General features: G+C 39.1%; 1 protein-coding gene across 1 annotated transcript; it reads left to right on the top strand.

Annotated features, from left to right (window-relative positions):
- The first annotated feature begins 31,889 nt into the window (after positions 1-31,889).
- Positions 31,890-34,563, top strand: LOC122839715 (titin-like). Its single transcript, XM_044131563.1, has 2 exons — positions 31,890-33,363; positions 33,424-34,563. The coding sequence occupies exons 1-2, from the start codon at positions 32,733-32,735 to the stop codon at positions 34,152-34,154; spliced, it is 1,362 nt and encodes a 453-aa protein (XP_043987498.1). The 5' UTR covers positions 31,890-32,732; the 3' UTR covers positions 34,155-34,563.
- The last annotated feature ends 27,805 nt before the right edge of the window (positions 34,564-62,368 follow it).

The following is a 62,368-nucleotide window of genomic DNA, read 5'->3' as shown; positions in this document are numbered from 1 at the left end:
GAAAAACTAAAAAGAACAAAAACCAAACAATATGGAATGAGGATCAGAACGTGCAATAAGGCCATTTTATTCGTGGCTGTGGCGTCGTCAATCACCTCAAGCAGCAATTTTGGTCCTTTTGGAAAACAATGCGACCTGTTAATTAAACACCTACGACGTATGCACGCTCGGGTGGCTGAATTCATGTGGGCCAGACATCCATCATCATCCTCTGGTTTCCTGCTGCTGCCACAGGATCGGGCTTTGCATCAACTCACCTCACTGCTGTCCACAGGAAGCTGCAGGCTGAGCTGCTGCCGATGCTTTTAGACTGCGGTTCACCAGGCTGTGTGCATCTGGCCGGCTGCGCAAAATAACTCAAGACTTCCTGTCACAACAGCCTTCCTTTTGAAATGATCAAAGATATTTATGATTATTGTCAGAGTCCAGTTAAATCAGAACAAGAAGGAGAGAAAATTAAAACTGTTGGATCAATGTAACGGAAACTGATCCAGGTTTGGACTGATGCTCAAGCTCTCCTCAAACAGCTGCCTTTAGAAATAAACCTTAAGTGTAACATCTGCAGCGCTGAACGTCTGTTTACAGCTGCTAATATAATCAAAACGATTCCACGCTGCTCATGCTGGAGTGTGTTTGGCTGCTTTCCTCCAGCTGAACTCTACCATAAAAAACGCCGTCTGCTGGTGTGCTGTAGATCCAGGTTTTAAGAGCAGCCATTTGTAGAGCGAGACTCAAAGACCGATGTGTATCCTGAACAGTAACAGCTCCTCGTTTTTCACACTTTTTATGATCCACACTTATGTTTTACAATGGGTTTATTATTCAGTCCTAAGCAACAACACTGGCCCAGTGCTTTGTGTTCAAAATATACTGAACAAAGTCTTGGTGGGAAGAAAGCACAACCTGATATGTGTTGGTACTGCAAAAAGAAATACACAAAAAGTAAATAAATTAATAAGGTTTGGGTCTTTGTTGCACCACAGAAAAATAATGATCTGCTTTTATCAGGAACTGGAGGGATTTTCATAGCAAAATGTTAAAGACTGAAACAGTGAACTCATTTTGTGAAACATTCAGATCTACATTGTTGTTATTTTATCATTCATTTATTTAGAATTAATGGTCAATGCTCTCATGCACAATCAGTGCGTAATCAAAATAATTATTGGCTGAATTAATCCAGAAGTAGGTCAGACTGTAACAAACCTTGCTGTTTTTACTCATTAAGCCTCTCAAGGTGAGAAAATTCTCATCAGTGCAGACAGAGCGTTTGCATAGCATAAAATGAGTTTAAGCAATAATGTTATTGTGTTGACCTCCAACAATTAAACCATTAAAGTACTTTCTGTATTTAATACATTTTTGTCTGATGCTTAAATTAGTACTGCAACATGTCTGCATGACAAAAAAAAGGGAACTCCTGTTTGCAGGTTTTGTTTTATTTCAGTACTACATAACAAAAATGCTCTAAAACGCAACATGTGACAACCAGATTGATGATATTCAGGCATTTATTTTCAAGGATAACAAAAAAATCTACCTGTGTTGACAAAAGTGTCTCAAATTCTCACTAAATAGTTGCTGCTGACTGTAGATGTTGTCAAGAAACAACAGAAACTGGTATTTAAAGCCGTTTCTGAAAGTCAGTGGGGATCTACACAGGTTCATGTCGATGCAGCAATAATTCCTCTGTGAAGTGGAAACGGCCTTATTAAGAGTTAGTGGTTAACTTTCAGATTTTTCCAATCTTCTCTGCTGTTTTTGGCACCTTGGCTTTTGGGTGTGCATGTGCTTCACCTAATCATCTCTGGAGTCCCAGAAATCACTCGTACTTAGGAGCGGGTTTCTCAGATTTCTATAGGTCCTTTTCTTTCATTCGCATTGCAGGCTCACTGTTCCTGTGCTTACTTTGACAGATTGCCTGTTCTCCATTTCTGTTTTCACAACCAGTGAGTCTTTGTGCGCTGCGTACTGCGCTGTGGAGTGTTTCCCACCTGGAACCTTTTCCGTCTCCCGCTCCATTTTGCTCTCTGGCTTTGACTGTGATGAGGTGTCTGCTTTCTCCCTGTTTTGTTCTCTGACATTTTTTCTTCTGCTCTATGCTAGAAACTTTTTACCTTTTTTGTATTTTTTTAACGTTAATCCTCTCACTCTTAACTGACATTTCCCTCAGTTTTTTCTTTTGTACGTTGCCTTTCTGTTCGTGTTGCTAGTCTGTAAAGTTCGACATTTTAACAGAAGTATTCGTTTTGTTTCCATGTATTCTGCTGAAACTAGACAGTTTAACATAATTTGGACTCAAAAGCAGAAAGAAAACAAGATATTCATAACATTATGAGACTTCATGGAAGTTCTTTCCAGAAAATGTGAAACATGGCTCGTAGCATGATACAATTTCCTTTTCTCTCTTTATTTCCTGCTTTTTTAATTCCTCAAGCTGCATAAGAACATGTCTGCTGAGTGAGTTCCTGCACTCACTGCGCATTTTCCCAATAGATTGAACAGAAAGATAAAAACTATTAGTGACATCTTTGTTTAGAGCATCCTCACTTCACTTTCAGCACATTAAACTCGTGCATTGAAGCATTTTCCCACTTCATATCCTTTGTGGAAACGTTTTTCCTGCTATTTTCTTTGAGCAAAGTGAATCTCTTTCTATCTTTTTTCCTTTCCACTCCCTGAATCTGATATGAAAAGTGTTGAAAACACTGAAACTAACAATATCAGTGATGTATTCCAGCTTCCAGCTGCGTATTCCAAATAGAAGCGCTTCATTTTCTTGCATTTGGAAGATGAATGGAAAGCAGGCCGAGCGCAGACGGAAATGCTTGATGATGTGCCGCTCACCGGATCTGACCGTGTTAAGCTGTTTAATGGCTGGTGTTTATTTATAAAGCGTGGATAATGTCATCTGTACGCGGCTGGCTGTGCTGATCCTCTGTTCCTGGTCCCTCTGCCCGTACCTCAGTCAGGCTATCAGAGGCGGCCATGACTCCCTTGGCGGTGAAAAGTGGAGGCCTTCATCAGTCATGGGTCATTAGCTTGATCTTCCTCGCTGTAATGAGGTCACTGTCACCTCGACTTTTCATAATTCTCTAATTACTCTGTGTCTAGAGGTTGACTCTCATTAGACTGAAGCAAGGAAGGGAAGTTGTGCTCAACAGTGGGATTTACTGCCTTAAAAAGTGCTGATTGACCCATTCTTTACTTTGATATGAAGTAAAAGTTACACTAACCACATTTAACTCCGGGGTTAAGATAAAATTGAAGTTGTAATTTCTGATAGGGGTTGTTGTGTGTAGAAGTAGATGTACAGAGGGTAAAGTTCTCAACGCAGACGTCCAATTCTGACCATTTCCTGTCAAGTGACTGACAGTAAGGGACTCACATAATGAAAAAAAACCTTTGAACAAAGTTTCTATTTCTGTATTTTCACTTTCAGGTACCTTTTTAGTTTTCAGTGAGGAAACTACACAAGACCCAGAAACTTTTGACCCAGTCTTCCTCTAAATAATCATCCAGTGAAGTTTGCAGATATCTGTTTCTGCTTGACTGTCCAGGTGTAATGGCAGCATGTCAATCAGGTTGAGGTCTGGTCTTTGACTAGGCCATTGCACCATCATTATTTTCTTTTTCACTTATTCTATTGTAGACTTGTCAAAAATGTGTTCAAAAGCCGTTGGATTGATGTGCATGTAATGAGAGTTTCTTTGCACTCTGCACTATTTTGTTGTCTTGTTTCTCTTTTGTTAATCTTTCTCATGTTAATGTGTAGTAATAATAATGATAAGAATGATAAGTATTTTGTAAATACCTATTCATTTTGTCCAAATTCTTTCTAAACCTGAAGGTAAATTTTAAATAAAAAAGTATTGATATCAATATCGGAGTCGGCGATACTGACTGATTGCGATACTAATATCGAATTAATAATAATATAATATTCCCCCCTTCCTAAAATAATGGCCTAAGTGTTTGGAAGTGTTTTTTCGTCTTTTTTTGGCTATTTTTTTAATATTAGTCATTATTTTAGTACGGTGACAATATGCATTAAGCTGCATATCTGGCTGAAGAAAAGAAGAAAAAAAGTAACATGTAATCCTTTTTTTCTAATGGATTTAAAATACACAAATTATTATTTTTTTGTTTGAAAAAACTCCACATGGTCTAAAAATGAAGTCATGTTGACTTTGCTTTTAGCACTTTCTTCCTGTTTGTTGCTTTAACACTCTTACTGCAGTTATGTCACTGCGACAGCCACTAGAAACGTCTCTGTGAAACGTCTAACTTGGATCCTCTGACATGAATAGCAAGCTGCTGTTGCATTTGAAGTGAAAATGTATGTTGCATATTTCAAACATGAAATCCAACCTCTCTCTTGGACCCAGTGAAGTGGAAAACATGTCTTCCTTCCAGTCAAAACTTGAGAATTCTTGAAATATCATGTTTTAGAGCGCAGCTTAGCAGAAGTGACAGCACTCCTCCAGCTGAAGGCCCACTTTATATAAAACAAATGATTTAGCTGGGTGTTATGATTCTGCATCACCAAAACATGGGAGGAGGAAAATCCCTCAGTCTGCGGCGGACTTGTTAGGAGGAATGACCGCATCTCCACAACCCAACTGATCCGAAATTACTCACACATGCGCAAAAACGACCAGCACCACACATATTCACGCGCACACATTGAGGACATTTATCATGCTCCATTATGCCATTACAGCACTGGCCTCATCTGGGACGTAGAAACAAATCAGTGCTTGGAATTAAAAGCCGCACACACTTCCTGTTCAGCCTCACCGTGCAGCTGGAAGACTTCCTGGAAAAAACGGATCTCACCTTCCCACCCCGTCTTTTCAGTCTTCTCTTCTTTTCGACTGGAAAACCAGCATGTTAGGACTCAGGCGTCTGATCCATAAAACAATTCTGCTTTAGCTGTTGCTCTATTACAAAACATTTCCAGATATGAAGACAGGCTGGAAAGATGAGAGCGTTTTGGAAAAGGAGAAACCCCCAATCACTCTCCAGCTCCAGCCTTTCATAGAGGAAGTTATTAGACAGTTGGGGCCGTCGTCCTCCCAGCTGTTGGCCTCATCGGTACACAGTCAGTGAAAACATGGCATTTTAATGGGACTGTGGATTGAATTATATGAGACGTCAATCAGAGCTTCAGGTTGAGGAACACCTTTGTCAGCACTGACATCCAACCAACCTTGAGGAAGGTTTCTCATCAGAGGCACTCAGGAATGTTTTCAATGATTTGCTGCCAGGCTACCCAGAAAGGAAACACATGATGTACTCTTTTTTTGAAGTTTCCAAATTCATACGGAAAAATTCCCTTTAAATTTGCTAGAAAAGGTCAATTATGTACGGAGCCCTCAAGGGACGTGGGGGAAAAATTTATTTTGCGTTACCTCACAAAAGTACTGCTCCCCTTCTGATTGATCGTCATTCCCTGGCAATAAATTAGAAAACACACCCTAGTCTGTTTTGTATACAGTCACAAATATCAATTTAAAAGTGCAAATACACATTTAAAGAGCCTCAGTGAAAACGTGTTAACTCTTTGATGCAAAACATTGATTGAAAATCGATTTCTTCACTTCATGTTTGTCTGTCTGTGTAAGAAGGAACTGCACATGTAAACGGCTTTTTATTAACCATCAGACAACCAACACAAACAAGACACAATCAAAATGGTTGGATAACTTTATTACTCCATGATAATAGCTCACAGGGTAATAAACAGATACTTTCTTAAGGAAGGTTTCAGTTAATAAGAAGGGCTGACGGAGATATAAAGCCCATGTTTGGCCTGTTTTCCTTTTGCACATCAGTTTCTGGTGCATTTCTATTCTAAAGAAAAAGATATAAAACTTCAGACATCTCTCAAAAGAAACATTGACATACATGGAAAAACCTTACAAAAACCTCATAGCAGAAAGTACAGAGGCCACTGTAAGAAAGCCTTTCAGAGTTCAACTATGACGCATGAACTGATCAGTATATTACTGCGAGGAAACGCAAAACAAAAAAACTCCACCATGTCCCCAAGGGGCCTCTGTAATTATCCACCTGAGCCCCCCTGTACTAAAGTCTTAAAATAACTGGAATTACAGAAAAAAAGACAAATGTAAGCTTGCTTTTAATCCTGCCTTTTCATCAAATGGTATCTCATTCTGATTGGGTAATTGCAGTTTCACCAATTCGCAGAGCAATTACACAGCAATATGCGTGATTGCTAATCGCCTAGCTTTATTTAATCCAACAAACTGGCAACAATGGAAGAAACTCATTGAACATTCCCATTAGGGGACATTTTTACAGTCTCAAGTTAATTTCCTCTGTTTGTAGCAGCCAGGTGTGAGCAGAACAATAGCTCTGTTGATTGAGCAACCTAAACCCAGAACTGGTGCCCTGGCTGAGGAGGAAGACATAATGAGGTTTTAATCTTGGTGTTGTGGCAAGTTTCCAGAGTTGAAAGCCATTTGCAAGAGTTAAACAAAAGGTTTCTCTCTACTCTTCTTTAAAGTTTGGGAATAAACTGTATGCATCATATCTGACATGTTGAACAGCTTTCAGCGGCTGCAGCTGAAGCTCAGTTTGGCATTATGTTTGATTTGTTGGAGGCTACACTAACAGTTTCTGTATGAAAACATAAACTCCCTGAGCGCTTTATGAGTTACACCCATTCAATTGCTTGTTAACACAAATAATGAGTCAGCCAGATGGTGGAAGCAACATGAAAGTTTTGATCCATTTTGCCTTGTATCAGTGGTCCAGGCTGGTTCTGATAGAGTTATGATGCAAAGGACTTTTTGTCTAGATGAGTGTCAATGCTGATCAAGAAGGTCCTTTTATGGAAACAGAGTTCATATTCTGAAGCTCAGATCTCCATCCTGGAGCTCATTCAGGGGAATAAGGGACCGACTGTATTGTATGTGCATGGTTGTGTCTCTCCATCAGCCCCCGCCTGCCCATTCTCAACCCATCTTCATTTTGAAGGTTAATGAAGCAGCTTTTAAACTGCTACATTAACTCTCCAGCCACCATGGAGATTGGTACGTCGCTCATGAAAATAAAAATGAGGTGCACTGTGGACCTGAGGCATTTTAGACTCAGATTTACTACAGAGGTTACATTTTCTTACTATATTTTAAGGATCTGTGATGAATGTGATGTCAGAAATAATTCAAGACATTAAGATGATAAGATTAATTTTTAGACCCAGGCAGATCTCAGAACAGATAATGTGGGGAAGAAACAAAAGCCCATTCATTGGTAGACACATATTTGTATAAAAATAATTGTTTAAACACACTGTTTTACCAGCCAGTGTTTTAAATCTGTTGTGACAGTAAAACGATGAGGGAGCATGTGACTGGAAATGCAGATAAATCTCCTAGTTGGTGCTTGTAAGATCTAACTGTAATCAATCATTTGCCAAATGTGATAATTTAGTTCAACAATTGAAGGTTTTCTTGATTGCACCAAAAAACGTTGTCATATTTTTCCTCACAGATAACCCGATCTTCTTCTCCCTTGTAGTTAATTTTAAAATGAAATGTCTGGTTTCCTGTGAACAAAAATACAAAAAGTTTGTACTTTTGCTGGCATAATAAATGCTGTAGTGAAAAATAGTATAGAATACTTTTTGATAAAATAATAGATGTGGAAAATGTTTCACAAAACTTTACTTTAAGATGCCAAAGTGATCAGGAAAATGTGTAGAAAAGCAGAGTTGAGTTTTCTGTTTGTAATTGTTTTGTGACACCAGCTTGTCGTCTGTTCATCTCACTACATGTCGGTTTGGTAAACTTAGAAAGCTGCTTTGGTTTGACCTTAAAAGCTCTGCCATCTCATTGTGTTTGTCACAGTGTAGGGCAGAGGCTCGGGTACAAAAGCCCCAGCTGTTATATCCACGTCTCTGCTCTTGTAAAACAACATTTAATTGGGTTATATCCATGAATGTCTAACCTAAACGTCACCTAAAACAGTGGTGTCGTTTTCAGCTGCGATGCCGGGTCGGCCACATCCTGGGGTAATATAACACAGGAGGATTTGGGTTTGTTTAACCCACCATGACATGTTTCATTTTATTAACTTCAGTGCACTTTATTGTTGGTTTTTAATCTGTCACAATAAAGGTTTATGGATTTTATGTGCCACATTTCTGGCAAGGACAGAAAAAAAATAGTGTAATTTAATATGGTTTGTCTCGGCTTTACAGGGGATTTCTGTTAATATGCAGAGTCTTTCTGTGCAGCGCTGCAGTGATGGGGTTTGTTTATTCCTGGTCTAATCAGAAACGTCTACAAGATCTCAAGTCAAGTCAGACTATAATTAAATGTTGGAAGATGACTGAATAAATAGCAACAAAATAAAACACAGAGTTTTCTATCGGTCAACATTTCTGTCCCAGAAACAATGGCTGAAGTTCTTCAACAAAAGGTCCTGAAGTTCTTCCTGGTTCCAGTATTAGAACCTCCTGAGAGACCCAGCATGGTCAAAATTACATCATCTGTATTTCCATTGATCTTAAAATTGGACAAAAATTAATTTGCTCAATAGAAAGATGATAAACAAAAAACAGGCACTTTTCGCTAAAGTTTTTGAGCATAGATGAGGTGATTTTCTGGCTGTTTCAAAATGTGTGTCTTTCCCAAAACATTACTACTGCAGAAAATGACAAAGAAGACGACAGGAAGTGGTAGGAAGATAACGGTGGACGTGTTTTTCAATGATATGAACCATCTGAACTAACTTATTCAAGTGTGATTGTAATTTTGTTTCTTATTTAAGGTTAAGCACAATTGGAAAATATAGTTGTTTTTTTCTCCAACATTAGCAGAATATGGACAAAGTTTTGCACATATTTCTAATGGAAATGCAGTTTTTGTCTCAGTGGCAAAATGAAATTACGTGGTTTTGTTCTTGCCAACTTGTCGTCCTCTGCTTCATGTCACAAGTCCCCTGGTGAACATTTCGCTTCCACGCAAAACTATTGTGTGATTGGTCAGAACATTAAGGTTTTGTTACTTCATTGGGTAAAGCTCTGGGACAGAAATGTTGACCAAAACACCAAAGCAAAAATATTTATCTTTATATTAAACATCACCTACTTATGCATATTTGTTATTCATTCTCTCTCGGTTTAAAAAAAAGAAAGATGTTTTTTATTGGATGTACAAGCAACTCAACCATGCAACAAACAGAAAAAGAATGAAATAAAAATCTGATATGCAGAAGTTATGATGCCCACATGCACAGCTCTTGGAGGAGGAGTGAGCTGCAGTTCTACAGCTTGTATTTTCCTCCTGAACCAAGAAACTCAGCAGGGCAAAATCACAGAGGATTTCAGGCTCTATTGTAACATCTGGTAACTCATGCTGAAACAATGCCCACCCCCCACAACCCACTACCCACCTTCCAGACCATTAGCAGGCTGATGAGTGAACAGTTAGCTGGATCAACACGGAGCGTCTGGTTCTGCTCCGGCTCTTTAATCATTCCTTATCTCTGGCTACATTACCACATCACAGTCCTTTGCTTTCCCTTTCTTTCCCACCCTTTCTAATCCTGCTTCTGTCACATCCATCTCACCCCCACGCTCCACATCTGTGGCCGTGTGTTTTCACGGGCGGTGCTGTGTTTTGCTTTCTGGCACGGCTCGGCGCAGATTTGTGGTGCCACTGCATGTTGTGTCTGGAAACCAAAGAATGCCAAAATGCCAGGAAGTGATGAATGCTGGGTAAATACACGAGAGCTGGTTCCTGAGGGATGCAGTGTGTTCAATCTTCAGCCAAGTTTCTCCTCAAGATTTCGATGTTGACTTTAATAATTGGCTATAAATCAGAAAATTCTTAAATCGACTGATGTTGAACAGAAAATGAAAACACTTTGAATTAAACCAAGGGGAATGAAGATGCATGGAGGTAAATTCAGGACAACGGCCCTAAAAAACACCAAAAGAGCTAAACCTCCAATGGTTTATGTGAAAATGTCTTAATTGGTCAAAAAGGTCTAGTCAAAGTCCAGCCTCTGCTCAGTCTGACATGTCAATGCAAATTGGGGCAAAAATATGAGTGTTTAATATGAGTGTAAAACTGGGAGGGCCTAGTCAAAGTTTTCCAACTGTAATTGCAGGAAAACAAAGATTTACAAAATATTGAGTTGGAAACCTATAAAAAGTGATTTTGCAATTTTAAGATTTTCATTTGTAAGCCGGTTATCAGAACCTTTACAGAGAACTAGAAATGTAATTAAACCTGAAATGAAACCAAAGTTGTCCTTATTTCCAAACTACGTATGTGATTTGAACAAAATATTTTCTTTGATTAGATGTCCTCACCAACTGTAATAAATCATGACAGTTTCAGTATAAAGTCAAAAATTTATGTTGCAACAGATTTAAACTCGAATGCTCGAATCTGACAGGACAATGAAAGAACAGACAGGAATCTGACGGGTAAATTGTCTAAAAGATGACTCCTCAAAGCTTCACTAATGAGACAATTTCATCCATAAATTGTTCTTGGTAATTGTCAGTTTTAAGCAAAAGTACTTTTATAAATTTATTGAGTTTCAGTTTTAAATTGGATGGAATTTAATCTTCAAACAAGAGACTTTTTATTTGGAGACTGGAAGATTTGTTGGTATAAAACCTCATTATTAAGGTTGGATTTAAGAATATTTTTGTAATTCTACACATCAATATGTCTAGCTGTTTCTTTGCTCGTGACTATTTATGGATACAAGCCAAAACAAACCGTGTCGTCGTACAACTGAAGACAGAAAGTCATTGTTATTTTACCAGACATGCAGGAGTTCAGTTCTTAATTCAGCCGTCCAGAATGAAACTCCCAACTTTTAGATGCAGGTCTTCATCTTTTTTTCTCACAATGAAAAGACAATAAAGTCTTTTAAAATAATAAAAATGTTACTTATTCATCTCAAACTGAAAAGTACAGCCTGTCAGTAGAGATTCTCATGAAGACATCTGTGCATTTTCACCTTCAAATCTTTTTTAACGTGCTCCGACCAAACTTTATCTCTTGTGATCAACTTCAGTGGAATGGCTGTCTGTTGGTGAATCTTTTCCCCCAGGAAGGATGCCATGGGTTTAATTGCCATCAGGTGATGAGGAGCAAAGAAAAACAGAATTAACCTTGTCAGCCCAGAGCCATCCAGCTCCGTCTCCTCTATCCAATGTATCAATTAAAGCTGAGCCTCTGTGCTCCCCTGGTGTCCACAGGCTCAACGATGCCAAGACAAAGAGAGGAGGAGAGGTGCAGTACAGAGGGGAACAAGTGGGGTTTACAGAGGAAGAGAGAAACTGAAGCACTGACAAGGTGGATGAAAAGCAAGAGATTGGGAGACGAGACAATGAGCCAAAGAATGACAGACAGATCGACTTGGCAGATAGACCGTAGAAGGGATAAAGGGGGATTCAGCTCTGGAAGGATTATGAAGAAAGGATGATGCCACAGAAGCCAAGAGAGCAAAAATCTCAAAAAGGGGGAAAGAGATACCAGGAGATATTTGTCAATCTGAACGAGGGGAGAGGATCTGACGGAGAAGTTATGAGTATAAAGCAGGAAATAAAATTATAATGTAGCAAAAGAGAAATCTGAGATTGCTGAGGAGTTATAAACTGTAGCTGCCTTCAGACAGAATGGCTCTCAGTGTTCCCAAAGGCTTAAAGGACCAAAGACCAAAGACCAGAGAGCAACGGACCAAAGCAACGCAAACAGGAACAACCAATACATCAGCAGCGTAACCACAGTCTGCAAAATCTTTAGCTCCTCCAACACACCTGAACCTAACGAACAGCTCCTTCCCAGGCCTTTGACAACATGACGGCATGCTGAAGAGACGATTCACTCATTTGATTCAGACGTGATGGAGCAGGCATGCAGCTAAAGGCTGGAGGAAGGCAGACAGACGAGTAAAACTGACAGATTTCAGCGGATGGAAACATCTTCACCTCTTTCTCTGACCCTGTGCAGAATGTTTACTGCTGTCTGCTAAAACTGCAAAATGTAACTTCTATAGAAAATATTCTTTTACTTATTTGTTGTAGAGTATGAGACAGATATTGTGGAAATAATTAAACTCCTTATCCCAGTTCTCCCAGTGCTATTTACAAACACCCAATCAGAGCCAGAGGGTGGGTCTTAGAGCTGTCAATCACCCTCAGCTTCCTCCTGTCAGCGGTATGCTAAAGTACAGCCAGTACAGCCTTTAGTTAGCATGGCCACTGCATGGCAGGTAAACGGCTCCTCCTCGCTGTGATTGGCTGTTTGGATCTGGAGCAGCGCTTTACCTCAGGGATGAACTGGAGGAGATCAAACTTCTCACAGATTATCTGTCTCGTATGAAACTGAAACCATGTTGTGACAGTTTTAACAAATATGTGAAAAACATGTATGTATTTTTAATAAAAGTAACATACTACAGCTTTAACCAGTGTGTTCCTGCACACCACAGGTTTATGGTGAATCCAACCTCCTGCTGAGAACTGTGGATCCTTCAGCCGTTTGGTACTGGGACACCAGAATCTATTTTAAAACTATAGCCAGCATCTTATCCCACATATTACAGAACCTCAGGCTCTACAGGAAGAGACTGAGGTGTTTCTGTCTTTATGTTTTAAAAGTTTTGTAAATGCAGTATAAATCCAATATCAAGTCATAGTATTTACATTTGTCCCATAATCTACCTCCATACTTGTATTCCTGTAAATGTAAACGTCTAATTCACATTCTTGCATCATTCGAGTATTTTTGAATTGTATTTAAAGTTCACTCTGTGTGGTGCAGCTGCTTTGTGTTTCTTCTAATGGGACACAGTAAAACCCCACAGACAGTTTATGTGAAGAGACCAGCTAATCTAATTAACTAATAAATGTCTGACATCAAAGCAGAAGATGCTTTAGAAAGTTGTCAGTTGGTGGGCCGACGCCCCTCTGAGGCTGTCGATGGTCTAATAAGGAGCTGCCTGAAGTTTCCAGCCCAGGCTGAATGAGCCGTCGCCTCCTTACACGCCACGGCTGGCAGCTCCGTTCCCATCTCATCGCCGGCCAGAGCAGCAGCTGGGCTCAGCAGGCATCTAGCCTCCGACTGCAGGCCTCTGCCAACTGCTCAACAGTCTTGATGTTTGTCCTTTCTAGTCTTCAACAAAGAGGATAGATGAGGACGCAAGGCAGTTCTGATCTTGACCAAGAAACGGCTTTACACGAAAGACTAAAGATTTTACCACACAAACAGAAAAACCTCGAAGCCTGGTCTAATATTTTGAGAAGATATTTGCCGATTTGTGTATTGTGTTAATGATTTCTCTGAGAAATTACTAGATTTCTCCAAACAGAAACCCAAACATCTCTCTAACCGGATACTTTCCATTTCAGACAACAATTGTGTTTTTGTTTTTTTAAGGTAAGAGTTGTAACACATCAACAGACTGAGAGCTTTGATTATTTCTGTTCACTTTATGTAAAATGGTCTGTTGTGCTGGTTCCAGTTTTCCCTGAAAATCTACTGTAAGTTTTATTTGCTTTGTTATTCTTGTCAGAAACATCTTGTCTTGAATCCCTGAGTTGCCTCTGTTCTGGTTCGCTTCTTCTGCAGTTCTGCTTTGTCGCAGTTAAAGTTTCCTCTGCATTTCTCCAGGTTATTTCTCAAAATAAACATGTAAAATAATTTGGTTTGCTGCACCACATCGAAAGTGAACTGTAGAAAAAACTGCGTACTTAAGACTCGGCAAGAGAAATTGAATGTAGTCCCTGATGTTCCTCCATTGTGACTCTGCAGCTACAAGTTGACTGAATCGCGTCTTCATGAGAACAAACACAAAGACAGTCAGTTGTGTGGGTTTCACCTGTTTCCACAGTGCTGTCTTTATGTGATCCAGTAGAACCGTGACGCCAGGGCTGTGCACCCTGACAGAGTGATAATGGAAACCCTACACACACAATCACACACTCAAAGGACCTCGGAGCTTTTAGCCCCTCTCGGTTTCAGCCCTCTCGCCGTCTCCAGTCGCATTCTTATCACCTGCAATTTAGCTTCTGCCCTTCTCTTTCTGACACGTACACAAACCAGCTATTCACATGTGCAGTTTGCTGCAGGTCGCATTTCAACGTTTTCTTCTGTCAGATACAGATATAATTTTGGCAACAGCACAGCAAGCTTACGGCAAGCGTGTTACAATATTGGCAAAAAATATTTTTGTATTTTTGCATTTGAAATAAGAATTTTCTACACCACATTCATTATGGTTACAGTAATAACAATGATGGTGGTTATTATTATTCATTTAATCTGGTTATTGCACAACGGGGCAGCATTGAACAGTAAACACGTCAAACTGACAGTAATAATACTAATGCTGTAAAAAAAAGGGCTTAATATTGTACATTTTTTAATTGTTTACATATTTTTGATTTTTTTTTTTCTTTGCCTCGCCGTAGACTTTTCTGAAGATATAAAGAGAGTTACCACATTTTGAATAATACAATTGTACTTAGAAGAGTTGATTCATGGGAGCAGATACGTCACATCTGTGCACAAATAAAGCCTGATTCTGTTTTAATTTGAAATACTTCGGTTACACTATCTGTAAAAGAACAAGTAGCAACATTTGGTCAACCTATTGGTTGCATCTTTATATTGAAATACCAAAATCAGCTTCTGGCAATGTTCACAATTTGGGTATTTTCTTTCTTTCTTTTATTTTGTGGTGTTTTGATAAGAGTAAACATACATGAATCAGTCTTTCAGTCCATCAAGTAAATGTGTGACAAATTTAAATCTTCATCTGCAGTTTGTAAGAGGTTGATGCAAAATCCTCCTCAAATGTTTCCACATTTATGCTTCTTACAAATTTTACATGCATTTTGTGTAACATTCAACTCAAAACATAGATAAAAGTGGAACATAAATTATGTATTTTTTTAAAAACATCTTTAAAGAAAAATAGACCAAATAGTTTTATTGTGTCCACTAGTCTCATTACTGTGTAAACTCCTCTGTTGTTGCAGCTAAAAGCCACTTTACATAACATTGTAATGAGTCACAATTTAAGATTAACATTAGATTAATGCTAGATAATGTTAGATAATGCATTTATAGTTTAATTCTAATGGAACTCCTGAAACTGGTTCATAACTTCATAAAATATTTGTTTTTGTCTCTGATAGTGTGGAAAACTTACTGGAGTTTGTTGCTCAGATAAACAAAAAGGAGCAAAGGTCAAAACATCGAGTCAACTCAACCACCCTGGGTGCATTAATTAGCTTTATGAGGTTGGTAGCGCCTGAATTAAGCCAGTTAGTGGGAAGACATGTGTGAAAGTGGATGGCTGTTTATTCCACCCAGCCATATGTGCATGCAGCAACTTCAGCAGGCAACACAAACAGCAGGGGATTGAGTAGGTGCACCGTTTCAGATGTGAGCTGCTGTAATTAAATAAAGAAACTGGTAAGGCTGTTATCTTATCATGACGTCGTTCCCAATTATCCCCTCTTCCCTTTCCTGCCTCCCCTCCCTGCTTGTCTCATTTTCTATTATGACTTAATTTGTTTCCAGTTTTGACCTTCGTCGTTCTCTAATTGTGGGAAAATATTTGAGCAGTAATAACTCTGTCTTCCTTGATGTTTTGTGTCAAAGCGCCGAGGCTACAATTTAGATAGCAACAGCACACGGGCCCCGCCCCTTCCTGCTCCGTTCTCCCTCACCCTGAAGCACTTAACCAACTTTCACAGACTGATAAAAAAATAATAACAATAATTGCTGCCCCAAGGGTGGGGGACTCCAAATACATTAGTAGCACAAAGAGGAGAGCTGGGATCACGTTGCACTGAGTTTTGACACTACAGTCTGCAACCTGGTGAGAGTCAAAAATTATATCTGGTCAGCCATCAGGGACACGGACGCAGAGGAAGAAGCATGTTAGTGTGGATTCACTCACCTGAGAGTGAGATAGCATTGCTGCAGGGCCAAGAAAAAGAATGCACTCAGTTTGTTTCTTTGTTACTTTTTTTTTTTTTTGAGGCCAGTCTTCTTGTGTTTCTGTCTGTGTGGCAGAGAACCTCATCGCTGCCGTGCTCCACTGCAGAACAATAAGACAGGGTGGAGGACGCAGGTAGGAGTGAAAGGGGAAGTCGGTGGAGCGTGACGGCTGGAAAGCACTTTCAGTGGAAGCAGATAGGTGAAGGAGAACGTCTTTTACCAAGCTGCTGATCAGATGATATCACAAGAGTTACAATGTGTGCTGGGCCAAATCCACAGAAACTCCCTCAAAGTGTTCACTTCTCACTCAATCTATAAATCTGAAATGAAACATATTTAATGTTACAGATGACACAGAAAGTCCTGGATAGTCTAGCATGCAGCATTCTTCTTCCTAAACACATAAACAATTTAAACAATCCTCACAGTATCACCAACAACAGACTTTTGCTTTTAAAGGGGAAGTGTTATGTTAAACCTTTTTTGAGCTTTACATCATGTTATAATCTTATTCCCTCACCTAAAACACACCTGGAGTGTTTCCTTGATTATTTTTTGAGAAATCCTTTAATCTCCATGGCAACCTCTCAGCTGTACAAAACACCTGGCTGGAGCTAACTTCGCCTTCGAGACAAAGCTCCTCCTCAGATCTGATGTTTCCAAGCTTCTGTGCTTCCACTTCACAGAGCAGATCTCCACTCAGCTCCTTCAGACTAGCCAGCAGCAATTAGCAAACGCCTGGTGGATCTGCTGAGCTCATTACAGCAGCTACTTCTCCGTGAAACGCTGGTAAAAAAAAAAAACTTTGTTAACGGGTTAATAGATGGGCCATGTTGTGATGACTTCCTGAAGGCAGAGTTTCAGACAAACCAGAGATTCTTAAAGAGACAGGGGCCCAATTTCAAGGCAACATCAAATTTCCTTTAAGACATATTTGATACGTAGAACATTATATGAATATCAGCTAAAGGTAACATAGTTGACTGTGCTACAAAATGGCACTATGTGCCTGGAAAATACATAAAGGTGCTCCTATGATCTTGTTACTTGTATATTAAAACATGGCTGTGAACAGAACAACTTCTTACTGGAACATTTTGTTAATTTACTGAAGATGTAAATTAACAAAAATAAAATCAATGATAGAAAATTAAATAATATTGAAAAGACAGAATGAATGAATTTATAGTTGAAGTGAAGATTGTTATTGTAATTTTTGCAATTTTGAGTTTTAATTTTCTTTGTGTGATTTAAGGTATTTCCTTTCTCTTTGTAATATTTGTAAAATGTTAAAAATATCATAATTGTAAGATGGTTGATTTGAATTTTATGTTTTGATTTTGTTTCTACCTTAAGGTATTTTATTATCTATCTTTTTTTTGTAATGTTTGTGTTGTGGACTCCAGGAAGAATAGTCTCTGCTAGTGTAGAGGCTAAAGATGATCCATAAATAAACAAATAATGGCAGCATCTCATAATAACATAATGGTATGGCATTTCCCATTTTCACATGTTCATCCATTGTTTGGCTTGCTGGCGATTGGTATAAATTCATCCATTTAAAAGTACATGCTATCACTTTTCCATTAGTGTTGCACTTTAATTGAAAGGTCAAGAGTAAATCTGTGAGTGCTACCTGAGCTGAATTTAATTAAGCTTTTAGAGTTCGAGAAGCTCTCAAAGCATTTTGTAAAATCTGCTGAAGAGGCAAAAACTAAAAGGGTGCAATCAGGGAGCTGCAACAATGGAGCTCTCTCTGTTATTTCATCTGTTTTTCAGCAGAACAAACAAGTGGACAAGCTAAAATGGATCGCAACCCAGACGGAGGTTCGGGTCGATGCAGGACAACCTTTCCATATCTGAAAAGGAAGAAACTAGCAATTCAGTGAAATTACATATACATTTGGTTTCACCTCTACAGCTTTTAACAAAATCACTTTCCTCTCAAGTCTCCAAGACTTCCTGCAATTCTGTAAATGCACTTTCCAACGACGGCACTGCTGGAGCTGAAATTGGCATTTGGACTTTGTAATGACTGCAAAGATCAACTTTTTTACTTTTATCTTTTCAGGACTTGCCCTGTGATTTGCCAGTCCCTCCCAGACAGGTGATGCAGAAAAAAAAATACATCTTTTAAACATTAAACTGTCAGTTGACACAAAAAATTCAAACATCTTCACTGAGTTTCACTTTGCACAATACAATGAATCTAATTAAAGATTTTGAACACTTCAGATAGGACTGATTTGGTCTTGAACCACCGACTTGTAATTTTTTAATTCATTTTAGGGAGGATGTTGTAACAACTCCACGGTACAGAGTAAGGGTGAAGGGTCACCACTTTGCAACCTTTAGAAACAGAAACTCTGACCAGAGCTCACTAGCAGAACCGGTCTCAGTGGGTCCAGCTGTACATGAAGATTAATTTTCAAACAGAATTGTTCACTGATGTCTGCTGTGCAACCCTGGACGGTCCAGATGAACCCAGTAGTGGATCGGTGGTGGACGGCCACCACGTCCCAACACGGCTGTGACGTCAGCAAGCAGGTGGTGGAGTCATGCTGTGGGCTGAAATCAAGGGGAGAGAATCATTGGTCGGCCCCTTCAGAGTCCCTGAAGGCGTGAAAAAACCTCAGCAAAGTATCTGGACTTTCTGACTGATCACTTTCTGTCATGGTTCAGTCATGACGATGAACCATCTGATGCTGCTAGGAATCCCACTGTGTCATTGGCTGCTATGGGCATAAAAGGGGAGAAACTCATGGTGAGGTCACCATCCTCCTCTGACCTCTGACCTCAACCCTATTGAGAACCTTTGGAGTTTCCTCAAGCAGAAGATCTGAATGCGGTTCAGATCAACCTGCAGCTCTGGAAGGTTTTCTGACATCCTGCAGAGAAATTCAACAGAAACTTTCCACAAACTCGCAAGTTCAATGGATCAAGAATTGTTCTGTGATACCAAAGAAGGTTCTGTGTTAACATGGAACCGGTTCTGTTGAGATGTTTCCGATTGAAATAGGTTTTGATGTTAGTTCCTGTGAACACTTAATGCTGCACATTCACAGAATGACCATACTCTAATAGTTCATGACTTGCAAATTATGCTGACCATCATTTGCATTGACCATTTAAGAAAATATCACTTGCATAATAATTTGGAACATGGTGTACAGCAACGTTGTAATGCTACTGCGCATTAATATGAGTCAAAATCTCAGAGGAATGTGTCTCACACCTTGTTAAACCGTTTGCATGTGCAGTAGAGGCGGTTATAAAAAAGAAAAAAATACTGGTAAGATAATTATGCAACTAACTCTGTTTGTCCTAATGTAAATGTAAATCCATTCCAAAGTGATCATTGTATCTTTTAAAACATTGTAAGCTGACTTATCAGCACTATAAACATCATGACCTTTGACTCTTGGCCATGTTCCCCCCCCCATTTAAAGAGTTTGAGTCTGGACTACATTGTTAGTCAGCTCATGTTATTTTTTCTGTCTGAACCAGCACACTCAATGCAGTGTTGACTCAAGCTTGTGCTTAATTACTTGATTAGATTAATTGCCTCTCCACCGATGCTGACACAACCAGCTTCTCCCAGCCGGGTGGAGACAGGAAGGAGGAGGTGGGAGGGGAGAGCCAGAGCACAGCGCTTCTCAAAACGTTTATTGGTTTAATTTTAGAAGGGTTGATGGGGGGGAAGTCCGATGGGTCCAGGGGGAGTGGAACAGGTTAACATCACACTAACGAGAAAGGTTAAGACAGTGGCCGCTGTCCCTGCACTCAGCAGCCCAGAATCCACTCATTAGTCTTCACTAAGAATTCCTTCTCAACTTCTTTATTCACCCTAATGTTCCTCTGTTTCTCCAGGGATTCCTCTGCAAACAGGTTTCCTCTACTACAGACACTAAACTGGGAAGAAAACATTTGCAAGCATTCTTAAAGTGCCCCCCGAGGACACGACAAATTTGTTCTCACATAGAAATCGGCTGAAACTCCCTCATCTATCACTTCCAACCAAACCTACAGATGGTGAAGTTCTAACGTTTCTCTTAAAAGCTGCTTATTTTAGTTTGAGCTTTTATATGCAAAATAAAGACGTTTTTAGCTTGTATCCAGAGTGCGGATAAACTGAGACGTTCTGCCACCATCTGGGAATAAAAATGACACAGTGTCCCGAGACTCTCCATCAGGAAATTAATGGAGAGGAACATTTCTAAATGAACATTTCAAACAAAATGGCTTCCTTTAAACTTTCCTGAATGCAAAAACCTGAAAACCTTCAGAGATGTTTGGTTTCAGACAGTAATACTTTTTTGAAAACATGCATGTGTAACCCTTCTATGTTTGTCTGCGGTAAAGTACGTGGACTTTATGAGAAACATCCAAGTTCAATTAATTTATTCTCACAAAAGAGGAAATCAAGTTGGTGGTTAAACGTCAGACCAGCAGCTTCTGCCCCTAAACATTAAATAAAATACAATGAATAATCCTACAGAGCAATATCTACCAATGAGCAGTTAGCAGCAGTTAATACTTGTAAATTTAAACATACCTAAATTGATACATTAATAACAGTTAAAAACACACTAAAAATATAGCAAAATTAATCAGCAGACACTGTATAAGATTAAATTTGTCTAAAATATATGTAACAATAATATTTATAAAGAAAACACAAAGCTGATCTCAATACACACCACAGCTACAGGCAGCAACAGCAAGAAAAGGGGAGGAGCTGTCAGTTACTGGTTGCTATGGTAACCAACGTGACAAAAGTCTGGAGAAACAACTTCTTAACTAAACTAAATAAATTCAAAAGACAGATAAATTCTGACAAACTAAACATCTATGATGTTAAAATAAAACCCTCTCAGACCTACAGTGGCGGATTTTGACGTGGGCAGTTTCCCAGGGCGACATCAGAAAGGGGGATCCAATTTAATCATGAGTAAACCGATTACATTTTTTAACCAATTGACAGCACTATTATTTATTCAATAAAAATAATGTCACAGTGTGATCATGAGAGCGCATCAGCTTTCTTTGTTGTCATTTCTTCCCTTTTGTTTCTCTCCTGAGGATATTGATTCAATGCAAATAATATGAAAAGTATCCTTCAAAAAGACAGCATTCTGACGCCTCAGCAAATTTGTCATATGCTCTGTGGTTTCACTGTTTCCATGGTTGTGAAGGCATGTGCACATCAGCTGCACTGACAGCCAGAATAATTCAACATAAAGTTTAGGAAAAAAAGCTATTTATAGGTTTTAAAGAGTAGGTGTGTGATTGATATAATTCGACAGAGTGAAGACAGGCTGACAAACTGTCTGCTCTGCACAAAACCAACAAGACTAAGATCTTGTGAAAGTGTACTCTCATGTGTATCTGTGTGAAATGTAGGGTATGGTAATGTGGCTTGATGGTTACCACTGAATGAACAGCGAATAATCCATAAATTTAATGTGTTCCACTTATCTGAGATTTGGTTCCAGGAGGGAAACCAGAACTCTTCTCTCCCTATGAAGACTCTCCATTTTCTCTTTGGGTCAATTCCCAAGAGAAGAAGAAAGTGCACACAAATTCAGTTCTTCAGTTTTATTTAGGGTTCCACTGAGTTCAGAGTTTACTTAATGCAGGGGTCTCAAACTCCAGGCCTCGAGGGCCGAAGTCCTGCAGTTTTTAGATGTGCCGCAGGTACAAAACACTGGAATGAAATGGCTTAATTACCTCCACCTTGTGTAGATCAGTTCTCCAGAGCCTTAATTATTCTATTCAGGTGATGCAGTAGAGGCACATCTAAAAGTTGCAGGACTGCAGCCCTCGAGGACTGGAGTTTGAGACCCCTGCATTAAGTAAACTCTGAACTCAGTCGAACCCTAAATAATACTTTCGCTCCTGGAAAGCTCGATAATTTTCTCTCACACCAGAATACTTTAGGTCACCATACGATCCATGGTTGGTCAACATGATGCTGTGATGAGCAGCTACAGGCTGCAGCTTCCCTTATATGGGTGAAATGTAAACTGAAGTATTTCTGAACACATTTTCTTAATTCTTGACATTTCAAACCTTGAAATAAAAAAAAATCTAATTACTGTGTCAGCTGTGGTGGCTCTTCGCCGAATCAATTTTTCTGACTTCTTTTGATGTGAAGATGCAGCAGACGTGTTTGTGCTTATATCTTTTTAGTCATGCTCCAAATATCAGACTGGAAACAGGAAATTCAACCTGTATCACACAATCCGTTTCTTTAAACAGAAATTATTTGTAAATATTGACTTATTATTGTTGGTAGTGAATGTGAGAATAATTTACACTCAGGCATGAAGCAAATTGGGATCTGGATGTCAGTTGTGACCTACAGTATTTATCTTCCTAATGTGCCATCCATCTGTCGGAGCCATCTGCGCCCTGTTACTGACTAAAGAGTGGGTTAAACTACAAGGTGTCCCAAATGGCCGTTGATTGAGTCGAAGAGTTGAATGACTCCTGATTAAATGGGATTTTAGGTGGACAAAGGGGGGAGGCCCGGGACACCCCCGGCTCAGCGTCTGGACATTCAGTCACGCCTTGCTGGGTTAGGCAATTACGTTTTGGTCATTACTTTTGTCCCGGCCGTTTGTCCCCCTCCCGGTATCTTCCTGCTTGTTCCTGGTTATCTACCTGTCAGCCTGTCTCAGGAGAGCTCAATTCATGAAGGGTCTCTTTGAACTCACCGTGTCCTCAACACACACCTCTCCCTCGCTCTGACTCTCCCTCGCCTTGTTTCTCCATGTCATCCTGTTGTCTGCTTTCCTGGCTTTCTTTCTACTTTTTCAACTCGATAGCGGCTGAGGTAGGCTACGTCCCAAACACCGGACTTAGCCTACTTCAAATTACCGTGATGACTGTTGAGGACAGAGTTATGTGAACACAAATCAATAAATAAACCTATACATCAGTATTAATTCATTTGTCATAAATAGTGTCTTAGCATGAATTATATAGAAAAGTATCTGCTGTTAATTTATCAAACAGCACACAGCTAACTACTCATTCCAAACAGCAAAAGGCTAATGGTGTAAGGCTAATTGTACAAGGCTAACAGTACAAGGCTAAGAGCCCACGGCTAAGAGCATACAGCTAACAGCTCAAGACTAGCAGTATAACAGTATAAAGTTAACGGCATAAGACTAACAGCAAAAGGCTAACGGTACAAGGTTAATGTCGTAAGGCTAACGGTACAAGGCTAAGAGCCCACGGCTAATAGCACACTGCTAATAGCACACTGCTAAGAGCATACGGCTAACGGCTCAAGACTAACAGTATAACAGTACAAAGTTAACGGCATAAGGCTAACAGCAAAAGGCTAACAGCACAAAGCTAACGGTTCAGGGCTGACAGCTAACTTAGTTTCGATGCTAATTCACAATCTCACTAACAGTTAAAACAAATCTTTTTTACAGCTACAGACACCAGCAGCCAAACAACACAGTCAGAAGAGATAATTTACGTCATATAATTATTAAAACTACTCTCATCGTCAGTGACTGCTGCACCGCTCTAAACTGTAAACAAATCAGGCGAATAATGTTGAGAAGGAAGAGGAAACTGCACAAAACGGCTTCAAAATAGAAGACCCACTTCAAAATAAAAGCATGAAAATGAAAACATTTAAAGGTTTGAAGAATTATTAACAATGACATGAAAAAAAAACTTACTACCTAGCAAATAAGATCTCATTCAGTGATGTACTGAATGGCAGTAAATCTTCCACACGTTCTGCTTTTATGCTTTTGGTCAATAGTTATTTCAGATCATCAAACTTTAATATCAGTGTCAATACAAAAAAAGTCATAAATTTATTCATGTTAACCACACGTTTTGGAAAACAGAGAAAAATTTCACAACCCATTAACTGGCAGACTTGTAGAAACAAAGATCACTTTAATACAGCCTTTATGACAACATGAAGTTGGATAGAAGATCCCAAAAAGCTGTGTATAATATCCTAATCTGAAAAAATTAAAGAAAATTGGAAAAAAAAGTTATTGACATCAATATCTCAAAAAATTAAAGCCTATTAAGTGTTTGCAAAAGCATTAATTAGGTCTGGACACAATGTATTTGAATTTTTTTTTCTGTACTTTTGGAAAAATTACTCTTATGAACAGATAAATTGAGAAATTTAGATTTCAAGTGTTGTTACAATTAATTTTCTTGCTAAGTTCAAAAAGGAGGATAATAAGCACAAACAAGCATATTGTCAAGAAAATGAACAGTTTAATGCAAAATTAAACAGAACATTATTGTAAAATTTTTTTTTCAAAAGAAAGTGTCCACCCTCGTAATATCAGGTAGTGTGTTTTCTTTTAGTCCAGATTTCTTTGTTCAGTTCCTTTCTTTAGTTCAGTATTTGAAATTTAAGTCAGTCAGTCAAGTCTTTGTCAAATTCAATGGCCATGTGTGTCTTTGGATCAAGGGCGTAGGTTTGGTCTAAGTTTTGGTGGGACCTTGCAACTTACTGACCTCATAAAATAACAAATAAATCAATAAAATAAAATATATTGCACTAACAAAAAAAATAAACATGAATAAAATTCTCTGTATTATTGCAATGTTTGTTGCATGCTCATGTGTGTCTGTCTTTATCAACTGGCAAAAAGTGTCATTTAAATGCACCAAACACATGCCTCCGTCTGTCAGCCGAGGTAGCGAAATAACTTCTAATGTCTGTCGTCCTTTTCTTTTTTGGTGGCGACATGGTCTCGGAGACTCATAATAAATGTCAAACTCGGAAGGAGACGCGTTCACTTTCAGCACCATGGACCAAGCTTCCGTTCCGCGTGTGTCCAGCTGGCCGCCGCCTGTTGCAGCGGCATGGGTCGTCATAGTTCATAACAGCGAATTTTAAAATGAATGCTACTGTAGAGCCCTGAAAATGTTAATAACGTGAGAATGTTCATAGATTTTTGTCATGATAATACCCCTTTAAGGACACAATGCATGATGGGAGTTGAAAGTTCATGACCTGAGAATATATACGGAAGAGAGAGAAAAAACTACACAGCGGTATACTCGAACCGTGGATTTTGTTTTAATAAAGTTGCACAAAAGCAAAGATCTTTGAGTTTTTCTTAAAGTTCTGTTTAAGGGTGCAACATAAATTTTGGTGTTTCCGCCCGGTTCAGCAAATGTTTTCTGCAGTGAGAAGTGATTTTTGTTTTTGAATGAAGAGGGACTACGTCTCGGCGGAGCAACACGAACATGCTAGTGGCTATGCTAAGTAGCTAAACCGTTAGCCAGACATCCTCTTAAAACGAAAAACAACCGATGAAGAAACGGCCATGAATCGTTCCAAGCGGTGAATCAACCAAAGACGAAGCATAATGGATAGTGAGTGGGAATCTCTATTTGCCGATATTGAGAAGAAGCTGATTACTCTGTCACTGGATGAGCTAAATGCCCTAGTGAAGCGTTAGGCCTGCAGCTGAGTGAAGAGGTGAAGTCGTCATGTCGGTTAATAAGAAGAAAAATGCTTATTCACTTGGAAAGCGAAGATGTCACTTCTTTAGAGGACAATGGATTATCAGTGTTGTTGACCACTAATGATTTGATAGAAGACTTGAATAAGAAAACTGATATGAGTGTTTTGTCAGATGCTGCGTCAGAGCGCACCGTTGCTGAGCCACAAGTGGTCGGTGAGCAACCTCTGCTGGTACAATTCGGCACTACACCTTTAGTTTTACCGCCGCAAATATCAAGCAGCACACCGAGTTCTGGAAGAGAGTCATTGCAAGTCAAAGACCAAGTAAATTTGCATCCAATTTACAGAAAGGATTTTCGAATTATTGGACAAATCGGTGATGTGGGACAAAAGAATATACTCTACTCCACCTCTACTTCACTACCACTGCGTAGTATATTGAAAATATTAAACTAATCAATGTAGATTTTCGTTTATTTATTTTGTTTTTGTTAAAAAATACATATGTTTTTTAATTAATTAATATGGCAAAAATTGGTCGGGACTATTTTATATCCCTTGAATATTGGTCGTGACATGTCACGACCGTCCATACCCAAACCTACGCCCATGATTTGGATCCAACATCTTATCTTAATCCAGTCCAAAGCAGGCAGTGGATCCAGCAGTCCCAGGTTTTGGGTTGAAACCTGGAGATCAGCAGATCCAATCCAGGCCTGCGGTGATCTGCAGCTGGACAACGTTCCAAGTTTAATGTGGTTCTAAAGAAACCAACCTGCAAATATAAAGAACTTAATTAACTATTAAAGTCCAAAAGTATGCAGCAGTAATAAATAAAAAAAAAAATATTTAAGTAATAGCAAAAATATATAGCTGCCCCCTGCCGTGAGGCAAGAGAACTGCCTGCCTCACCTCGAATCTGTTCTCTGCCGTTTCTGATCGCTCCTCAGCCACGAAACACGTTACACACACAGCTGGCGACAGAAAACACTGTACATTATATACATAAGCTAAATTATGGAAAATCAGTTCAGATATGAAATGTTTTATAACCATTTTATTGGTGACGTACAGACAGGAGGAGCTTGCTCTCATAGAATGACAGTTAGCGAGAGGTTGATCAATCAGGTGAGGCTCAGCTGCTGCTGCCTCACTTCGTTTCCGAGCATTTGAATGGAAAAATTGAAAACTTCTGCAATTTTGAAGAAAAAAATTAATCATAATTGGTTAAGTTAAGTAAAAAATAATTACTCCACAGTACTGGCTCACTTGCGTCCCCTGACCACACGTCACTGGTAACTATGGCAACCAGTGACACTTTAAAAGCCCACTGACTCTTTCTGCAGTCAGGTTGCGCGCGCATCCGTCCTGTTAATAAAAGAAAATCCATCAGACAAGCCCGCTCTGAATATCAAAAGACACTGTGACATCACAATGTGACATCACAATGTGACATCACAACGTGACTCCAAAGGCAGAATTCTGACATCACCAGCCATTATATAAGCTCCTCACATCATCAACTTTTATCACAGACTTTAGAAGCCTTGTTGATACATACAGAATATCTTTAGCAGTTTACAGATTTACAACTTTGTTTGGTGCAAATTTCCTTTGGTGATTTACATCAAACTTACTGTGAAATCTAAACCGAAATTCTAGAGATTTGATTTTTGCTTAGAACCTGAAAGAACCGAAGCTTACGATGGAGATCAACCAACGTAGCATCGAAGAGACTGAACTCGAGATCATTGAAAGGGAATTGCAGATACCCAACCGACCCAAGCGCAAGAGGAAGAAGGTGCCTTTTGCTGTCTGGTTGGAGCAGCAAGAGATGAAAACTTCTGCTGAGAAAATCGAACAGCAGGAGGTTTCATCTGTGATGGAAAATGGATCGATCGCCCAACCTCTGGAGGTAGTCGATCAAAAAGGGGACAGACCAACACATGACAGTGAGCCTATTGAGGAGAACCTGGTACCGACTAAAACCTGCTCAGAGGAACACGCCCCAGCTGACCAAGAGATTTCTGCTGGAAACATTGAGAAGCAGAACAAATCCCTGGTCAGCGGAGAAGAGTCCACCAATGGAGGGCAGGAGAAAATAGAAACAGCAGAGAGGGAACAGCCACCAAGAACCAGGCGAAATAAGAAGAAGAAGATCCCGTTCAGTGTCTGGTTGGAGACACACGCCCCTGTTGACTGTGATGATTGAATTATGCTCATGTCCACTAGGTGGCAATCATGAGTTCATGTGAATGCATAAATGTAAAGAACAGGACAACAGAAGGAGGCTAGTCTTGGGTGACACACCTGTAAGGAACCTGTGTGAGCAGACGCATGATGAGACTTTAATAAAAGTGTCTGAGCAATACAAGAGGCCTGGTCATTATCAAACACGAATATAACATGGTGTCAGGAGTGAACTGAAAGGCCGACCATGGAGCTGAAACCGCCGGAGAGCTTGAAGCTGACGGGAAACGTGGATGACCATTGGCGTGCCTTCAAACAACGCTTTCAACTATATGTCGCCGCAATGGGTTTGGAGACAAAGCCGGACTCAAGAAAGGTAGCGATGTTGCTGACCATAGCGGGAGCGCAGGCTTTGGAGGTTTACAACACATTTGTGTTTGATGACCCAGAAGACAAAGAAAAGTTGGATGTTGTGCTAAGTAAATTTGATGCTCACTGTTCACCTAAGAAGAATGAATGCTATGAGAGATACGTGTTTCGTTCCCGAATGCAGACTCAGCATGAACCCTTCGATAACTTTCTGACAGATCTGAAAGTAAAAGCTCAGTCATGCAATTTTGGCTTGCTGAAGGACTCGATGATCAGAGATCAGATCGTCTTTGGTGTACGTGACGGGAAGCTCAGAGAAAGACTGCTGAGAGAAGTGGAATTGACCCTGGAAACGGCTGTAAAGATGTGTCGGGCGAGCGAACTGTCTCTGCAGCAAGTGAGGACATTTTCTGAACTTTCAACGGGAACTACTTCACAGTTCAGTGACGGAGCAGCGGCAGTCGGAGTTGTGTCCAGCCAGAGAAACCGCAATGCACAGACGAGGAAACTGCCGGAGGAAGCCATTATCAACTGTAAGCGCTGTGGGTCACGGCATAAAGTGAGACAATGTCCTGCTTATGGTAAGCAGTGTTTCAATTGCCGTGGAAAGAATCATTTTGCAGAGCAATGCTTTATTAAGACGAAAGAAGAGAAGAGGAATCGTGTAAACTTAGTGGAGGAAACTGACTTATGTGACACATTCTTTATTGGTGTTGTGAACTGTGAAAATGAGTCAGAAAAAGTGCAGTGTGTGAACAGAGATGATAAATGGATAGTTCCTTTGTTAATAAATGGAGCCACAGTTCAGTTCAGATTGGACACAGGTGCTAAGGCGAATCTCATTAGCATGTCTGATATTAAAGAAATGCAAGTAAAACCTCATATAAAAGACGTAAAGTCCGGTCTAAGAGATTATAATGGACAATTAATTGAGTGCATTGGCACTTGTCAGCTGAATGTGACAGTTAAAGGAACAAAACATCTTGTGTTCTTCTCAGTTGTAAAAGAAGATCGTGAGTCACTTTTAGGTGATAAATCATGTGAAGAACTTGGACTAGTGAAAAGAGTATATCAGATAAACACTGAATTGGATGAATCTAATAACCCTGTGGATGTAATGCTTCAGGATTATGAGGACATTTTTCAAGGATTAGGTGCTGTACCTTGCACATACAAGATTCAGCTGAGAGAGGGTGCTCAACCTGTTGTGCATGCTACACGTCGCATTCCAGCACCACTGCGAGAGGGGTTGAAAAATGAGTTGGATAGAATGACCAGCTTGGGAGTCATTCAGAAAGTGGAAGAGCCCACAGATTGGGTTAATTCTATAGTGATTACAAAAAAAAAGAATGGAGAATTAAGAATATGCATGGATCCAAAAGATCTAAATGAGAACATCAGGAGAGAACATTATCAAATACCCACTCGAGAAGAAATAATCAGTGAGATGGCTGGAGCAAGATATTTTACCAAGTTGGATGCAGCACAAGGGTTCTGGCAAGTGAAGCTGGATGAAAACAGTACCAAGTATTGTACCTTTAACACACCTTTTGGAAGATACTGTTTTTTAAGACTTCCTTTTGGGATAAAATCGGCACCAGAAATATTCCACAGAGCGATGGAGCGGATCATAGAAGGCTTGGATGGAGTGAGAGTTTATATTGATGACATCATTATTTGGGGATCAACAGTTCAAGAACACAATGACAGATTGAGACGCGTCATGGAGCGCATACAGAAAAATGGGTTGAAGCTTAATAAAAATAAATGTGAGTTTGGCGTCAAAGAAATTAAGTTTCTTGGAGACAAACTATCTGCCCAAGGTGTTCAACCAGATGAAGATAAAATAAAAGCTATCCTGAAGATGCCACCGCCTGTCGACAAAACGGGTGTTCTACGCATCATGGGGGTGATTAATTTTATAGGAAAATTCATTCCCAATCTGAGTGCAAAGTTGACAAACATTCGCAAACTCCTGAACAACGATAGTCAATTTCAGTGGACAGACGCGTTCATGAACAAGAGTGGAAGGAATTAAAAAAATATCTGACTACTGAACCAGTGCTCACCTTTTACGATCCAACTAAAAGAATAAAACTGTCTACAGATGCTTCAAAAGATGGGCTTGGAGCAGTTCTTCTTCAAGCTGAAAATGAACAATGGAAGCCAGTGGCTTATGCGTCCAGAGCCATGACCAAAGCTGAATGCAGATATGCTCAGATAGAAAAAGAATGCTTAGGGCTGGCTTATGGACTAGAACGGTTTCATAACTATGTGTATGGTCTGCCATCTTTTGTAGTTGAAACAGATCACCGACCCTTGGTTGCCATCATAAAGAAACATCTGAATGAGATGTCACCAAGGATTCAGAGACTTATGATGAAGATGCAGAGGTATGACTTTACATTGATCTACACTCCAGGGAAACATCTGATTCTTGCTGATGCTCTGTCTAGAGCTCCTACAGACATTAGTGTGAGTTCAACTGAAGAGGAGATTCAATGTCATGTGAATTTGGTGTCCACTGTGTTGCCTGTGTCAGATGGAAAGCTACAGCAAATAGTTGAGGCAACAGCTAAAGACACAGAGCTGCAGTTAGTCATACAGAATATGGATGAAGGATGGTCAATAGGCTCATGTTCACAGTTTTTCAATGTTAAATCTGACTTAAGTATTGTGAATGGACTGTTATTGAAAAACAACAGAATTGTGATTCCACAAGTGTTACGACATTCTACAGCGGATTCATGAGGGTCACCTAGGCATTGAAAAATGTAAAAGAAGAGCTAGGGAATCAGTTTTTTGGCCTGGACTAAATAAGGACATTGAGGTGCTAATAAACAAATGTGAGACGTGTCAGACATTTAGGAACAAACAGAGCAAAGAACCTATGATTATAACTGACATTCCTACATCACCATGGATGAAAGTGGGAATGGATTTGTTTCATTTTAAGGGTAAAGACTATTTAGTGATCATTGATTACTTTTCAAATTATCCTGAGATGGCTCTGTTAGCTCATATGTCATCAAATTGTGTCATAACACATGCTAAATCAGTCTTTGCAAGGCATGGCATTCCACATATTGTGGTAAGTGACAATGGACCATGTTTTAGTAGCAGAGAATGGCAAAAGTTTGCAGAACAGTATGATTTTAAGCATGTCACATCAAGTCCACATTATGCACAGTCAAATGGAAAAGCGGAGAAAGGGGTTCATATTCTTAAGCAACTTTTAAAGAAAGCTGCAGATAGCAACTCTGACCCGTATTTAGCTTTATTAAGCTACAGATCTTCACCATTGCAATGTGGATTTTCACCTGCTGAACTTTTGATGAATCGGAAGATTCGTACAACTTTGCCAAGTTATGACAGTAATGAACAAGGTGCAAAGAAATCGTCAAAGTTGGAGTACAGGTTACGAAAGCAGAAAGCAAAACAAAAGTCATATTATGACAGATCAGCTAAGATTCTACCCCCGTTGGCATATAAGGACCCAGTTAGGATTCAAGATGATGCGGGATGGAATACTAAGGCAACTATTCTGCAGGAAGTAGCTCCACGTTCATTTGAAGTGAAAACTGAAGATGGACAAGTTTTGAGACGAAATCGTCGCAGTTTGTTGAAAATTCCATTAGAGTCTGTTGATGAGTCGAGTGAAGTGTCAGAGGATTCTCAGATTATTCCTTCAACTGCACCACATTGTGACATGGACAGTATTAGTAACGATCCACCTGTGTTAAGAAGATCTACCAGAGTGGTAAAAAAACCGGATAGACTGAATTTATAAAAAAAAAAAAAAAAAAAAAAAAAAAAAGAGGGGGAGGAAAAGTTGAAATGTATAAGTTGAAATGTCTGTAATTTGTAATTCATGTTTTATCTGTCTCATGCAATGTATGTTTGATAGAATTCTTTTGTAATATTCTAACTTTAAAGAAAGGAGGATGTGATGATTGAATTATGCTCATGTCCACTAGGTGGCAATCATGAGTTCATGTGAATGCATAAATGTAAAGAACAGGACAACAGAAGGAGGCTAGTCTTGGGTGACACACCTGTAAGGAACCTGTGTGAGCAGACGCATGATGAGACTTTAATAAAAGTGTCTGAGCAATACAAGAGGCCTGGTCATTATCAAACACGAATATAACATTGACCAACGGATTTCCTCTGAGATTACTGGAACGGAAGAAACTTCATTGGATACAGAACAAGAATTGATCTCTGTACCTCAGGAAACAACAGAGAAGGAACAGTCCCTTAAGTCTGACACTGAAGATGTTGAAAAGCTGGAGACTTCTCTGCCTGAAGAAGGAGATCCGGACAATTCTTTAAATATAGATATTTATACAGAAGAACCTGCGATTTCTGTAACACAACTGGTGACTGAAAAGGACGACATCTCCAAACCAGAGAGGAAACTGGATCAGAAAGGGGAAAAACAATCAAAGCCTAAACCCATCAATAAGACGCCACTGTTGTGGAAATCTTTTCCTGAGCCTGATGCCACCATAGATCTGTCATTTTTCACTGGAAACACTGACATTAATGATGGACCTCTGCTGGAAAACCAAAGTCTTCAGGCAGCTTCACCCAGCAGGGGAAATAAGACGGTTTGGAAAACGCTGCCCAAGTCAGAACCTCGTGTTGATATAACTTTTATTGCTGGGAACATTGAACCGGAAAATGTTCCAATGGCGGCACAAAAAAGTAATGAGGAAGCTTCCTTGACAACAAGTCAACCAAAGTGTACATGTGCTGCTAAATTTAAGGAAACTGAACTGGAACACATCAAATTTAGGAAATATTTAATGAATCAGCTCGACGAAATGTTTGATACGAATAAAAAACTGAGTGCGAAACTAAAACAGCAGAAAGATCTGCTGAGCAAAGTCCTCTCAGAGAGACAGCAAAGCAGGAAAACAACAATTTCTGTTCAAACTCAGACTGATTCAGAGAAAAACCTAAAACAGAAACCAGTCAGTTTTCAATCAGCTTCAACTCAAACAGAGAGAGAGGAACCAGAAACCAGTTCCCAGTTGAAACCAGTCCTTCAAACTGTTTCAACTCAAACAGAGACGGAGGAACCAGAAACCAGTTCCCAGTTGAAACCAGTCCTTCAAACTGTTTCAACTCAGACAGAGACGGATGAGCTGGAAACCAGAAGTCACTGGAAACCAGTCTGTGAAACGGTTTCAACTCAAACTGAGGAAGATGTGTTGGAATCCGGATGCCAGTTGAAACCAGTTTATCAAACGATCTCGACACAAACTGAGCTCCATTTACTGATCCAAGAACAGTCGTCTGAATCACAACAGGATGGACATCAGGATGGGCATCAGGATGGGCATCAGGATGGGCATCAGGATGGGCATCAGGATGGACATCAGGATGGACAGACCAAGGGATTGAAGAGATCAGCAGGTAAGAAGAGGAGAAAGTCATCAAAGAAAGCTGCCTCTGAGTTAGAAACAGTCAACAATGAGAAAGTTTCTGTAAAAAACCAGGAACAAGAAGAAGTTTCAATGCCGGAAATCGTCAAGGATCAGAGAGCTACTATTATTATTGAGGTTCATAAAAATGAAAAATTGATTGATAAACTGCAGCAGGTGACTGAAGATAAAATGGTCCCTGAAAAACAACCAATTGGGGATCATCAGGTTGAGAAAAGACCAAAGATCAAAACAAAATGTAAGAAAAAGAGAAAGACAACATTGAAATCTGAACTGGAAAACAATTCATACCCAGTAGTGACTGATCCAAACTTGGTCCAAAACACGGAGACACCAAAACCTGATGTAGAATCAGCACCAGAGATCCCACAGACAGCTTTAGAGGAAATAGAGATAAAACCAGTCATAGTGTCAGAAGATGGAACAGATCAGGATCCTGTAGTTCTTACAGAAAAACTGAGAACATCGCCTCCACAGACAGAGGTTACTGTAAATGAAGATCAAATCCAGAGACCTCAGCAATCAGAGACTGAACCATCTGAAGAGTCAGATGAACAGAACAAAGTCTCTGAAGAAGAAGAGAGCCCAAAGACAAAGATTTCTCTGTGGAGGCGATTCAAAAAGGCTGTGACTCCATCCTGTCTGCGGCAGTTTAAAGACTGAAGAAAAGGCCAAACAGCGTAGACACTTTATGTCTCCAGATTATCAGGTTTAAAAGAGGGAGGGGCCAGGTGTGGGTTGGGTGATTGGTGGGATTTGTAAAAAGAGCTACAGTTGTTGTTAATTGGACATTTCAATATTAAAAAGCCAGGACTGCACGGTGGGAAACGTCTCCCTGTGTAGCTGTGGGTTCACTCCGGGTGCTCCGGCTTCCCCCACGTTCAACAACATCAGTACTCATGTTCATCCATTGGAAGAGTTTTATTTCTAATTCTAAACAGAAAATAAGAAAACCACATTTAATAATTAATGGGAGATTTGGAAAAAGAAAATGCAAAAAACATGGAACAAAAAGAGACTTTTAGAAGTTTAAACTTATACAAATTGGAAAACAAATTAAAAACTAGTTATCTTTCTGGGCAAGATACAAATATATATAAATATATATATATATATATATATATATATATATATATATATATATATATATATATATATATATATATATATATGAATTTATAGATATATTTATTAATCAATAAATAGACATCTTTATAAATATATATATAAATATTTAGAAATATATATAAATATAAAATATCTATATCTATAGATCTAGATCTGTATAGATATATATACATAGATATGTATATACATATCTATATATATATATAGATATATATATATATAGATAGATAGATAGATAAATATCTATATAGATATGTATCTATCTATATACTGCTCTTTATACATAAATGTCTGTCTACATCCAGAAAATAAAATCTTGTGGTTATTCCACTTCCTGGTTGTCACTAAATACTCATGAAACCTCCGATCTTTAAAACAACTTTTTAGTCAAAACTTTATAAAGACGACGTGGTGGATTGTCAGAGAACTTTAGTCAATTGTAGTTTCCTGTTTCACTGCCAGCAGAGGATAATTATTTGCTCTGATAATGAGGGTTTAGCTACGTTTTTGTCTTTTTCACACATTAAATTTAAGGATTCTGGGAAGTGTTTGACAAAGAGCGGCAGTGGCAGACATGGGAAAGAGAAGCACAGGATGGTATGTTTTGACTTCAAAGACATTCTGGGTTTTAGAAGATCAAAACAAAGCAATGAAAGACCCAAGATCTCATTTTCTAACATGGCTCCTTCAGAATTTTAAACATGCAAAGATCTGCAGACCTCAAATCCCATCAAAGAGAGGACCATACGGCAGACTCATTGATCCTAAATAATTAAAATCGTTCAATAGTGTTCTTTCAATAATGTTGTACTTTGTTTTGAAAAACTTACTAAACTGCCTTCTGATAAAAAAAAAAATCCATGACTTTTTACATTGCTTTGTTATTTACTAATGAAAAAATTAATCAAAGTACAGAAACACTGAAAGAAGGAGCATTCTGACAGCCTCTATTGTAAGTTATGGAGTAAATATCACTCATGTGCTGCTGATTAAAACAACTCAGTGCGAGCCTTTCTGAAAAGGTGGCATTTGTAAATGTTAAAACAAAGCAAAGGCAGAAACACATCAAGAACAACAAACAAGGAGCCAATGCCACAAAAACAACAATCTGGGAGGGTTCATAGGTTTTTTCATTTCCAAACTATTAAACATCCATCATTCATTTTATGAAAATATTTAGGACAGTCGCCAGTTTTCCCAGGAGTGGCTAAAACCAAGATGATTGCATGAAATTTCCAGAGAAATGACAAAAACCCCAAAGACTCTGCAGGCCTCAGTTAACATGACAGGAAAATCATAAAATGGATGAATAAATATGGTCTGTGTGAAAGGGTTGAAGGATAAAAGCTCTTCTCTTTAATTCTTTGAAGCTTGTTTGACGTCCAAAAGATGTTTCTGAATAAACCTCAACATTTCTGGAACAGTTTTCTTTGGTCAGGAGATGCTAAAGTACAGCGGACCTCCAGTACTTGCGGCACTAGAAACCACAACCATCCATGAAAAGCAAAGATTTGAGCATATTACAGAACTGCTCTTAAAAATGCTTAGAACTGCCCGTCTTACTGGTTCAAATACCAAATATGGCCTGATATGAGTTGATACTCCCAGTGGAAACCATCTCAGCAAACAGCAGAAGCTAATCTTTCTTATCTCTGCTTTTGAGGGTACAGCCAATCAGTGGCCATGAACATAAATGGTCCCTCTGGATTGGGTGCTTTGCAGAGCCAATGTGTCGTGAAGCACTGTGCATCGGCTTTTAAGTTTCCCAACCTGCATTTTCCTTTAAACTTTTATACTCTATGGAAAAATCCACAAATTGGCAGGTTTGAAAATCCATAGACAAACATACGTGTGTTTTGGTGAATGCACACGTGAATGTTTTGGTGGTCTGTGTCCTTTAGATGTTTTTAGATGTGCCTCTGCTCCAACACACCTGAATCTAACGGCTCAATTACCTCAGCACGCAATCAAGCTCTACATATTCCTGCTAATGATCTAATTATTTGATTCATGGCTGCTGAAGCAGAAACAATATCCCTGTGTCTGAAAATCAACATTTAAAATCATAAATGTAGCTGAGAACCGTGATCCAGTGATTCCTCACAGCACAGGTGAGTGAAACCAGAGGAAAGGCAGCAGATCTCCAGTTTGGCAGCTGAAAACCAGTAAAGAAAATCAGATAATGAGACAAACACGGCAGCGCTCGGTTTCCCAGTCTCAACAAAGGACATTTTGGAGCAACGTGTTTGGCAGTGGCCTCCAACGCCATCAGGAAAATTCAGAATGAGGGAATTTAATAATGCAGAACTGCAGTCCAACGCTGCACAGTGATCCATGGGGAAAGCAGAGCTGGCAGCAGGGAGCAGATTCTGGATGCTTGTGATGAAAACATTCGGAACAATTATTGGTAAAAGACAATATATAGAGTCTTTAGAGGTGTAACATACCATTAAGATGATAATTGATCACATTTTGTTGCCATAAAGTCTCTTTCTTTACTTATACAGGTATCTCTGATCTCAGGATGAATTATTTTTATTCTTTTCTGATTCATGGATTGAGATTTTCTGGAGAGCTTTTTACCCACAAGCCGATCTAAACTGTTTTTGGTGGGTGGAAGTTTTTTTATTCTTTTAAGCTTCCCAGTGGGTTAAAGCTACATTATTCTCTGAACTTCAGCAGCTCCTTTATGTACGTTTTCACCATTTCAATGGAAGCTCATGCCTTGAAGTAATTTAGACATATGTGCAATTATTTACCTCTGCGCGTAATCTTTAGCATCCTCAAAGCCTGGCTATGAAATAAAAAGGTGGAATAATGATGGGCGAGATTCTGCTTCTTGATGGCTTGTTGCAGATAGATGGGATGGGATTTATTCTGCAGTAATGAGAAATGAAAACAGAAAGAAACCAACCTGAATACAAATGACTGCAAAAAGCTGAGATAAGAGGGAAACCTAGAGAGGATTTGTTGCTCTAAGTCAGAGTAAGGGGGCCTTGATTTCAAAGAAATATCTGAAACTTGATTCTGGCCAGGGAAAACCTGGGGAACATCACAAAGTTTTAGTTTAAATCTGCCTTTCACAAGCATGGATGGATGGATCAGAAGTAAATCTGTGAATACAGAGGGAAAAACTAAAAAAAACAAGGTAAACTAATAACAAATGGATATAAAATAAGCACCTCCTGGTATTTGTGAGGTTTAGACCAACCAAACACAAATGGCTGAAATCCACAAACACAGGAGATCCCCTCTAAAAAACACTTATAACTGTGTATTTTAAAAGTTCAAATGTACCTTACAATGCATTAACACACACTGTAGAAACCAACCTAGCAGAAGCTAATGTCCAATCAGCCGATGAAAATAATCGATCCCCTGGAACGGCTGCTTTGCTGTTGTGTGTCACGTATTTCACGCCTGGATATTTCAGCTTGCTGGGCTGCATTTTCTTTTGACCGTCTTAGATATGCAGCATGAAAAGATCCACAAATGTTCAAATCTTCTGTGAAAAATCTGGAGTTATGTTACACAGAAAATCCACAAATTGGTGAATTTGTGAGCAATAAAAACCGCATATTGGCAAACACTGCTACATAAATGAGGCTTTAAACAGTGAGAATAAAATCATAAAAGATGATCTGTCTCAATAAATAAGAAACCTCAAAAATAAAAACAAAAATAATCTTCCTTTCTTTCCTGTCTAGAAAATTTCCGGCTTTCTGCGTTTTGACTGAAAACTCCTGAGGTAAAACAGGTAGGATTTTAGCATATTTTCATTTTCACACAGAGCTCCATCAACAGGTTTGAATCTAATATCCCAGGTTTAAAATTACATTTTAAATTTTACAGGGAGCGGACGGGCCAGCGCAGGAGAAACAGGATCTCTGCTGGTGGGTCCAGTCACATCTTTGGCTCCAACACCGATGGAAACATTTCCAGGGACTTATTTAGAAACCAGATTAAATGGTGCAGAAAGTTTCCAGCAATGATGTGGTAAATGCCTTGACATGTTTTTATTTTTTAAATTTGTTAATTTTACAGATGAACACGTCTGTAAGTCCTGGCAGTTTCCTAGTAGCAACTGAATAAAACTTTACTGCGGCTGGAAGGGGAAAGATTTAAATACTGTTTAAAAAAGTATTTCAGTTTTTCTGTTTCAGTAACTCTTTATGAACTACTCACAAGTCAATTCTTTTCTTTATCTTTTAACACAAAAAACTGAAAATAATAAAAAATGACAGAATTGCTGTTTCTGACAGCAAATAGTATTTAACTAATAATTATATTACTTTGATCAATTTAAAAAAGTCAGTTTGAGAATTTATCAAGTTTTGTTAAGCAGTCATTCCAGATAAAACTGCATGCAGTAATTCTACTGGTTCTGCTCAAAATATCTGTTTTTGTTTGTGTGGAAAGTTTTTATTTAAACAAGAAAAAAATGGATCTTAAAATGATCTTTCGTAGACATAATCACTCAACTAGCTTAAAATAATGCAAGAGCAACATTTGCACCAAGAAACTCTGAGCAATTTTGTCATTCAATTTAAAAGAGAAATATTACAAACAAACTTCAGAATTGAGGTTTCTTTAAAAATAAACTTTGAATCCCATCAATTAACTTCTCAAAGTGTATAAAATATTTCTGTTACACACTCTGTATTTGTCACTTACATTTTTCTTAAACATGTACCGTATATATATTTTTATTTTTATGTATTTTCATTTATATATATTTTTATTTCAATCTCACTGCGTCAAATTTATCAACAGTAGACCTAAACATGAAGTCAGAGCATATTTATTAGATTATAATATTGTTTGCGTTGCGTTTTGTTCGTCTTCCTTTAGATGACTTGAATTTCAAACACATATAGAATATATTTTATATACATGCTCATCCACTTCTATTCCTGTCCTAAAACCAATACATTCAGATTCTTTATCATCATGGATTCTGTGATTGTTTTTTAAGGCTGAGGTTTCGATTTATTAAGTGTTCATAGGAGATGCATCATAATGTGAATATGTAACACTGAAAGCCAGTGAATCCACATCTGTGCCAAAGGTAAAAAGTTCAGACAAATCATGTTCAATATGGTACAATTTGTGTTCCCATAAAGCTGTGATGTCTGGAAAGATTTATGAAAATATTCAAAATATAAATTTTTTATGAATTCAGACAGAAATGTTGTATTTGTGCTCCAGCTCCGTCCCATTGACAGTTTTTCCTGAAATACAGTGAAACATGTTGAAGCCGACTCCGAGCTGCTTGAAGAGTCATAATGAACAGTAATACAGTCGTGAAATGGCAAAAAGATTGACATGAGCCAAAAAGGTAAAAGAAAACAAAGATGTGAGAAACAGAAAATGAGCAGCGAGTCGGAGAGAAAATATTTGAGAACAGACAGAAGAGCAGACGTGGGTAAGCGAAGGAGGCGACTGGGGAACAAACCAGGTTGGCTTCATTTCTGAGACAATGAAAAATTCATAGCACCTTCACCTGCTGCCAGCCTGAATCAAAGGCCGATATGCATTGCTGACGGGCCTTGCAGGAATGAAATCAATTTATCTCCGATTTCACGAGAGGGGTTAAAAATACCTGCATCACTTATTTATGTCTGCGTCGTCCCTGACACCCAAAGAGACGGGTGACAGCTCCTCTGCTGGGAGCTATACTGTTTCTCCGCCCCTTTAAGGATGCAAATTCACTCAGACGCTTGCTAAAGGGGTTCAAACATCACACGCACACACACACACACACACACACACACACACCCGGCATCTTGCCTCTCATGCTGTTAACAAAGAGGCTTTATGCTCCCAGAGACGATAAAGTTTGAATCAGCGTTGGGTTTGTGTACTGTAACAGTTATATTTTATCAGACGAGGCTGTGGCTTCACGTCTGATGTTGTGTTCTAACATGAACATCCAGGAGTTACAATTTACTTCAGAGATTTAGCACATTTGATGTAGATTAATGTCAAATATTTTGGTATTTATAGAAAACCGTCAAACATTCCCATTTTGTATTGTTACGACTACCAACTTGAATTTATTGTAACTAAACTGACCGACATAGAGCAGTGCAGAACACATGTTACCAACAAATTATTCATGCATGTAATTTATTGGAAGGAAAAGTAATCAATCATTCTGTTGGTGTGAGCATCATGCTGTCGGGTTGATTGCTCAGTGCTGATGGAAAGTTTACATTACAGCAAAGTCCAGTGTCAGAATGGCCCAGTCAAAGTCCAGAGCTTTAACTGTTTTACAAAAAATGAAATAGGAAAAATTTCCTATATGTGCAAAGTTGTTGGCGATATTATTGTCCAAAGGGACTGAACACTTTGAAGTCAGCGGTGACTCAATGGGTGTGGTTAGTTTTGGAAGTCACTGTGTGTTTCCTCACTATAGTCTGTATTAAAATGTTGAAGATAACCTGTCAGTGAAAACCAGACATGTTCAGAGGTTGGTTTCAAACACCAGATCTCCTGCTGCTGCGCTTGTCAATCTGCTGGACTCCACTTAAATTGACCTTTTAAAGTTATTGACTCTGTCTTCTCATACAACCATCTGCTGCTCACCTTTGGTCAAGCAGAGGAGTGGATCTTATCAGCTGATGAGGTCTCCTGTGCCCGTACGTCTGAGTAATTGAAAAGTAATGGGCATGGCTCTCTACCGCATGCTGGAAGATATCCACCACATGTTAGGTCATTAGTAAAAGTGAGTCTCTCCACCGAGGGCATCAGATAACGAAGGAGATCCTTCATCTGTCAGGATGGGATGGAGTACCTGGAGCGAAGGAGCTGCGCATGCTAACCACGCTGCAGAGTATTACCTCTGATCACACTAAATTTGGAAAATAGTTCCTGAAACACCTATACATGAATGTGATTATTGGTCCAAATGGAAAAACGAAGGTTTCAGGCACTAAAACCTGTTCAGTGGGTTTACATTATCCCACCACTGTTGCACCTCTGAGTCAAATAAACGCCTTAAAAGAAAGACAGCAGAATGCTAACATAAAATTAATTCACTTTATGACTTCCTGTTGCATCATAGTTTCAGAAATGGTGTGCAGTTTTTTTTTTTGTTGACATTATTCTATATTTAAGAGCGCCACCATTCTTCTTTATGCTCCACAAATCTGGAACAACCTTCCAGAAAACTGCAGAACCGCTGAAACACTGAGCTCCTTTCAATCAAAACTAAAACGCAGCTGATTAAAGCTGCTTTTGAACAATAAGAAATGGAACATTAACCAACATTTTGATGATTTTAACAATTATAATGTCTGTTACTGTTTTCCTCAGTGGTTGACCGTGTGATACGTTTATGACGTTTATGATGCAGAGCACTTTGAACTTTGTTGCTGCTTAAATGTGCCATGCTAATAAACTGTAACGTGAATTTAATAGAAAGTTGGGAGGAAATTTTGGAGCAGTGGCAGATGGTTTTGCGACAAGAGGAAAGAAGTTCAGTTAACTGGAGTGAATGATGAAATGTTAACTAAAAGTATTTCTGGAATTTGTTCTGTTGGATTCAAAACTCAGACAATTTGTCTCCCGCCTAAAAAAAACCCCAGATGTATATTTCTCAGAGTTGGGATTGTATTGGACTTCTGGATTCTCTGCTTTGAATGCTGTAATGGACTTTCACTTTGTCTTCTTGCTGATTAAACTTCAAATATAAAAGAAGAATTTTTAGAATCAAATACCTTCATTTTGAGTAATGCTTTCATAGCTGAAGTGTCATGAAAAGAAGGGAATGAAATATTTTTTCTAAAGTGATGAAATATTTTGTGATGAGGATCAGTGTGTGATATTTAATCTACCTGCTCTCATCGCAGCTGATCGGTTTGGTATTTAAGTTGTTGGGATTGAGGAATTCAGATAGAAAAGTGTGTTTGAAACAACAATTAATTTGTAATAAACTTCACACTTCAGCTGGGGCTTCTTTTTTTTTTTTCTCCACTGCAAATGAAGGAAATGGATTGTAGATTTACAAAAACTAAAATTCGAAGGAAAAATAAATCCCAAAATCTTCAAATTATTTTAAATTAATGTACATTAAATTACAAACAAAATCTTAGCAAGTATTGTGGTCTAGTTTCTACTGAAGACTTCATAATATCTTTGAAATCAAACTAAATTAACTTATGAGTAAATTCTTAGCAAGTTATGGGAGCTTGTTTTATGCCAATAGTTTGTGAGTGAATGAATATAATAAAAATCTCTAGTTTCACTATCAGATTATTTTATTAATAAGATATTTTTCCTATAAGTGAATAAATCTGTTGAAGGAAGTAAAACTTTATAAATTTTTTATTAGTTATTGATGTAAAACAAGCTCCTATTTCTTGCTGAAAAGTTGCATCTAATTTAGTTTCATATTTTTTCAAGTGCATTAAGACATTTGCTATAAAACTAGATGAAAATACTTGGTAATATTTGTATTTTTCGCAGTGAAAACATCGTTCTGCTCTCTGTGGCAGCTGAGGCTCAAACTTCATAAACCACAGATGAGTTTCGATTCCAGGATCTGTTACTGGAAGCTCCTCCCAGAAAACAAACCACCATAAATCGGTTTTCAGTCACCATAGTAAAAATGAAAACAATCAAAACACACAGACTGTTGGCAGTACCCACATCTATTAATACAACTATGTTATAATTAGACAGTCTGGTTGCACATGCATGCATTTTTTAAAAATGATGTGGCAAAGCCAAACAGCCATAGCATTATGGAACATTCTATAATCAGTTTGTCTAAATAAAGCTTTGGAGGTTTTGGACATTCGGTGTGGTATTGTCTTCCTGTGACAATGCCAAATATTTAATGTAATGCATATTTAGTTCTATTTATTTATAGATTTCCATTTTGTGACTTTTACTTCTTCACTGGAGGGTTTATCCGTGTGTTATCGTCCAAAGTACAGCTGCTGTGAGGTTTGTAGGAAAAGGAGCGTAAACACAGTTGGTGTAAATGTTCAGCGGTTCCACAGAAGAACCTCCTGGCTTCATGCAAACCTCAGATGCATCACCAACATCAAGCTCTGTAAAGTGTTGGTAATACTTTTTGGGTTCGCTGAGCTTCTCTCGCTGGTCTGGATGATTGTTAGAAGGTCCGCCGTGATGCGATGTGGCGGTGGGAATTTACTCATCATTTACATTTACATCACTGTCAGTTTTTTTTAAAGTGGCAGTATTATGAAAAAGTTACTTTTTTGAGCATTTCATCATGTTACAACGTTAATCCTTCATCTAAAACATACCTGAGTGTTGCTTTGAGTCTTTAGTGCATATTTGAGAAATCATTTAATCTCCATGGCAACCATTCAGCTGTGGAAAACCCCTGGGTGGACCTAGCTCCACCCTCAAGATGTAGCTCTTCGCCCACTCGGCTCCTTCAGACTAGCCAGCAGCAATTAGCAAACACCTGGTGGAGCTGTGGATCAGCGGCGCTCATTAAATGAGCTGCTGGTAAAAATGTTGTTAAAGGGATTAATAGAGGAGCCATGTTGTGACAACTCCCTGAAGAGCAGAATGTTTTATAACACCTTCAATTACAAGGTCAAACTTATCATATTTGATAGATGCAGCATTTTTATAACTAAAGCTGACGGTTTTCTGGATGGTTCTTTGAAATGCGTAGTTCTGCCCCATTGAGATGCAATGATGTTACTGGCCGCTGTTACCTACTTAGTCACATTTATGATTTTTTTTTTTAAAAAAAAGGTTTTGTTGGCTCTAGAGCCTTTATTTGAAAGTAGTTTGACAGGAAAGAGGGTCGCCAGGCCAGGAATCGAACCTGCGACCACCGCCCATGTATTGAGGAGCAAGGCGGTGCCCCGCCACATATATGAAGTTTAAAATGATTTAGCATAAAGTACCCAATGAGTTTCATGATGAACGATGAAACAAGTGTTGAAAAAGCACAAAAATCTCCACCTCAAATATAGCATGAAAAACTGAACAGGCTCTTAAAACAGGGGAGTTCAGAAAACTGTTTCTGCTGGCGTCTACATTCGCTGCCTCTTGGTGTGCCTGCTGTACGCCGACTCTAAGCTCACTCTCTCTAAAGACAATCATTTTCACACTTCAGCCTCTCGGAGGAAATGCTTGAAGCCATTCCCACCTGAACGCTGCACCTGCTCGGCTTAACTACAAGGGAAATTGCCGGTTCTATGTGGAGCATTCACGGCATGCAGTGCTGCTCAGCAGACTATCAGAGGCGGCATTTTCCCACCTCGGATGGTTTGCTAATGCGCATGCTGCAGGGGCTGTGCTGGCCACAGTCTGGATGGGGCACCGGCTCCACGTCCTCACAGCCTGTGACCAAGTGCAATTTCTAGGCTTAGCATGGAGACCCATGACTCCCATCCAAGAGAGCTTTTGGCAGTCGGACATAAGAGGTTCTGAGAGTCACAGCAGAAAGGCTTAGCACTCCATTATTTATTGGAACCAGATTTAAATAAGATGTTTTAATCATTGAGAGGCTGCTCAAACATCTTGATGTCACGGCTTCTGGAGTGTGTCTGAGAGCAGGATATTCTATCTGTCTGTGAGAAGGAGGAAGGGCAGACCAACTGAAAGTCATCGAGTGTCTTATTTTCCTTGGCCTCTGTTGAAAAGATGTTTTTCAGCCGGAGCTGTTATCCATAACGCCACAATCCTGTGGATCTATAAGTTTAACTGATGAGTCTGAGAACAAGCTCATCAGTTGGAATAATTTACAGTGAAAAACGAGCAGATTTCTGTCCTCAGGTTTCAAAGACCTCTGCTTTGAAACATAAACCTGTTGTCCTGGGATTCTGGAGGGCCAAGACGAATATTAAATTATTCAATTCAAGCTGTTTTGTATTACTCAAATAATTTTTTATGGGGTGCAGGCTGCTGGGATAAAGGCACACCGGGGAACATGTACAGCACTAAAGCAAATGGACGTAAACAGAACCAGACAAGGTTATCTAACCAGTTACCTCCCTGAAGCAGCTCGCACATTATGTAGTTTTAATATGCTAACCTTTGAGTTATAGCAGCATTGCGTCTTATGAGACAGCTTATTCAATAAAACTGTACCAGGTCCTGACTTTAAACGCTGCCAGAGTTATTGGGACATGAATCTGGAAGGCGTCTGCTTAAAAGTCACAATAATTTCAATTAAAAATACAAATGTCTGTGAGAAATAAATGTATTCAACCGTGCTGATTTCAAGTAATATGTGTCTATTTAGATTTAGAGGATGCAGTCTGGTCCACATGAACATGAACATGGCCACATCTGCAAGGATTTAAGATTCGGATTGCAAAAATCAACACATCTATATATATTGTACCGTCCCCAAAAATCTGTTTCTGGTTCAACTTTTTAATCAAGTTATTTACAGGGTCTCTAATTAATTAATTGCATTCTAATTGAGAACAATGTATGCAGGCAAAATAAGCAACATTTTCAATTCAAAACCCCGTTTTGTTGCTAAATTACTGAATAATGAAACAGGTGAGCTCAGCAGCAAAATGTTTATTGTTTTTAATAGTTTATTCAAGATGGTGAGCCTTCAGATTGGCCCAAAGTGTTTCACAAACCTCTCATTATTCATGAAACTTCTGTGGCTGCTGACATTAGCATTGGGGACGTCTGTGTTTGCTGCTGCAGCATGTTTAGCATTGAGATGCTATCTGAGGTCTGACTGTCTTCACTGACAGGCTAACTCCTTTAAGCACAACTTGCACACATTAATATTCTTCTCCAGCGTCCCACTGGATTGTTTTCTGAAGCCAAAATGAACCATGTTGGGCCAAGAGAAGCAGCTTGGACGTTCGTTGCTGTTATTTGCAGAAATCGTTTTTGTGTCAGATTTTCTCGGTGCACCAGTAACATAAAGGCTCCACTTGGAACTTGTGAATGAAAAAAGAAATGAAATAAATCAAACACGGGACTTATTGTGGAAAAATGTTGACCCGTCAGAATTGATGTAATTAATTAATCACAATTAGCATGTTAAAGTCCTGTCACTAGATCAAATTTGCAAAATAGCAAAGTTTGGAAATGATCTGCCCCTGTAGAACTGTCTGAACAAAATGAACATGCTGTGATTGATTCACAGACATGAACATGGAAAGACCCATGTGTCCTTTAAGCACATGCTTGTTTCATCTTTTAGCTGGAAACTTTTCATTTGTTGTGTCTCTTTATTAGATGATGCCACCAAATAATAAAGTGTCCATTCTGGGAATCCCACCCTCTTTCCAATCATTACACTCATTAATGCTGGTCTGCATGCAGGACATGAGTCCACATTGGACAGGTCCTTAACATTTTTATCTGGGCTGCATCTCCTGTCTGCAGATTCAACATGACATTTTAGAGTTGATTATTTTCACATGAAGAACAAATCTTAGAACGACGCTACGATCTGTGCACTTAGTGACGAGTCAAATGTCAAATTTACTTGACATTTAAAAACAACAATTGGCCCAAGTGTTTCACAATTTCACCAACAACCATTTAATAGCAAACAGAAAAATACTGACAGAAAACAGAAGACTACAAACTCCTAACAACTGGTGTCTCATGCTGAGACAAAGGTCAAGGAGAAGATATGAGTCACATGGAAGAAAGGAAAACTGTTGTCTGTCTCATCTTTGCTTTCAATTGAACACCTTTTGAGGCTTTTAGCAATATCACTGTGTTTCACCTTCCTGCATTCAAGAAGAACTAAGACGTCTAATTAGTTCCAAAAGTTGCATTTTCTATTTTATTAAACATCGAACATGCAAACATGATACGTGTGAGGAGGTTAAAGCTCAAGAGTGAAAACATGAATCTCAGCAAGGAATCAAGCATCTTTTGATCTAAATAGAAGAAATAAAGGACAAAAACAGTCTGTGCTTCAGCTCATCTGTCACAAAGTCAGATGATGCAGCCATAAAGTAGAACCACTCGTATCTATTGAGCTTCCATTTCAGTACGGAAATCCAAGCTAACTAGCTAACCTATTTGGCCAAAATAAAACTTTCAGTCTTCAAAAACTAGAAATGAGATGTTTGTTAAAGGTCTTTTCAAAGAACATCCAGATTAATTGCGATCATGACCAGAAACCGCTCTGAACATTTGGGTTACCCACTTGGATGATGGTGAGTTTTTTAACGGTAATCATTAAAAGTAATTTTGCGAAGTCGTAGCATAAAGAGCAGCTCTCTGCCGAGGCGGGAGCAGCTTACGCCTTGTCCCGTACTTTAAAGGGTGGCGGTCGCTGCCACAAGCAGCCTTATTCTGCACATCAGTCCCAGATGAGTTGGACAGAAATCCCGTTTGTTAGATTGGGTGTGTGTGGAATTATAGCAGTCTGCATTCACGCAGAAAGCCAGCAAATATTTCTGCATCACTTCACAGCTCAGGCATCCAGTGTGAAAGTAAAATTAGGCCACAGAGTGAGATCATTACAAAGGAAGAGTGCAATTTAGCTGTAAGCAGCTTGATTATTAATAAAAAAATGGTGCATTTTTTGTTCATGATCTAAAACAGTCCTCTACGTCTGGTATAACACAGAGTTATTACATTTTCTCACATGACAAAAAACAGTCTTTCATTTCTCACCTTTCCTTTACAACTGAAGAATAATTTTTTTGTAAAAAATGCAGGGGGTGAAGGAAAGTTTGGTTGAGGAAATTGCTTAAAATGATGCTGCAAGCTTGTGTTATTATAATAAAAGAAGTCATAAATGTTCATTTTTGTGCTCATTGTACATTTTATTCTGCTCTCATAAACGAGAGCAGAATATTTTTCCTTTTTCATTGCTGTGCTTCCCTTTAATTTGCTTACCCTCTCTCCTTTGGACATTATTATTATTGTTTATTGTGCAAAGCCATTGCATCTTTTACGTCACATTTCTCAAGGAGTCCGTAACAAATTCATTTAAGCGCTTGGTTCTTCTGAGGGAGCGTGCAGCTAAACATGACTGTCACGGCAAAATCCAAGAACTCCTTTTCTCATCTGGGATTACTTTTGTTCTTTTTCTGAAGCGGCTGACCAATAAGATTTAAGATTGTGGTGAAGGCATTAATGCAGTTTTCACATTTAATTAACATGCTTAAAATACTGCAGTGCTCACAGTGGGAAGCAGCAGACCTCATCACATCACTCATGTCTTTATTTAGCCTCTAAAAGAGGCCAAGATAACAGTTTCCATGTACACTGGAATGTTTTTTTACTCTTCTGGTATCTTCCTTTAAAAAAAGTCAGGCATAATATTTTACTCATTGAAAGATGAAATAAACTCAGGAGGTGATAAATAAACAAAAGAACATTAGTTTTATTTTATTAAATGGATTCTTACAGTTCTATAAGTGTAGTTTGTACAGTGGTGAATAAAGGGCAACCCCATTAACACATCAGCTGTAACGTTGAGATTCAAATGTTGATTAAAAGCTCCTCAATCCCAGTGGAGGAAATGAACCTTCAGAGGTTTAGCAGAGTCGGTGTTTGGCCATGTTAGACATCCGTTTTCATAATTAGACCAGCAAGACGAAACCTAAAGAGTGGAAACAAATGCATGTTGGATAACAGGTGGAAGCAGTTTCACTCGGTCTAAGAGCTCTTATTTTCACTGCTAGATAATTATGCATCTGCCTTCTGTTTCAATGATCCAACTGAAAAATAAAACTCTCCCATCACCTTGCAACACACTGGACACTGTTAGGTTGATCATGCCATGCATCCTGTGGACCTGAGGTATTCATGACTTGTATCCACATATGTGATGATGCAAAAGATCAATCTGACTGCAACTGAAAAATATCTGATAAGTAACAACACTTATTAATCTCATGTTGCTCTCGAGATGCTGGAGTTATGAAAATAAACGCGTCACTCAGCTGACCAACAATCATCCGACCACTTTCATGTGAGCTTTGAAAGTCGGTGAGCTGATACTTTAATGTTTGAAAACTAGATGAAGATGAAAGTGTGCACTACTGATCCTAGTAGACACATTTCTCAGAAAACTTTACACACTTCAAAGACAAACAAAGCCACATTAATTTCCTCACATTTAGCGCCATGTGCAGTCTAACAGCACCACCAATAACATATCACTTATCTTGAAAACTTCTTGACACACCAGGTTTTGCAGCTTCAGATTTATGCACCGAAAGGCACAAAGTTTCATGTCAACATATTATACCATTCATTAACCGCAAATAAAATAAAATAAAATAAAAAATAGGTCCTATAATAGTCTGTTTAAAATGTATTTTTGGCCAAAATGAGCAGCAATTTTCATGTGTGTAGTCAAACAATCAGCTAGGTGACTCTGTAAACAGTCCAGCTGACAGAATGTGAGTTTAAATATGTAAGAAGAAAGCTTCAGGATATATGAGAGTCTCCAGGAAGCTCCATGATGGTCTCGTCCTGCAGACTGTTCACACCACTGCAGGACTTGTTCAAGATTGGAAGTAAGTGGGTGAGTGTGCATGTTAACTCAGCTTGCAGCAACAAGGGCAGCAAAGAAGACACTTCAATTCAAGAACGCCATGAAGAAGACAGAAACTCTACAGCAAGTAGAAAAATACACAGCAGGACTCTGGTGAAAAGTTATTTTATCTTCCTTATTTTACTTGACATCTGAATTAGGAAAGATGAGAGCCACCATGTCCATGTGGTCTCAAGACCAAAGAATTGAGATCCAATGTGAGGGTTTACTTCCCATCTTCTAACTTTCCCAAGAAACACTTCCACATAATCAAAACTCTGTTCTTCTTCAAATAGTCCATAAAACATCGTGATAGTCACGATGGAGCCTCATGTCAAAAGGTTAAAGTGATAAAATGGATAAAAAAATCAGATCTCAAAGTGAAACTGAAACCAAAAACGTGACGCTGCCTAACATCGATGTTATCCTGTTTTTTAAGACTTTTTTCAGCCATACACTAATAATAAGATAGAAATGAAAGCAATGCTTCATGTAACGACCAAACAACCCACCAGATGCCGTGCAAAAATAATTACAATGTTTGTAATCTAATTATTTAATTAAGCTGTGTTTTGTTTTTGTTTTTTTATGTGGGAATGTTAAAGCCATAAAAGAAGATTTGTGTGGCTGCTGTGTTACAGTAAGGCTTCTTCCACTGACTGTTTGCAGCAGCTGCGTTTCAGCCGCTGAAGCTCCAGTGAGTCTGCGGCTCCATTTCCATCAAATCGTCAAGAGAATTTTTCAACAAACCTTTTGCATGTTAAATAGAAAACAGACTTGTGGCTCGTTTCCATGATCTGGTTGGGAACAGATGTGCTGGGAAATGTATCGCTGTCAGACGGTTGGAGTATAGACTCTGACATGTATGGTTCCAATGAACGCTATACTGTTTGCTAATAGGAAACAACACTGTTGAACCAAAATAAAGCACAAACCAGCCTCCTCTTGACTTTCTGTTTATTCTTTAGTGGCAGCCTGTTCTGGTAAAGCTTTGCTGCAACATATATCAGATCGTTTATGTGATCTGTAAGGCTCTGTAACCGTTTCTAATGTCAAAATGTATTTTCAAATTATGCTGTTAGTTGCTGTGATTATAAAGAAAAAAATAGTTTTGCAATTTCCAACCATGTTCAGCTTAACTTTTTATATGAATGGTAGCATAATGTTTGTATGCTGTGTGCCTTCACCGAATCCAGTAGATCTTTTCTGAACAATTAGTCTTGATTTACTGAATTTGCACTAATGAGCGCAGCCATGATGATAAAACTTTAGATTGACTGTTAAGATTATTTGCCTTGAAGAATTGTGCTGATTTGAAATTGCAGCCAACCCATGTAACACTTTAATAAGATGTAGTTTCGTGCTGTTGTTGATTTGTACCTGGAACTTTCTGGGTGCAAGAAGTGGAAAAAGCCATTTAGCATGTCCAATAAAGTTTCATTGTTGTTGTCCAAGGGAAGTTCTCCAGAAAAGTTTTCCTGCATTAGCATCATCACAAGGAATAAAACAGCAATTCTGACTTCATCCTTTTAAATCTGTTGCAACCAATCTGTCTGTACTGAAAGTTAACCTGACTGCAGAAGCACCTCGATGCAGCAAAGGAGCAAATCCAGCTGGTCACACATTTTGACTTTATCTTTTAAAAGTTAAACCTGAATGTCACCATTTGACACATTTTCCCTGCTGTTCATTCTGCCCCGTTTACTTTCCAGCCTCTTTTTTTTTGTTTGTTTTTTCCCGTCACTGTACTTATATATAAAAAAAGCTATGAAATCAATGTTGTGCTTCATCATTCATGGTCATAAAGCCAACAAACCACCATGCAAAAACACAGTGTGTGTCAATCTTTCCAGAGCACAGAATCATCGGTTCTGCTTTGATATGGTTGAGTTACTTGAAAAGATAATCCATGAAAAGCTCAGCTCTAAACACTGAAGTGATTGGAAGTGTTTTATGGCTCTCTGTTGGTGTCATTTGAAACTGTTTGTCACCAATGAGATTTTCATGCTTCAGAGTGAACAGAGGAAACATTACATGCTGTCATGAGGAACCGATGTGGAAAGGCCAGCCCTCGCTCGGCGTTTGACATGGAGAATTTTCAACATGACTGATCCTGATATCGTTTATCTGCACAACTTTTTCCTCAGCTGTCAAACATCTGTAGTGAAAATGCTCTAGGGGTGTGCTGTGGTGGCGTAGAGGGTAGCGCGACCCACATTTGGAGGCCTTCAGTCCTTGACGCGGCTGTCGCGGGTTCGATTCCCGGACCCGACGACATTTGCCGCATGTCTTCCTCCCTTTCCTGTCAGCCTGCTGTCATATAAGGGACACTAGAGCCACAAAAGACCCCCTGGTGGGGAAAATAAAAATACAGATTCAGGTTGAGCTCAGTTTGTTTTGTAAAACACATAAATTGGGTTGAGTTTATTGATGCTCATATGACACTGAACTGTGTAAACTGAGCCCAAGTAACCCAAAACGTTCCCAAGGAAAAAACAGTCAAAACAAATACTGCAGGTTGTTTTTGATCCACTCACACAGATCATGTTCCAGATTGGGATTATAATCCAGGTAGGAGTTTAATGTCCTCCCTTATAAACTGGTGTCACACACAGTTCAAAGAGAAACTAACATTTTTCTCCTCCTTGTTTGATATCAAAACTTTTCCTGTTTTTGGTCAGGAAGTATTTTTGTTTGATCACTTCATTTTTTTCCAATTCAGAAAGTGACAAACTAAGATTAGTTTGTCTAGTTATATTCTTACTACGTCTTTAAAACCGGGGTTTGTCCACATGTCATAATTTACTTTATTCGAAGGATGAGTGTCAGACTGACGTGAACATGAAGGAGTCTTCATAAATGTTTGTCGCCATGAAGTGTCTTTCAGTAAATACACTTTTAGAGAACTGTTAATGAAGCTTTACATTATTTACTGAATGACACTTAATGGCAGTCAAACATTCATAAAGACTCCTTCATGTTTGTTGGCATGAAGGAGTTTTGTCACTTTTATTACCGTCATGTCAGGTTTGTGCATCTGCCTTCAAATACAGTCACCCAAATTTGTAAGCTGTTGATTTAAAAAAAAAAAATGTGTTCATGTACTTGAACGTGTAAACCTCAACTTTTTAATCTGTTTAGCAATTATGTGCAACACGAACGCCATCTGAATCTTCATTTATCCAGCAGTTTAGGATTAAGACAAGTTCTACAAACGACACAACAAAAACAAGAGACAGAGAAAAACAGAAACCTTATGAGGATGCCAGCTGCAGCTCACACCATTTATCTGATTTTACTGCTCAGCCACTAGGAAAGAAATCATTACTCCAAAAACAAACTTGAAATGCCACCATAAAAGTCTAAACTTATGTGGGACCCCGAAGGTCATAATATATGAGCTCCATCGTTGATGGGTCAAACAGAGCCCATGTGGACAGAGCAGCTCGGCTTAATGCAGAATAATTTGGGAACAAAGTAGAACCAGAATGGGTTTGATGAGCAAAACTCTAATGGACACTACATGCGGACTAATTGGCTGTAAGCTGAACAAAGGCCTAATGTTAACACTCCACAGGTTTAACAACTGTGGGCCTCAACTGGGTCAGAAACTCAAAATCAGTCTGGAACAAACATTTAAATTTGGAGCAGGTGCTCCAGGAGAAATGTGACAAACTAGAAGTGGGATTGTTCCGGTGTTGAATGATTCCTCTGTGTTATTAACCTACATGGATTTAACACTGAACTCCACATGGGGCCTAAACAGGAAAGAAAAACAAACCAGCCATTTCCACAGGGGGGCAAAATGTGGGCCCTGAACGGGATTTTCCATTAAACTTCCATGTTGTACGAATGTCATGGTATGACGCAGAACAACTCTGGATTAGTGGAGTCAGAAAGAAACATCTGGAACGTACATACGAGTTCTGAATGGGTAATTTATATTATATTATCTAAAAGACAGGATTTAGAAAGACTTGACAGTTTCTAGCTACTTTTTAGGATGAATTTACCTTCTTGTAAAGTCATCCTAAAAAGAAAATAAAATGCATTTCAATCCCTTACCATTATGTTACACATTTTAAAGAAATATTTATAAATATATCTAAACCCCCCAGACTCTATCAGAGTCATAACCAATATCAGCCGATGGATATCGGGGATTTTCTACAAATCCATTTGAGAACAGACAGTTGGGGGAAACCCAGAAACAAATGTGGGGATTATATACCCAAGCTGGGAAAGTTTTGGGAACATTTTCAGAATGATGTCTTGGATTGAGTTAAACAGCATCCTGACAAGCAGACCAGAGTTTCAGCCACTGTGAGGATTCAGCATGAGGGAGAACATCGTAAAGCATCTCCAGATAGATTTGGGATTCAAAGGTTTCACAAGCGCTTTTGAAATAATTGTAACTTTTCATAAATACTGTGTAAAATGAAACCACTGGACTCTTGAAAGCGACACTCAGTCAAACTAGTCGCATCCTGTCAGTGTTGCCCTCGTTCTGCTCATCATGTTAGGTTTGTCAGGAGGTTTTTATAGCAGCTTAAATTACAGGATACTTTCCTGGAATGAACCAGAAATTATTCATAAATGTTTCAGACAGGTAACTTGTATGTTTAGTAAAGAATTTAATGTGTGAAAAGTGTTTAGTAATTTCAGGAAAGTTGTTTCATCTTCCATTAAGAGTTTGGAGAAATTTTCTGGTAAATCCCAGAAAATTTAGGGGAAATGTTCAGGAAACAAAAACTTACAGGCTGTTCACATCGACACTGCCTACATGTGTCCTTTATGACAATAAAATAAAATTAAAACATTAAGAAATCAGGCAAGCATTAACTAAATATTTATCATTACATCTGATGAGACCAAACAGTTAAACTCCTCTCATCACCACCACATTGAATGAACAACCTCAACTAAAAATGAATTAAATATTCAGAATATGGATCATATTTATTATTCAGACAGATTAACCAAAACTGGACAAAAGCAGATCAGAAAAACGTTGCTCAGTTTAACGAGTCAATTAATCCAACAACATCCAGATGACAGTCAGAATAAACAACAAACAATATGAAGAGACCAACCATCAAATGTTTCAGTGAGGTTCAAAAACATTCAAACAGAAAACACAATTTAAGTTGATCATCACAAAAACGAATCTCAGAAAGTTAATATTTCTAAGTTAAAAATGTACAGACTGTTTTAAGGAATAGTCTGTCCATTTTTAGCCAAATTATATTTTACTCAATTTTAACCAAAGTTTACAAAGGGATTTTGCTTGTTCTTACATTATTTATACAAATTAGTAGAAACCCTAAACAGTTCATTCAGTATATTTAACTTGGTTAAATGCTCATTTTACACACCAAAGGCAATGATGATGTTTTATTTAAACTTCATCCAGAACACATTTACACATTACATGTTTACCAAACCGAGCAATACAGATTAAACTTTCCCCCAGAAATAAAAGTTCTAGAGTCATTTTAAGAGTTCAAGAAGTGATTTTACTGATCGTCCTTTAAGTTTAAAGTCCTGCTTCTCCATCAGAGTTTGAGCTCCATTGTTACACAAACCGACATGCTGCTTTGTCTCCTAATTAGGCTCACCTAGTGGAGAGATCGGGCTGCACAGTGGCGCAGTTGGTAGAGCTGTTGCTTTGCAGGAAGAAGGTCCTGGGTTCGATTCCCGGCCCGGGGTCTTTCTGCATGGAGTTTGCATGTTCTCCCTGTGCATGGTGGGTTCTCTCCGGGTTCTCCGGCTTCCTCCCACAGTCCAAAAACATGACTGTCAGGTTAATTGGTCTCTAAATTCTCCCTAGGTGTGAGTGTGTGTGTGAATGGTTGTTTATCCTGTATTTCTCTGTGTTGCCCTGCGACAGACTGGTGACCTGTCCAGGGTGTAACCCGCCTCTCGCCTGGAATGTAGCTGGAGAGAACCCACCATGCACAGGGAGAACATGCAAACTCCATGCAGAAAGACCCCGGGCCGGGAATCGAACCCAGGACCTTCTTGCTGCAAGGCAACAGCTCTACCAACTGCACCACTGTGCAGCCTAAACACAATCACCTTACCTAAATTACTTAATTACAAGTCAGGATGGGTTTTGGTGGTGTAGTGGTGTGAGGTACTTTGGACTCAGGTAAATGTATCGGCTTACCTGAGTATTTGTTGCTAACCGTCACGTCTGTCTTCAATCTACAAGATGATTTGGTGAGCGTAGCTTCATATTTTCACAGGTTGATTGTATCCATGCACTTTATGTGTTAAAAATGTTCTGTTTATCAGAGAAGTCCTTTGGCTCAATGGATTGTTTTCATAATAGGCAGATGATACTGAAAGTACAAAAGAAATCACATTGATTCCACACTGTAGTGATGACAGTGGGGTTGTAATCCGCAGAGATGGAGATAATAGGAATCGCTCTCCTCATACATACTTAATGTCTTCAGAGGGTAGACGTCAGGGTCTACCGTGGTAATACTGTTTTACCTCTAAATTGACTGAAGAGCAGGTTTGCTTTTTCAACGGTTCAGAACCAATTCCTTCTCATTGTTAGTGCTGCAGTACAAGAGAAGAGAAAATAATGGCTGCTACTCGTAGAGCTATTAGCAGATTTTCATCTGAACTTCAGTCAATTCAATTAGAAGAGAAGAATTACTGTCTTATGAATCAGGCCTCCTATCACTATAGCCCTGCTAAGCTGGCTCAATTTGGAGTCTGGTTCCCAGTTGGCAGATTACCGAGATTTCCGAAGCTCTTAAACTAATAAATCACATACGGAAACTTCTTTTTCCCCTCACTCTGCTTGCTATCAAAGAGCAACGTCGAAAACATCCAGAGAGCTGCTGCTCTTCTAATTTCTTAATGGCTGCAGTCTGGTTGATGTACTTTCTGAAGCCCAGGCTGTTTTCAGATGCGTGAGACGAAAAATCACTCAAGACAGTCAACTGGAAAGGAAAGTTGTGCAGTGTGTTTGGTCTGATTTATTTTAATTCATTGAGAGCATAAAATTACAGAAATTGTCAAGTCACTGGCTGGTTCAGGTAAGCTGCTGATTTGACGTAAAGGTAATTCAGGGTTCCCTTTACATGCTTTGGTTGAGAAAACCAGGAAGACACCTGCAGTTGCTGATATCTGGAAAAGGTTTGCCCCAATCCTTCTGATGTGAAAAATTTTATTTCATTTATTTATTGCATTTGCAGCCTGTTTCAAGTCACCTCTATACCAAATTTGTCTTTCTATTAATCACTGTAGAAAAATTTTAATGTACAGAAATAATTTTTAAGAATTGTGTAAATTACGATGCCTTTTAAAAACACCTCTATAAATTCCCTGAGAATATTTTTAAAGGAATAGGTGATGAGCAAAACGCAAGAGAACCGAGGAAACTACAGGAAAATAACTGAGGCATGAAAAGCTTTAAGATAAACATCAATGCAAGGAAGCAGAGCAAAAAGTCCAGACAATACAAAACTAAATCATTTCATACCACGCCAGTAGTTCAGCATGACGTTGATAGAAGCATATTTGTGATTTTACAAGATAATCTCTAAAGGGAGATTGTGGTTTCGTGTTTACAGTGAATGATGAAGGGGATCTAATGCCAGAAAGAAATGAGGCCTTTCTGAAGGCAAAATACGGTTCAGCGGAGCTGCAGCTCATAAAGCGGTTACTGAATGAAGATATATGAACCGCAACAAGGTTAGTGTGGACTGTTTACATTTCACTGTCCATGTGTGACAGGAAGCCAGCAAAGAAATTACAAGAAACCCGAAAGGAAAGTAGCCTCAGACAGAAACCTCCTTTCATTTTCCTGTTTACAATTCATTCCCCTCAGCCTATGAAATTTTATATGTGTCGTAATCAAGCTACAGTTTAGGCAGATGGTGCTTTTACAATTGCCAAGCCACGAAGGCTTGTGTACATCTGTGATTTTCCCCCCAAATTAAATTGACCTACTGCACCTAAGAGCTTAAAATCAAACTGCAGATTACAGATTTAACTGGATGATAAATTGCACGTTACAGTGACCTCCTAAACTTTTTCTGTTCACATTATCGTACCCTGAGCCTAATAGTCCCTCTGCACTTTCTCTCCTTCACTTTATGACGCTTCATATTCAGCCATCTGCCAGACACACTCAGACCGAACATCCGCCATGTGTCCATAACTGTGACAGCTACAGAGTTCCTTGCGCTCTTGTCTTCCAGTGAAAGTTTGAACAGAAACTGAACCCTAATACACCAAAGAGTTAATTCCCCGGTGTCGTACCCACCAGGAGGCGGGACGATGGATTAACCCTCAAGAGGACAGAGAGCTGAGGAATGGGAAAGCCATGTGTGGACATCCCTCTGCTTATGAAACACAAAACTTTTTACTGCGAGGTTTTGCACGTGTGAATGTGTGTCATCATATTACACGCGCTCATTTTGTGAGCCGTTTGAGGTGCAACTCCGGCCACAAATCTCCAGGTGTTTGTTATAGTCATGATACCCAAGTGAAATTCAGAATGCACATGAAGCTAGTCGTAAGCAGAGAAGCCTCCATTAGAGCAAGAAGTTAATTGGACAGGAGTGAATAATTGATAGTAGGAACCTCAGTTTGTTAAGTCATGAGTTCTTTGACAGAAGCTGACCAACATGAACTAAATTTAACATTAACCACAAAGTATTTTACAGCATCTAACACTCTTTATTCTCCTTTTAACATCATGGCAGTTCAAGCTGCTCATATTTATTGGAGACTATTTAACTTTACTTCAGGCCCATTGACATTTCACCAAAAGCTATATTTAAAGTACTCTTGAGCCTACTGGGCCCGGCTTGTTCTCTGTTATTAAAAGCAATCTGCACTCCAGTTCAGTTCTGATTAAAGAAAAGCTCTTCAGACCTTTTAAGGGTCTCATTAACTTTAATTAGTTAAAAAAAAAATAGCCCAATAAATGCTTTTGAGATTTTTCTGAAATTGTCAGTCAGTTTTTGACAGATTGTAATTTGGGTAGACCTAAAAGGCACAATTATGGTACACCAGGCGGATCCTAAGTTTGGCACCTGCAGGTATACAATGGAAGGACGGTCCAAATCCACGAGTCGCTGTTACAGTCACTGACCTCTAGGGGCGCTCCACAGCAGAGAGATGAGTTGCAGCTGCATACGGAGCTCCGTCTCAAAGTGTCGAGTCCCTTTTCCCTCAGTGATCTTGTCTGTTTACTGTCTGCTTGTACAGCATGATGTGAATATTTCTGTGAGTAATTGTGAACATCTAAAAAGGCAAGCTTCCTGTTCTGTGGTCAAACGGGAAGCTGTGTACGTTTCTGTTTACTTATAGTTGTGTTTTATTTTATAGTACACAGAAGGGTGTGTTCTGTTTGTTATTTTAGCCTCGGAGACCCTGAAGCATAATGCTGTGTTGGCTCTTTTTCTCCAGTTTCGGTTAGTTTTTCTTCTAAATTGTCAAATAAAATCTTGTTTCCGTTCACACCAACCTTAAAGTGGGTAAGAGTTTTTATGTGCCAGAAAACATCTTTACAGTTTTAGGAGGTTGTAACTGTAGTAAAAATAACTATGGCATTTTTCATCTTTGTGACAAGGTGTTGAGGATGAAAACATTTTATTGCTCCATTGAGAGAAAACCACCAAATACAATGAGAAGACAAAGAAAACAAACTGAAAGAATGTAAGTTATTAAGTTGATAACCTGAAGTTGGTAGTGCGACATCAGTTCAGTAAAGCCCATAAATTATGTCTGCTTGGTTTTAAACACTGTCATCTTCTAGAGGAGATTACCTTTTATTTTCTCATTTCTTTAACTGGACAAGTTCAATGTTTTTTTATTCTTATTTTTTTATGCTGAGATCAGTCAAGAAAAAAAGATTCACAGAGAACAACAAAAGAGAGAGCCAGTTGATAAAAAGATGCAAATATATATATATTTTAAAGATGATTGAACTTGAAGCCCAAGGAGAGGGGCAGCCCTTTTCTTGGGCTGCCACCTTATTGTGGTGGAGGGGTTTGAGTGCCCCAATGATCCTGGGAGCTCTGCTGTCTGGGGCTTCATGCCCCTGGTGGGGTCACCCAAGGCAGACAGGTCCTCGGTGAGGGGCCAGACAAAGTGCAGCCCGAAGACCCCATTGATGATTAAAAACATTGGACTCGGCGTTCCCTCGCCCGGACGCGGGTCACCGGGGCCCCACTCTGGAGCCAGGCCTAGAGGGGGGCACGACGGCGAGCGTCTGGTGGCCGGGCTTTTACCCATGGAGCCCGGCCGGGCTCAGCCCGAAGAGGAAACATGGAAGAAAAGTCCTGGGTTTGAATCCCCTCTCTCATAACCCACTTTACTAGAGCATTTATTTCAAAATAAAAGCTCAGAAATAATTAAATGTATTTCTTACATTTAATTACAAAATGTCAGAAGTACATTTTGTAATTTAATTGCATGAATAAAATATCAAACAGAAATCTGCAGGTTTCTCTCTTGGCGCACCAGCTTAAAATCATGACGTGCGGTGCAAACTAACTCAATGAAACACGGAAATTTAGGCATTATTAATTTTCTGCTGTGCTCCACAGCCAAGGGAAAACCCGTTTACAACTCCAGACTCGTTGCCATAGCAACTGACAACAACGTCCCTAAAAAAACACTGAAGTATTTCCCACACTGAACATTCAGTTTGTTACAGTGGTATGGTTTTAGGCTTAATGTTTATTTTGCGATTATTAATAAGCTATTGCTGTGGTAAGAGGAGAAAACTATAAATATATCGCTGCACTTTACTGTATGTGGCTAGCTCCATGGCTAGCTCGCTGTTACTGTCTCTTACTCTGCAGTTGTGGAATCACAATATCTGGGATCATGAGCGCCCCCTGCCGTGAGGCAAGAGAACTGCCTGCCTCACCTCCAATCTGTTCTCTGCCGTTTCTGATCGCTCCTCAGCCACGAAACACGTTACACACACAGCTGGCGACAAAAAACACTGTACATTATATACATAAGCTAAATTATGGAAAATCAGTTCAGATATTAAATGTTTTTTAACCATTTTATTGGTGACGTACAGACAGGAGGAGCTTTCTCTCATAGAATGGCAGTTAGCGAGAGGTTGATCAATCAGGTGAGTCTCAGCAGCTGCTGCTGCCTCACTTCGCTTCCGAGCATTTGAATGGGAAAATGCGAAACTTCTGCAATTTTTAAGAAAAAATTAATCATAATTGGTTAAGCTAAATAAAAAATAATTACTCCACAGTACTGGCTCACTTGCGTCCCCTGACCACACGTCACTGGTAACTATGGCAACCAGTGACACTTTAAAAGCCCACTGACTCTTTCTGCAGTCAGGTTGCGCGCGCATCCGTCCTGTTAGTAAAAGAAAATCCATCAGACAAGCCCGCTCTGAATATCAAACGACACTGTGACATCACAATGTGACATCACAATGTGACATCACAACAGTGACTCCAAAGGCAGAATTCTGACATCACCAGCCATTATATAAGCTCCTCACATCATCAACTTTCATCACAGCCTTTAGAAGCCTTGTTGATACCTACAGAATATCTTTAGCAGTTTACAGATTTACAACTTTGTTTGGTGCAAATTTCCTTTGGTGATTTACATCAAACTTACAGTGAAATCTAAACCGAAATTCTAGAGATTTGATTTTTGCTTACAACCTGAAAGAACCGAAGCTTACGATGGAGACCAACCAACGTAGCATCGAAGAGACTGAACTTGAGATCATTGAAAGGGAATTGCAGATACCCAACCGACCCAAGCGCAAGAGGAAGAAGGTGCCTTTTGCTGTATGGTTGGAGCAGCAAGAGATGAAAACTTCTGCTGAGAATATTGAACAGCAGGAGGTTTCATCTGTGATGGAAAATGGATCGATCGCCCAACCTCTGGAGGTAGTCGATCAGAAAGGGGACAGACCAACACCTGACAGTGAGCCCATTGAGGAGAACCTGGTACCGACTAAAACCTGCTCAGAGGAACACGCCCCAGCTGACCAAGAGATTTCTGCTGGAAACATTGAGAAGCAGAGCGAATCCCTGGTCAGCAGAGAAGAGTCCACCGCTGGAGGGCAGGAGAAAATAGAAACAGCAGAGAGGGAACAGCCACCAAGGACCAGGCGCAATAAAAAGAAGAAGATCCCGTTCAGTGTCTGGTTGGAGACACACGCCCCTGTTGACCAACGGATTTCCTCTGAGATTACTGTAACGGAAGAAACTTCAATGGAAGAACAAGAATCGATCTCTGTACCTCA

This window comes from Gambusia affinis, linkage group LG11 (assembly GCF_019740435.1).
Source record: "Gambusia affinis linkage group LG11, SWU_Gaff_1.0, whole genome shotgun sequence".
NCBI lineage: Eukaryota > Metazoa > Chordata > Actinopteri > Cyprinodontiformes > Poeciliidae > Gambusia > Gambusia affinis.
The sequence above is the reverse complement of the archived record's forward strand: the minus strand, read 5'-3'. Positions and strand labels throughout refer to the sequence as shown.

Bases quoted from the DNA above. Each gene is read 5' to 3' on its own strand.
- LOC122839715 (XM_044131563.1), top strand. From the start codon at position 32,733: ATGGCGGCACAAAAAAGTAATGAGGAAGCTTCCTTGACAACAAGTCAA. The intron at 33,364-33,423 runs ATCAGGATGGGC...ATCAGGATGGAC, and splicing joins TGAATCACAACAGGATGGAC to ATCAGGATGGACAGACCAAG.